The 72089-nt window shown below is 42.0% G+C and overlaps 2 protein-coding genes across 2 annotated transcripts in view; both read left to right on the top strand.

Annotated features, from left to right (window-relative positions):
* Positions 1-16966, top strand: part of LOC128738071 (G1/S-specific cyclin-D3-like) — a 17783-nt gene extending 817 nt beyond the window's left edge. Inside the window, exons 3-4 of the mRNA XM_053832914.1 lie at positions 2551-2707; positions 16605-16966. Coding sequence (XP_053688889.1) covers positions 2551-2707; positions 16605-16966 — 519 coding nt within the window. The remainder of the gene's footprint in view (positions 1-2550; positions 2708-16604) is intronic.
* A 22446-nt stretch (positions 16967-39412) lies between these two features.
* LOC128735054 (helicase POLQ-like) lies at positions 39413-65182 on the top strand. Its single transcript, XM_053829523.1, has 8 exons — positions 39413-39790; positions 39851-40915; positions 40976-41820; positions 54389-55339; positions 55400-55495; positions 55564-55851; positions 55922-56056; positions 65012-65182. The coding sequence occupies exons 1-8, from the start codon at positions 39514-39516 to the stop codon at positions 65081-65083; spliced, it is 3729 nt and encodes a 1242-aa protein (XP_053685498.1). The 5' UTR covers positions 39413-39513; the 3' UTR covers positions 65084-65182.
* The last annotated feature ends 6907 nt before the right edge of the window (positions 65183-72089 follow it).

The following is a 72089-nucleotide window of genomic DNA, read 5'->3' as shown; positions in this document are numbered from 1 at the left end:
TTCCTTTCACTTGTGAACGCGATACGATTAATTTACGGCTGAGACACCGACAAGGGGGAGGAAGGAATGCGCGTCTCGCAGCGTAGTTTGTTCTGTGCCTTTTCTCTGCTCAAGAGCCGCCAACTTCCGGCTACCTGTCCAACTGCGAAAACCGCAAACCATCTTTTAGGTTTTGTTTACCCCTCTCGACCGAAACGACATCAAACACGGAAGGAAATCATTATCACTGCCTTCCCTATGCTTAAATCTAAGGATGGTTGGTTAGCAAGTGGTTGATTTTCAAAGTTTCAACTCCTTCTTTTGGACATTTAACTATCAGACAGTAGTTTGCGACAAAAAATCTCATGAGCGATGCCCACCCGCATTCAAGGCAACTCGGGCTGTCGGTCCTTTCGACTGACAGCCCCGCACTCGCCAAGAAATAACCGCAATTTTCCCACCAACTACAATGCGAGAATGACTTAATTGATTCGCTCCCGTACTGGACCATATATTCAAAACCTAATCCATCATCCTGCTGCTTTCGGGTTTCCTTCGACGGTAATCCGATATCAATCAAGTCCAATTAACTGCACAATTTCGCTACGGTGTGGACACACGCATCTAATGGGACAATCAACCCCCATGCAGACCGAAAATCTGTCAGTCAGATACGAGTTGTTTCTACCGCAATTTTCAGTAATCAGCGGCTACTCCTTTCGGATGCGGTCGTCGTCGTCATCGTCATCGCCGTCGTCGCGTCGCGCCTAATCCGCACACGATTGAACGAACACTGCCACCTTAAAACGGTGAAACTCGATCCTCGATCACGCTGACGGTCATCTCTTGCAAAAGACCACCACCGGGCTTCGGAATGCTATTCATCACCGGTGGAAGGAAACAAAAAAAACAGTGCAACCTTTTAAAAACCAAAATTTTAAGAATGAAAACAAGAAAACACTCAAACAAAAATTCCATCATTCTCTCGGTCGATTTCCCAAGAATTCTGATCCTGAAAAATGAGTTTACAACTTTTTCACACGTTTCATTGTACAATCGGTTTTCTCCCGTCCGACTTCACGGTTGTCGGTTTTTGCGTATTTTCATTCTCTCGTCGGCAATAAACCGACAAAAACACCCCCATGAGAAAAAGGACCTTTAATGGACTGCGAGCTTTCAAAACATTTAAGCAGGACCTCCGGCCGGTCGGTCGACCGGTTGGCCAAGGCAGGGGTGAAGACAAGGACTGCTGCCGTGCTTGGAAGTAAAAGCAACCGTTTATGAGTTCCGAGAACGATTGATCTTTTTTATTGAGTGATCTACGCCGAGGAATGCCATTCAATTTCTTTTTCTTTTCCGAAAATTATAAATCCTAATCCCGAACTGCGTTCGGCTGCCGGCGAAGTGAGAAACGGCGCTTCATCAATCAAAGTTGGCGGCGTTAAATGCTCCTAGCGCCACCGCGTAACCATCCTCTGGATGGAAACTATCCACCTAAAGCGAACATTGTGCAAAATCACTCTTCAGCCGAAACTCCCGAGGGCAAATCATTAAAAATATCTGTTTCACTTTCGGCCTACTTTGGGTTGCATTATCTTGACAGGTATAAATTTTTATCTGCTCTTCCTTAAATGGGCTGAAAGTGTGAAGAGAAAAAGTTTTGGGAAAAAAATGAGAAATGATGTTCGTTCCCACAGACTGACAGAGGAAAAGATGCTTCCAAAAATGGCGTTCTCGGTCTCGAAACTGTACCTAACTTCCTGCCACTCACTGCTGAGGGTGCTGGGCCCGGCCGATCCCAACTTTGATTGCAATTTTATACAAATTAACATCCGGATCCGACAGGAATTAAGGGATGAAATTGTTCCTCATCAGTTCCTATGAATATAAATGAAGTGTCCCGCTCCAACCCCTGCCGAACCGTACCGCGCCGGAGGAGAAATAGGAACAAACACAGCAGCGTGTAGGGTCAAGATCTAAAGCAAACATCTTCCAACCGAAATCGTCAACTTTACGACGGCAGATGCAAACCTCGTCATGGGACAGCGCAGCAGCGGCAGAAAGATATTAATCATGCGAAGCAACCTAACCTCAAATGGCAGCAAACGGAAGATACATTTGCGCATCGTCGTCGTCGTAATAATGACGCAATTTTGCGGTTGGTCACAAATTAATCGTATCCGGACAGACAGAGTCCGTCAGCCGGAGGGACCTCTCGTATTGTTACGAGGTCACCTAACCGTCGTCATCGTCGCTTGCGCTACCTGTAGTGGAGCACACGCAGTGTGCAGTGGGAACTGCAAACTCCCCAAAGCTGGCACACTTTAAGACATAAAATTATTTAACGGTTCCCGGGAGCCGTTGGTCGTGTGGCTTTCGCATTAAGGATACGATCAGCGCCGCCGTAGCAGGCGTCAAGCATTTCACGATCGACCACGCGAGAAATTTATGCGCATTCGATTTGGATCCCCTTCCCTTCGGGAAGACGCACACGTGCCTCTGCTATGAATTAATCATAATATTCTTACCCCACGCCGCGTGTTGATTAACACTTTATCTTTACTTTTACAGAGTTGGGAACTGCTGCTGATCAGCAAGCTCGAATGGAACATCACCGCTGTAACCGCCTTCGACTACGTCGATCAGCTCCTGGAACGCGCCAAATGGGGCTCGGACGATTCCCGGCTACGAGAACACGCGCACACCCTCATTCACGTCTGCAGTACCGGTAAGTTAGTTTTTCGACTTATCTCGCAACAGAAATCATTTTTTGTTTTTTCACAACTGTCACCAAACGCAAACTGTCAACGGCGCTAGTACCTAATTGCAGCACACAATAATTACGGACGGTCGTGACCCGACGACATCTGCGTCCTTCGGACGCGCCAAACTAACTTTTATGTGGCGGAATTTTTACGATCGCCTAAGACGATTAGCGAACCCTACGGCAATCGACCCCTCGATTCGAATCTAGTAGGTCGTAAATTCGATCGATCGCACTCGTCGTCGTTGACAACGCGCATATTTGACAGCTTCCTTTGCGGACGCACCTTCGCCCGTCCGTTGGTCAATCGGCAAATCCGCACAGCGCGCAGGAGGCCATGTGACTTCGGTTTTATCATTTAATCATTTCACCAACAAACTGAACAGCAACAAAACGACGCAACGAGCGGGCGCTTTCCGTCTGTCGTCTTTAGGTGAGCCTGAGCGCTGTGGCAACGTGCCTCGACTGCGCAAGTGAGCCGTTGGCCTCGCTGTTGTCCGATCGATGCTCCTCCGAAAGTCGATCGACTTTATGTTGTTGTTTTTGTTGTTTCGCAAGCAAGGACAACCGTTTTTTTTTTGTTGATTTCGTTTCATACCTTTATCTACTGCAAAGCAGAAGGCACACAAAGCGAGAAATAGGAAAGTTTTCGAACTTCCTTATCGTTATTGGTGACAGTTTTTCAGTCATCTGCAGCGGTGCAGGGGGTGTGCTTTCCAACAACTTCCTCTGTCGGTATTTTTGACTCAATTCCACAGCACTTCAACCGTTTCGTAGGGTTTCGTCAAGGCACAAGGTGCGAAAGCACGCGGGACATTTAAATCAACCCCTCGAGCTAAGGACGACGGAAAAATTTGTTCCAAGTGGCACCGGCAAAAAAAACGCGAACAATCGCGTCGTCGTCTCGCGAAGCGAGCAGGAAGGGTTCGTTTTTTTATTGTTGTCCAATACAACATGCCAACAACCCCTTCGTCGAAGGGTCGAAGTTTAAAGGGAAATCTCGCAGAAACGGCAGTTGAAAACGGTGAACGGTGACCCTGAAGATTCTATTAAGCGGAGTTTTGCACTTGGGGCTTGCCTCATCAGTTAGTGACAACCAAATAACTGCACCAAAAGCGCAGATAAATCTGTGCACATCTTCCCGGGGCCGGAAAGCTGACCGCTGGCGCACTCAGTGCCTTTGGTGGCTGGTGGCGTGAGAAGAAAATTTCGTTCCCACATCCCAATCGGTGGGCGCTTTGGTGGTGTGGAAGGTGATGGTTTCGCATTACTTCCCAAACAAAATGCGCTGGCAAAATACTTGAAAATTTGAACCCAACGCAGCAGCGTCTCGAGTGGCCGAGTGGCTGGAAAGGGCCCGAAGAGGAGGACCTCAGGAAACAACAAATATTACAACAGGTCCTTGCCTTGGGACCGAGCGCAGGCAAAACATCTGCTATCGTTTTGTTTTCCTACGTGTTGTGGAGGAAAAACGAAAACGGGAGAAACGCATTTTATGTTTTCTTCTCGGACTCCACACTGTTTGATATCAAACATCTGCCCTCTGATTCGAATTCCGTTTTCCTTTCCTCGCTCGGAATGAGTGATGAGGTGAAGGTGCACTGGAATCCTGTTGGAATAGAGCCGGTCCTTTCCAGCAGGTTGTCCTAGGAATAATGGGGTAATTACCTGCGGGATCGTCGTCGTTCTCGGTCGTTCTAGGTTCGCCTAGGAAAGGTTTTAATGGGAGATAAAATTAAACCAGCAGCAGGTGCCCGAAACCGCGAGCAACTGTTGCCCGTTTCCGGGTTAACCAAAGTGGAAGAAGAAAAAAACATTTCGACTGCATCGACTTCCTAACGTCATCCTAATTGACATTTGTGAAGCGGCGACGAGGGTAATTGCAGCGCTATCGCAACACCTCGATCAGCCAACAACGGCTCCGAACAAGAAAATTTATGTTAATTTCCGGTTTCACCCTCACGCGTGAGTTCAAGTCACTCTGGACACACACTTGTTGCCCGGTTCATCGAGGGGTCCAGCAGTAGGGGTTGCATTGCTGCGCAAACGCGGAAAGCACGCGACATGTGCGGCCCTTCCGATTGGACGACTATTATTGTCCATTGTTCTGTCGGGGTGCCAGCACCCGCAACCCAGTTGAAACACGGAATCGAGCCACTCAAGCCAGAGCAGGCAGTCGGTTGTAAATCAATAAAATTATGGACAAGAGTGAGCATGTGCCAGTCAGTAAAGTCCAGGTGTTTTTCGGTCGCTGCTGTTGACACCTTTCGACCCCCATCATCGAGTTCGAGAAGGTGTCAGGCTTCTTATGCCTGCTTGCCTGCACACACCGGTTGCGTCTTTAAGTAAATAAGCATGCTCTTGGAAGGGAAGCATGCGCATTGCTTAACACCGTATCGGTACTGCACGATAAGAAGTCAAATCCCCCGTATCCGCTAACCGCTAGGAGGGTGCCAGTGCAATGCAAAATCTACGCTTGCAGACGGCAACCGGCATGAAAACATCTGCCTGGCATTGTTTCTTTTCGGTCGTATATACTTCGTCTCCAGACGAATCCTTGCCAGCCATCTCCTCCTACCCGGAGGAGGTGCGACGACGAATAATATGTTTACCTTGAGGCGAAAAGGTTTCTTGCACTCGCACCACTACAGATTTACCGAAAAGAAAAAAAACTTCACGCTAAATCGTACTCGAATCACGTCGAACGCTCGGAAATAAGGAGCCAAAGAAAAGGGAAATTCTAACCGCCACAGGAGCGCTATTTCTCAGCAGCTGTCATTGGCCCCTCGTCGCGTTCCTGCGCTCAGCCTTGGCTCCCTCTTGGCAAAAACGAGTCCTTGAATGGTTTTGCATGCTCATTTCCTCTATTGTACTGCTCCGAAAGCCGGTCCAGGTCCGCCGAGACTCGTTTGCCGGTGACTTGCGAATTCAAAATTCCGTGTTTGTTTACTCGAACCGAGCACAAAACTGCCATTCCTTAGACGACTTTCTTGTTCCTAAATTATGACTAGTTCTATGGTGACTGCGATCACAAAGCAGGCTGACAGTTACGATTCACCGGGATAATTTATCGTCTTCTTCAGGGTAAAAGGATTCGCTCGGAGTACAGCAGCGGGACACCGCATGATCAATAAATTAATTACTCCGATACACCTTGTTTTGAGCCATAAATGCCATACGTTTGTCAACCCTGCTGCAGCAAACCCGGAACCCGAATCCATCCAACGGTGGGACAACCGGCAACGAACGGGTTTCTTCTTCAATTAATAAATCTTACAGGATTTCGCAGCCGGAGACCGGTTAATCCTTGGCCGCCGAGCAACCCGTTTCGCTACCCCTGTGCTGTGTGCTTCTCAATTTTTGGTGCTTTCTAGAAACGCACAATTAATTAGAGACTACCACTTCATCATTCGCTCCGTGTGTGATTCACAATCGTGTCTAGTCAATCCCTTCATTCCTTTTTCCACTTTTTCTTACCACACTCGAAAGCTGCTGGTCCCCTCCGATTTTTGCAAGGATGCAATTTCGGATCGCTTTTGTTAACAACCAAACAGACAGATAATCAATTTTGGTTAGGTTTACGATTTTTTAGAAGTGTTTTTTTTTTCAAAACTAAAAATTGGCTTTTACGAGCTTTCCCCTCGTTGCGACGTTTTGTGTTGGATTAGGGCGAAAGCTAGATGATGATAAGCAAAATCGAAACTAATAGTGAGTGAATCTTGTTTTTACGACCGCTCGCTCCTTGCTCGTAAAAGATTATGGCACTTCTTGACGGATCAGGCAGCAGTATCATTATCATTGGGCCCACCAAAGGCAAAAAAAAACTATCCGCTTTTTTTTTAGCCAGAACCAGAATTGGTTTCGGGAAAAAATCCCAAAAACGGATAATTCTCTTCAGATCGTGCAGGGGACAGGAGACGTTTGTCGGTTGGCCGAACTAGAGTTTATATCAGAATCACACCTGGATGGCATTCCCCTACCCTTCTGGTAGGACTTTTCTTGTACCGATTTTTTTACCGATGTCTTGAAATCGGATCATGATTTAAAGAAGGGAACACACAGAGGGTCCTTGCTTGCTGGTAAGGCTCTCTGAATTTGATTTGCCCTGCTGCCGAAAATTGCTGTCGAGACTGTTTGACGGGTTTCCGACCGACCCGTCGCGCGTCGTCAGCTTCGCAGCTTCCTCTCGGGCGGCGGCAGCAGCAGAGATGACGCGTAAAGTCGAAGTCGCGTGCAGCTTGCGCGCCCGCGTGCAATTGCACCTTTCATCGTTTGGGCTGACTCGCTCACATTAATGGTCGGTTTTATGAGCGGCTCTGACCAAGGCCTCCGTCCGTGATCGGTCTGGCCTGCCGGCCAGGCACGTGCCCATTTTAAAGCGAACGAACTAAATTATGATCGTGTTTCCAATTGCACCTGACGCTCGCTCGCTCGCTCGTTCGCGTTCGCGAGGACGAAGAACGCCTCACCAAAATACAGGCACTGAAAAACTGGTTTCATTTTTTCTTTCTTTCTATATGTGCATAATTAATTAGGCTCTCCACTTCTTTTCCTTCGACATCCTGGCTGGCCTCAATCCTGATGCCATAAGCTTCACGTCTAATTAGGACCAAAACGAAGCAGGCCACGACATTAGCCTTCTTTTCAGTCAGACTGGAAGGAATTTGACAGCATTTTTGTTTACAAATTTTCAGTTCAATTTCTTCTGCTCGCAAGCGAGCACCACAATAGTGTTTGCATAATTCCTTCGTTCAAAGAACAAAAAGCGAACCTCTTCGCTAACTAACATATGGCGTCCTTATTTTGCTTGCCTCATTTGGGTCTTTGTTTTTCCTTCACCCTGACATGAAATAAACAGTTTTCTAAGAATGGGACTCCTGCCGGCGGTGGTGGCTCGGCTTCAAGTTTTTATGTTTATGCTAATTGCAACGGACGGTTTTCTGTGTGCCGGCAGGCCGGCCCTGACTCGGTGGCACATGCGTGCGCAACAAAAACCAGCCTGCAGCAGCTAGTTATGGTCCTTTTGAAGAAGCGGAAAATTTTTATAGAGTCGAAAATCCGTCACAGCATCACGAATTCACGTTCAATAGCAATATTTACCAATAGCGTAATGCCACTGCCATTAATCCCTTCAGTCACCGTGCTAATTGAAGAGCTCTCGTCACCTCCCTTGTTGATCAATTCATATTCAAATCGGAAAATCGTTTCCCATTAGCATAGGTTATTGTCAGCCAATAAATAAATAACCCTTGCCTGATCTAGCAAAAATCCTGGCAGTTTTCTCAACCGTATTTTTCCACCAACCAACGGACGAAACTGCCTGTTTGCCTGTTTGCCAACGTTGCAATGCAAACGGAACGACACAAAGTCAAGGGACACAGAAGAAAAAGGATGATTTAAATCTATTCTTCCCCTAATTCTGGAAACTTTCTTCGTTTCTTCGCTTATGTGTACCTACCTAACATCGATTTTCTAATCTCTCCGACCGATGATGTTGCCTGTAGTGCTGCTTTGCTCGTGCGTGCGGGGATTAACCGGCACCAGCACGACGTTCGGTTGTACCGTTGTCCGTCCGTCCGTCCGTTGGTTGGCAGGCGCAAATCCATCGGGGAGTCCCAACCGACAGTTGAGAGAAAGTTTCTTCAAAGAAAAACTCGCAAAATTGATAACTTCGCTTCGCAGGCAAATGTTTTATCACTGTTTGTCAAGTTTCATTCCTCTATTTTGGAAGGAAACAATCGACTCGTGCCCCACCTTCTCTAAATTCTCTGATGATATGACTCAGAAATTGCACTCTAAAAAAGTAACAAAAATAAAATCTATTGAAAATGAAATAAAAAATATAGATTTACTGAGATGAATTTGAGAAAAATTCAACCAAAAATTGAAAAACACGACGGTTTTTGCAGTCTCTGGACGTTTTTTGTCATCGTTTCGGCCGTTGATTTCGGTCTTTTTCAAAGGAAATATAAGTTTGGTTTGGTCCCGCCAAGTTATCCGTTTAAAGCACTAAGCTGCAATGAAGTTATTACTTATCAAAAAAGTACCAGTCGATTAGATTAAAAACTTGAATTGATTGAAATTGGACTTGAAATCGGACTTAACTCATTAAATTAAACTAAAATTTGGACTAATTTGGGCATGAAATTTTACATCAAACCGTACATGGACAAGAGTTTATACACGAAATTTTACTTGAAACTATACCTGACACTTGCCGCCTTATTATTTCACTCTTTTTTGTTCTGTTTTTACTCTTCCAGTCCCGTTTTTCCCCATTTTGTTCCATTTTTCTCCACTTCTGCATCATTTTCCTGGGTTTTGCACTCACTTTTCTTCCATTTTTTCCTCTTTTCCTTTCGTTTTCTTTTTTTCTGTCATATACTTCTTGTCTGTTCCGTTTTTACACTTTTCCAGTCGAGTTTTTCCTCTTTTTGTTCCATTTTTCTCCTTTTCTGTACCGTTTTCTTGGTTTTTGCTCTCATTTTCCTTCCACAGTTCCTCTTTTTCTTTCGCTTTCCTTTATTCTGTTCCATTTTTGCTCTTTTCAATCGAGTTTTTCTCCTTTTCGCTCCGTTTCTACTCCTTTTCTGTACCATTTTCTTGGTTTTTGCTGTCACTTTCCTTTCATTTTTCGTTTTTTTTTCTCTGTCGTACACCCCTTTTCTGTTCCATTTTTAACCAGTCTAGTTTTACCCCTTTGTGTTTCGTTTTTTTTTTCACTTCTGTATCGTTTTCTTGGTTTTTGCTCTCACCTTCCTTCCATTTTTTTCCTCTTTTTCTTTCGCTTTCCTTTATTCTGTTCCATTTTTGCTCTTTTCAATCGAATTTTTCTCCTTTTCGCTCCGTTTCTACTTCTTTTCTGTACCATTTTCTTGATTTTTGCTTTCACTTTCCTTCCATTTTTCCTCTTTTTCCCTCGTTTGTCATGTCATTTTTTGTCATGTGTTTCTCGACTATTGTTTCGTTATTTTTTTGTTTTTTGTTCCATTTTGTCCTCTTTTCAGTTTTATTTTTCATCATTTTTTCACTTGATTTTTTGTTATTATCTTTCCATTTACAATTGTTGTCAAATTGTTTTCCTAACTGTTTTTATCTACTTTTCTTCCCGTTTTTCGTCTTCGTTTGTTTCGTTTTTTCTCTTTTTGGTGCTCCGTTTTACGTCTTTTCTGTCACGTTTATTATGTGTTTATCTCCCTTCTTTCGCTTTCCTCTCTAGGTTTACTTTTTATCTTCCGATTCCGATCTTTCGTCTTTTTATTTCCGTTTTACCCTTTTCTTTAGTCCCCTGTTTTCTTTTCTTTTTTTGTCCTATTTTCCTGTTTTTTTTGTCTCATATTTCTCCCTTTATATCCCGTTTGCTCTCTGTATTTTCATAGTTTCCTTGGTTTCGGTTTTCTTTTATTTCTCTCGCTATTCTTCTTTTCCCTTTCTATTGTTTTCCTTTTTCTCTCTCTTTTTTTTCTCTTTTCGCTGCCTGTGAACTCCTTTTTCTTTGTTCCTTTTCTCTTCCTTTCCTGTCCCATTTTTCGCCCTTAACCTAAATCCGTTCCGTTTCGACTTTTTTTCGTCGGAACGCGTTTTTCTCGAAATCAGAGTTTTGTCACTTGGTTCGGTCCGACTTAACACCAACCAATTGCCTTCCATTTTACTTCTTTTTCTTTCGTTTTCCTTTTTTCTGTTTTAGACCTCTTTTCTGTTTCAATTTTACTCCTTCCAGTCCAGTTTTTCCCCCTTTTGTTTCATTTTTTCTCCTCTTTTGTGCCGTTTCTTGGTTTTGGCTCTCACTTTCCTCCCATTCTTCCTCATTTTCTTTCGTTGTCCTTTTTCTTTGTCCTATGTTTCCCGCTTTATTGATACACTTTTCTTCGCTTTCTGTCCCATTTTGACCTGTTTTCAATTCTGTTTTTCCTTATTTTTTCACTCGTTTTTTGTATTTTTTTTCTCGTTCTCCGTTTTTTATTTTCTCTTCTTCCTTGTTTCCGTTTTCAATTGTTGTCTTTCCCTAACTCTTTTTAACTTTTCTTCTCGTTTTCGTCTTCGTCTGTTCCATTTTCACTCTTGTTGGTGCTTCGTTTGTTGACATTTATGTCACGTTTATTCTGTTTTTGGGCTTTCCTTGCCGCGTGTCCTTTTTTATCGGCCGTTTTTCGTTTTACCCTTTTATTTACTTCGTTTTTCGTGGTTTTCTTTTTATGTCCTATTTTCCCGTTTTTTGTCTCGTATTTCTCCGTTTATATCCCGTTTGAAGTTTAAACTCCTTTTTTCTGCTTTTTCGTTTTTTCATTAATTTTCCTTTCCCTCTCTCGTTATTCTTCTTTTCTATTTCCATTGTTCCTTTTCACCTTCGTTTTTCTCTTTTTGCTTATTTTTTCTTTATTTATTTTTCTTTTTTTCTTTATTTTTTCTCTTTTTTTGCTGTCCTATTTTCGTTCTTACACACGTCTTTTTATTCCGCTTCAACTTTTTTTTCGGGTTTCGTTTTGCCTTCGCTTTTTAACTCGAGTACTATCTTGTTTTTCGTTTTTATCTGTTCCGTCTTTCTCTTGTTATGGCATTCTTTGTTCTTCATCTTGCTATGTCATATTTTTTCTTTTCCTTTTTTTTGTCACGTTCTGTTTTTGTTTTCCGTTATATTCCGTCTTCCGTTTTATCAGTTTTTCTCCATTTTTTTGTGTCTCGTTTTCATTTGTCTTTCGGTTTTTGTTGCTTCACTTTCCTGCTTCTGTATTTTCTCCTTTTCTTTTCCTCCTTCCCTATCCGTTTTTCTCCTTTTCTGTACGATTCCCGTACTTACGTACTTTTATCTCATTTTTCTTCTTTTCTTTCCGTTCTTCATCTGTTTCTGAACTGACATTTGTCGCCTATTGTTTCACACGTTATACCTCTTTCTGTACTGTTTTTACTCTTCTAGTCCTGTTTTTCCCCGTTAATCTTCCGTTTTATCAGTTTTATTTTAATTTTTTCGTGTTTCGTTTTTATTTGTTTTTGTTTTTGTTGCTTCACTTTCCTGCTTCTATATTTTCTCCTTTTACTCCTTCTCTATCCGTTTTTTCTCCTTTTCTGTTCGATTTTTCCTCAATTTCTTCGTGATTTTTTCTTCTTTACTATCAATTCTCTTCTTTTCTTTCCGTTCTTCATCTTTTTCTGAACTAACATTTGTCACCTATTCTTTCATATGTTATACCTCTTTTCTGTAGAGTTTTTACTCTTCCTGTTTTTCTCCGTTTTGCTCAGTTTGTTCTCCACTTCTGCACCGTTTTCGTGGTTTTTGCTCTCAATAATTGTCTTCCATTTTTCTTCTTTTTCTTTCGTTTTCCTGTTTTCTGTCCCATTTTGTCCAGAACAGAAACTGAAACGTGGTATTTTTTCCACGTTTTCCGCCTTTTATTTTCTTTTTTTTCTTTTTCCGTTTCCAATTGTTCTCTTTTACCTTTTACTCCTTTTATCACGTTTTCTTCTCGTTATTTGTCTTCATCTGATCCGTGTTTACTCTTTTTGGTGCTCTGTTTTTGGTCAATTTCTTTCACGTTTTTTTTCTGTTTTTGGCTCCCTGCGTTCTCTTTCCTCTCCGGGATTCCGTTTTTATCTCTGGTTTCTCGTTTTTTTATTTTCCGTTTTACTCTTTCTTTAGTCCGTTTTTCCTGTGTTTCGGTCCTATTTTCTTGTTTTTTGTCTGCTATTTCTCCCGTTTGAACCCGTTTAATCCCGTTTGAACGATTTTTCCTGTTTTCCTCGCTTTCTCTGTCGGTTTGCTTTTATCTCTCTCGCTATTTTTCTTTTCTCCTTCTATTGTTTTCTTTTTCCCTTATTGCTGCCTGCTGATTCCTTTTTTTTTCTTTGCTCCTTTTCTCTTCTTTTCCTGTCCCGTTTTTCGCCCTTTTCCTGAGTCCGTTCCGTCGTCTTTTTGTCCCGATTCGACTTTTTCTGGCCCGGTTTTCGTCTTCATTTCGCTTTTTGGCGCGAGTGCTATCATTTCATTTTTCGTTTTGTGTCTGTTTCGTTCTTCCTCTCAGTATGTCATACTTTTCTTCGTATTCCATCACATTCTGTTTTTCTTTTTCGTTATAACCGGTCTTCCGTTTTCATTTTTCCCCTTTTTCTGTTTCGTTATTCTTTTTTTCTGTTCTCGTGCTCCATTTTCCTGCCCCTGTATTTTCTCCTTTTCTTTTCCTCCTTATCTATGCGTTTTTTCTTCTTTTTGTCGTGATTTCTTCGTAATTTTTCCTTCTTTGCTCTCATTTTTCTTCTATTCTCTTCCGTTTTTCTTCTTTTTCTGTCCGTTCTCCTCGTTTTTCCTCTGTTCCTCGCTCGTTTCTTCTTTTTACGTGTTTCTCCTATCTTGTTCCGTTTTTCCACCCATGCTGTTACGTTTACCTTTTTCTTTTTCGTTTCTTTCATTTTCTTTTTTTCATGCCAGTTTTTATTCGTTTCCTTTCTAGTGTTTTTCCTCTTTTTCTATCCCGAAACTCAGAGAAAAAACTTAGCCATAACTCAGGAACAACAACAAATGTTATTTGTTTGTTAAATTTTGTCATTAAAAGAGTAGAAATTGACAAACAAGAACCAAATATTTGCAAGAATTACCATGTGACAGAACATTTTTTCTTTGGAGCTTTTCACCATCACTTAACTTAAAATTGTGGTTTTGAAAATGGAAATAAATTGCGCTTAAATTAGACTCAAAACTAGACTTGACTTGAAGGCGAACTAGCATTTTTGCCCATTGTGCCTTTTGGCCTTTATTTACAAATTCATAACTTTGGAACCGCTTAACCGACTTTTTAATGATTTTGGTATTAAATCGGTGTTTGTGTTAATTCCGTTAAATTTTCTATTACAATTTTTATAAACAAAAAACCGTGATCCTCTTTTGTTGTCGATATCGACGTCGTCCGGACAGATGCGTGCCCGGGGTTTCTTCGAGCACCACACGACGACAGTAAGAGCAAGGGTCCAATCCCGATCCTGCACTTTTTCGTCCGTGTTTTATTTCGTAGTACGCATTGTTTGTGCGTGATAAGAATTCCTCCTCCCCGTCATCGGGAACGGGGACCGTCGTCAACGTTCTTCGTATGTAGTAGGAAGGACAGAAAGGACTTCTCCTCAGGACAGGATCTTTCCTGTCTGACAGCGAGCGAGCTGCCACCCCGCTGGCTGGCTGCCAGGCGTGTTCGAGGCCAGGTGGTGCAACCGTTGGTTCGGCTCGGCTATTCAATAAAATTAATCGAGCTGGAAAAACTTCAGTCCTAATAAGAAACGCTGCCAGACGCCCGTTTTCGTTGTCGTCCCAGTCCCAGCTTTTGATCGGCACAAAGCGATAACCGCCGATGGCATTTGTTACGAAAATTACAACACACTTTGTCTGCCTTCTGCTCTCGTTCCTCGTTCTCGTTATTTGTGTGCTTAATAATTCGTCCTCCTTCCGAGGTGCAAAGCAACCGAATCAAACAAGGAAGAAAGGAAGTGGAGGTTCCAATTCTAGAGTACGTGCAAATGACACCGTCTTCTAGTTGCATGGGGTGGAAGTGCCGGGTGTGCACTGTTGCGGATCAAAGAAACTATTTCATTTTAAATTCAAACTATAATTATGGCAATGGCAAGAACCCGCGTGTGTCATCCTACTATTTTTTCTAAGTCCCAGACATCGATCCCATATGTCGGAAACATCCCTTTTCTTGCTTGCGATTGAGTTGCATATTTTAATTCTTATGGTAATTCCCGTTGCAAGCAGGCAGAGGCTATGTCCTCGCGTGTACTCATCTCGTTCAGTTTTCAGGGGGTAACTGCAATTACTCTCTTTCGTTTGCGTGAGCCCATCCGATGTGCTGGGTGTTCCACTTTTTCGGGTGTGGCATCTGCAACTGTCATTTCCTCTTCTTACGCTGGGCTAAGTAACAAATTTGAAGCAACCACCAAAACCCTTTTCGAATTTAAATGCCTTCTGCAGAAGCATTTAAATGCTGTTCCTAATGTTCTAATTCAACCGCGTCGTCGTTGAGGGCTTTAATTTTGCACATTTTTGCTCGAGCAGAAAAGGTGCAACCTTTACCTAGGTAGAAGCCAGTTTAGTTTCTTCGTTTCGTTTTCGACATCCAATCCGACCAACAGCGCCGTCTGTCTCGCGAGTGAAACGCATTTTAAGGTATAATAGCATCTCTAACCTCAAAAAACAAAAAGGGAGAACAAAAACCAACTCAGACGCGATCGACAGGTGCTTTGCGCGGGTAAACGATCGCCACCGCATCTGTACGCGGCAAGAGATCCTTCAGATAATGCATCACCGCATCTCGTCGTGTATGGCTGGCTGGCTGACTGGCTGCGAAAGAGTAACACCGTAAAACGCTCTAGGAAGAGAGAAAACGAAAATGACGATCACAAAATTACATACATATGCCGCACCGTGCTGTGGTCCGTCCGTCCATCCGATCCGATGGTGCACCTTCGATCTTCTCCCCGGTCCTGATGCCTGCTGCTGTGTGTTGGTGCAAGGTGCAACGCAGTCGCTAAACATCATTTCGCGGCGGAATTGTTTACAAACAGAGCAGCGAGTTAAAACGTGGCGAGGCCACCATGTGCTCGGCAGCTTTCGCCTTCTTTGTTCTGCTCCTCATCATCCGGGGTTAGGTTAAGTCGCTGTGGCAGGACCTTTAAATTTCGCGATTTTGCTTTCCTCGGATGGACCGGATGAAGTGTTTCCGACCATTGCCGCATTGCACCTGGCGGTGCAGGGTTTCTTTGTTGTGAACGTGAAGTTTACTCTTTTTTCTTCCTGCTCCTACGAATTCCCTTGGGAATCAGCGATCCTTTTTGACCGTCATGAATACTCAGAACAATCGTTGTGTTTAGCATAAAAAACACGTGTTCTTTCCTGAACTGATACACCAGTAAAATCATTCAGTTAACCGCGGGAGTTTCTAAAAGAAATCCTTTTCGAAAATTTGATCCAGTTTTTAGTGGCTCAAACGTTTTTAGTGGCGCTCTCTTCCAATCCAAGACGGGCAGAGCCCTATCATAAAAGTCGTAACCATAAATCTAGCCTTTCAACGCATGGGAATTTGATACATCCCTCCGATATGGTATTGCATTCTGATACAGCTCGCGCTATCTGGTACAAGCACACACAAAAACTAAATAAACAGTGCCGTTTTTTATTTTGTCCTCTCGTCGAATGTCGGCCAAACTTGGCCGTTTCCAACCCGGGGGAAAAAATAAGCAATTTCGAAGGCTTGTCCGTCTCATTTGCACCGTTTATTGTTTGTTATTGTTGGCAATAAATTGTACATTTTTCGTTGCATTATCTGCGCCGAAAGCGGGATCGAGACCGGAAGAAGCGTAAACAAACACAGTCAGTATCTTCTTTTTCGGTTTATTTGAATAAAAAACGAGATCCCGTCCTTTAATTTCGTTTCTTTCGGATTTTTTTCGATCCTCATCCATTATCCTTGCTGCATTTCCTCTCGGTTTACACCGCAAGCACACACGCATAAGGCACAATGGTCACGGATGTTGTCCTTAATTTTTGCGTTTACGCGATGCTCGGTAAACTCCTCTTATAAAACCTACCTTCGGAACGAATAGAAGAAACTCGGAAGTTGCAATTATTGAAAAGATTTTTCTCATTAATCAACATTATTTACCTGAGAACCATTCGAATTCATGGCAGGGCAGGCAGGGGAGGAAAATAATTACAATTTCCTCCACTTCCGTTCGAGCGATAATCGTCACCCCTGTCTGAATAGGTTAGAAAACCTAAGTAGTCGGGGAAAAAATTATGTTTGGTGACAGTTGTGCAACTTTTTTTTCCCCAAAGAAGAAACCCAAATAACGAACTTTTGTTTTTTCTTTATTTTTCTTACAGAAATCATCTTCATGCAACTGGAACCCTCGCTGCTGGCAGCGGCATGCATTGCTTCCGCGACCCGAGGCCTGAATGTGTCCACCAAAATGGCCGTCGGTTACGATCTGTGCCGGCTGACCCTGCACGATCTGGCGAAGATCGACTTCATCGTCAAGATCATCGAGGAGATCGTTGCCAAGGAGATTGCCGACAAGCAGCTGCAGCAGCAGCAACAGCTGGCAGCCACGGCCGGAAGCTGCAAGGATCAGTACCAGCAGGCACCGCAAAAGTGCAGCTCCACCGGAGCCACCAGCGGTGGCCAGCAGCCTCCGGCACAGCAGCAGCCCGAAACGCCGACCGACGTACAGTTCATATACTTCTGAATCAAACCAGCTTTCTCCTACTCTTTTTTTTGGGTCAAAATGGGTTCTTCAAAAGGGGCGCTGCTGTTGAGTATGTTTATTGCCTATATCCGATTCTAAATACTGTTGAAATTGCACTTTTACACTCTAAATCGAATACTAGCTGTAAGTCAACAATCGAAGAAGACGACCCCCATCTTCTTCGTTGTGAATTTGCCAAAAACAATGCACACTAGATCGTAAGCATGTCAGTTGGAAAAAACAAATAGTTTAGGAATGCTGCAGGCAGGCGCCAATCGTCAACCGTCGCCAGCAATACGGGCTTAAAGTTTTGATTTTTACACTGATTCTGTCTCTATACCCATATAGTTTTAAGAACAAACAGTGCCATCCATCATACACTTTATTCCCTTAACCCCACCGCGTCGACGTTTGACGTTTTTCTAACTTTTGACAGATGGCTCAATGTTTAATTGTACATATTTATACCCGTTGAGAGATACATACATGTTCAAACAAAATGCATTTAATTGTTCAATTTTTTTTCTGGAAAAAAACATGGTGCCTAAAATCTAAGATATCTTTTGTTTATAACCTTTCGTTTGCTCTAGTTTATACACTTACATTCTTAAAGTTTCTGAATTCTATTCTGTTTACTTTTTCTATATGTATTTTCCCTATTATCTGCTACAGTATTCGAAGTTATACAAAAGACTCACTTAGTTTAAACTCGATAAAAATTAAGAAAACTATAAAGAAAATTGTTAAATTATTTATTTATATATACCACGCTAGAAGAAGGGATCTCTTTTAAGACATACACAGATTAGGTAAAAGATTAGCCAGTATAGAGATAGTATAGGAGGGATATCAGCGCGTTAGCAAAAAACAAAGAAAAAATGTAGTAAAAAAAACAAAGCGAAAAAACTAGAGAATAATTCTGCCAAAGATTTACTTAGATTTACCGCGCAGCCGAATGCACCGGTAGGTGGGGGTGGGAGGGATCAATTTTAACCAAAACAGACGGACCAGCATTCGATCTCATTAAAATTAATTGAAATTGTACAAATGAAATGGATTTTTTGTGAATTAGCCTTTAGAATTTAGTGAAACATAAAACAGAAAGCGAACCTGTAAATAATCCTACGCTCCTGTTAGTCGGTGCTCTGTACACACATACACACACAAACACACGACAATTGCCTGCATTAAACGAACAAGTGCTACTTAAAAACGATTGCAAAAGTCGACGATTTTGGGGACGAGTTTAGGCTTTGTGTTTATATAGTTTTTATTGGACGAATCGATCCTTTTCTCGCACTTTTTGCGACTATTTTGCGTTTACTCTTTATATCCATTAATCGTTAATCTAGTCTTAAATAAGAGAAGTTTATATTAATTTATACACGAAATTTAAATAAAAAGTAAAATAATTGCCGAACACTGTAACGTTAAAGGAAAAAAGGAAAAATCCTATTTAAGTTTTACTGTTTTGGAACAATATGGGAAAAGTTCGCTGTACTCGTTCGTGTCCTTCTGTATTTCGCCAGGCTTCCGCGGAAGCCAAACGTGTAAATAAGTTCTAGGTAAGCGATAAACTCTTGTGTCAAAAACGGTTTTTCTTTTATTTTGAGGAAAATAAAATTTTAAAACAACACTCTAACACGAATGTATGTTACTGATGGTGAACGGTCCCTCTTTGAGAATCAGTGCCGGATTCCCCTTGGTGTTCACTGCCCTTACGGGCGTCCCCAGAAACGCTCTACAAAATATGTTTGGGCTTAGAAAACGTTTAATATTTGGATGCAAATAGACGTGGTTCTTCTGGAAAAAGCATACAGAATCTAATACATACTACTAAAAATACCCTTTTTCCCAGGCCAGGAATGATTTGAAACGGCAGTGACTGGTCCCTCTGACTGAGCAGCCTATGATAGGCCCTAACGATATGCCCAAAATGAGCTTTATCACCTCTCTAGGGTCTGTATTGTCTGAAGTCTGGATTGATTATAATTCTGAAGTGGCAGCCAATTCAATCCAATCATAATCATTACATGAATACTTTGATAATATTTTATCAACCGTGAACTTTATTTGTAACCGAAAATTTGTTCATGTGCCAAAGCTCTTATTTGCGAGCAAAAAATAAACTTTGAAACAAAAGCTCAATTAAGGTATTATAATTTTTGAAAAGCTTTGGAGTTGATCACATCTGTTAAATTTGGTATCTAATCGAAGGAATCGAAGTTCAATTCTATTGTAATTCCCAGTATACAACCTTTGTTTGTAGTATTGAGAAGGTTTTAGATAGCCTTACATCTGATTTAAAACATCGAAAACATCACATCAATTGCAGCGCGAAAGCCTACCAGCACCATGGATCATGGCAAGGAATTGCATCAACCGGTACAGCGGTTCCAATTTACGCGCCAAAAAGGGAACTCCGACGCATGTTTTCGTTTCATTGATTGGTGCGCCACTTGCGGCAAGTACCGAACTGTACCAATCTGGAATAAAGAGTGATTTGGTCGAAGGTAGCAAAACAAAATGCGAAGCCCTCGGGCAAAGCCTGCGTTTCGAACAGAAAGTGTGTAAGTTTAAGCTATAGTTTAAGGAAGAATGAGTCGTCATTGATTCAGTAAATTTTAAAAGCAGTTTTATTTTTTGAAACAAAAATTCAGTTCATGGAAATATGTTCCCAGTGTTTAGATTGGCAAGAAGAATACATTTCTAAAAACAGAACCCCTGTTTCGGGCACAAAAACTGCTTCGGAAATTGATCTTTTCGAAGAAAAGTTTACGACTGCTCATTTCCTCTTAAGTGGAATTCCGCAGTGATTCGCGATTGGGGCTCAACCAGCAAATTGTAAACAAATCGTTTTATTACATCATCAGCCTTAAAAAGACTGATAATATCCTTACCAAGAATCCTTTCTTCTGTTTTTTTTCTGTTATTTTTTTTTTAAATAATTCTAACAATCATCTAACCGCAAACCAGGCACGGTTTGTTGCAACGGACCAACCGGAAAACCTCAGCAGCTATGCGATAACGAAGTTACTATGGATACAAGTAACTTCGTCAGGGCGAACTCGACGCTCCTGCAATGAATGTCAAAAGATTGTGCCCACTTGTGCTCAATATCCGCCATTATCGCACGTGGAAAGTTGGATACAGCTCTAAGGGTTGTACGAAAGGGTGACGTAGGTCTATGTTTACCTTATATTGTATTGTATTGATAACATGTTTTACTCGATGAAGTATTCCTTTATGTCAGATCATTAGAGCAAGGACTAATGCAGATTACATTTCTGGCATGTGTATGCTCATGAGAATCTATCACCTCCAGCTTGGCTCACTGAAACAGTGAGCAGATGAGCTACGGAAACCGCTCGTAAGGTTCCGATCTTCGTTCGTTTCTGGATAAATGTGAATATTTTTCAAGATAAATGTGAATATCCTCCTTCAACCAGCCTTGGTGGCATTCAACATCAAGTAATAATTGAAGATAAAATTGAATTTTATTTCAGCTGAAAATATCACTTCGATGTAGCAGCAGCAGCAAAAATTGTTTTAGAGAATTTTACAGAGTTGTGACTTCCCGGAAAAAAATCAGAGGGGTTGTGCACAAGACACGACCGCATAGGTGACGTAGGACCATGTAAGTCTCTTTGTAGCGATAGTAGGATGTATCCATGTATGTAATAATACGATTCTTTATGTATACAAGCTACATACGTAACGTATATCAAAATAGTAATATTGTATACATTCAATCCTCAACCGATTTTGGAGTTATATCCATGAATTGATTGAATCTATTTTATTAAAACGAAACCAAGTCAGTAACTAAACCAACTCTCCGCCAGTGACGGACCTTCGCTGATGAACCGCCACGGGTGGCTCCCTAAAAAGAGTGAACAAGTGATGGGGAAATTGGATCGGGACCCGAGCTGTCTGTCACAAGCCAGGATAAAGGAGGAGTGTTGAGATTTGTCGCTCGGTGTGCAGCTCCGGATGGCTCCATGGTAAGTTTATGGTGGATCCATCCGGAACTGCACATCGAGTCTCTTCCGCGGCAAATCTTGTAAAAATCTTTTGCTCTCAATGTAGCAAGTAGTCAAGGAGCATGCTACATTCTGAGCAAAGTGCGGAGGAGGACCCCAATCCTCGGTATAACGCGACCCGTGCCTAGGGATGAATGCTTGGGGGGGTCTAATAAAGTTTCCCAAGGTCGAACGGAGCCTGCATGGTACCAGAGCACCCTGTGCAGTATATTGCTCCCTCTGTTTCAAGCTGGTAAAGAACCGTTGATTTTCTCCCCAGCAGAGTACAACCATCGCCATGGATAACCTTGAAACAATAATTGATGGGGCAACCAACGACCCCCAAGAGTTGGTGATAAACACCGGAGTAGGTGTAGAGGTGGCGCACGACGGTAGACCGGAAGTGCGCAGTCCGATCGGCACGGACAATACTGGCGAAGTAATGGATACAGGGATGGAAGAGGACTTTAACCTCGACAGCATGTCGCTGGAAGGAGGACTCTCGGCTTCATCTCTGATCCTGAATTCACCATCAGGGAATGCGGAGAGCGACGCGGATAACCTTCCCGATCCGGTGACGCTACCTGAAGTCAAGGGGCAACCTGGGACTTCCGGAGTTGTAGCCAAGCGTCTCTCCAAAGCGCAACGGCGACGGCAGAAGTGGTATCGGAGCAAGGGCTACTCAAAGGACGAAGCGGAGGAACTTGCCCTTCTGCCGGCCGGCCAGCCTAGCCAGCGGGACCTTGTCGTTACCAAAAGGCAACGATCCGCTGATACGGCGTCGCCGAACATCAGCAGCAAAGGTCCCACTAAAAAGAGACCACGCAGTCGAGCCTGCGCGGGTCCTTCGGCACCAAAACCATCCTCGGGGTGCACCTACAGGGAAATGGTGGATGCTTTCAGTGTAGCCATAACTACGGCTGATTATCCCGTTTCCCTGCTCACTACGGATCAGCTCCAGACTGTCCGCGCCGTTCTTCTGGATCAAATAGCTGACCAGGAGACTCCAGCCATTAGACCCAAGTTCAGGAGCTGCCAGTTCAAGAACGGCTACTTGATACTGGCTTGCTCTGACCAGAACACGGTCAAATGGCTGGAGCAAACGGCATCTACTCTCGTCCCGTGGGAAGGAGCACAACTACGGGCCTACGACACGAAGGACCTGCCGAAGGCTCACACCTTCATAGGGTACTTCCAGGACAGTGTCGGTACCACGGACGAGAAAATCCTGAGATTCCTCCAGAATCAGAACGACGGCTTTTCAACGCAAGCGTGGCAGATACGCCGTCGCATTGTGCGTGGAAATACCGTGGAACTGTTAATGGAGGTTGACCAAAAGTCGGCAAGTCAGATCACTGAGCAGCGCTTTACGCTAAATTTTATGTTTGGCAAAGCACGCATGCGACAGGTTGGTAGAGGTCTGATCAACACAGGCGCAACAGTCTCTGCTGCAAAGTCGAGGAAGGTACGAGCGGAACTCCCTTCTGGGAGCGCCCCGCCACCACCAAGACAATGCAATCCTGCAACGTTGAGGGTGGAAAGTGCGGAACTTCCCACTGGAAGTGCCCCGCCGCCACCTAAACAATGCAATCCTGCGAAGACTAGGCGAGCGCCGCGAAAACCTCGCAAGAGGCGTACGCAGCAATCACCAGTCGATAGCAGACCTCAGAGGCTCAATCCGCCGTTAAGTGCGGGTCGGACATCTGTGGCCTGTCGCCTGCGGCAACCGAAGCCTGCCGGTGTGAGCGACCCAGCCGCTCAACTCAGCGAAAACGCTGCTGGTACCCGTTCGCCAAGGCTCGATCCAGTACTGGATCAAGCTGAAAACGGCAATCCTGCCTCCAAATGAGCAGCTTTCGCTGCATTCAGGTGAACCTCCACCATGCCAAGGGCGCGTCTAGTGTCCTATGCCGGAGGTTTACCAAAGAGCAGCTGAGTGCTGCTCTGATCCAGGAGCCATGGATCAACGATACCACGATCCTCGGTCTATCCGGCGCTAATGGTAAGTTGATCTATTGTAATACACAGTCCAAGCCTAGGACTGCCATTCTGTTAAATAAGAGAATAACATTTTCTCCAATTACAGAATTCATCCAACGCGACGTCGTTGCCATTACGGTGGTAGTCCCGACGACTAGAGGGAAGCAGGAGATAGTCGTTGCGTCCGCCTACTTTCCAGGGGACAAGGACGAAATACCACCGCCCGAGGTTGCTGAACTTGTGCGGTACTGCAAAGCAGTCAACAAGCCGTACGTGATAGGCTGCGACGCAAATGCGCACCACACGATATGGGGCAGCTCGGACACAAACAACAGGGGTGAGTACCTACTTGAATATCTTACTTCTAACGATGTCAATGTAATCAATGTAGGGAATGACCCCACCTTTATAAACGCTATCAGACAAGAGGTCCTAGACCTTACTCTATGTAGCGCCTCTATAGCTGAGAAAGTCAAAAACTGGCATGTCTCTGATGAACCAAGTTTATCAGACCACAGACATCATTTTCGACATCGAGGCTAATCCTCTAAAGAGAGAACAATTCAGGAATCCGAGAAAAACCAATTGGAGTTCCTTTAGGGATCATCTGATTGCCTCACGTAATTCCTGTCACAATAATATACGAACTCCAGTTGAGCTGGATATCGCCGCTAGTGACCTGCAATGTAGGATCACAGACGCGTATAACACAAACTGTCCCGTAAACACGCGAACAGTTTGCCGTGATGTGCCCTGGTGGAATGAGACGCTTAGCAATCTCCGTCGGAAGGCAAGGCGTCTGTTCAACAGGGCCAAAATCACGTCTAACTGGGAAGACTACAGAGCTTCCCTCACCAAATACAACGCTGAGCTACGCAAAGCCAAAAGGAAATCTCGAGTTAAATTTTGCGAAAGCATTCAAACTCTGCCAGAGGCTACGCGTCTGCAGAAAGCGATGTCCAAGGACCATTGCAATGGTCTAGGGCAATTGAAAAAAGAGGATGGGAGTCTCACTGTTACCACCAGGGAAACTCTGGAAGTTCTGATGAACACGCACTTCCCTGGTTCGACAGTGACCACTGGGCAAAACATAGGCGGGCAACAGTGGAATGGGTCATTACACAATGTGCCAAATGATTCGGTTCTACTTGCACGCCGATTGTTTACGGAGGCCTCGATCAATTGGGCACTCAGCTCTTTTGAACCAATGAAATCTCCAGGTCCGGATGGTATTCTACCCATTTTCTTACAAAAAACGGACGGTGTTATAATGTCCGAGCTCATCAACCTCTTTCGAGCCAGTTTCACTTTGGGGTATATCCCAGAGAATTGGCGGAAAGTAAGGGTTGTGTTCATACCTAAGGCTGGCAAAAAAGACAAAACCATGCCTAAGGCTTTCAGACCGATAAGTCTGACTTCAACGCTTCTTAAGCTGATGGAGAAAATCACGGATAACTATATCCGCAATGAGTTTTTAAAAAACTCTCCGTTACATGTAAATCAACATGCATACCAACACGGTAAATCTACGGAAACCGCACTGCACTGCTTAGTGACGTTAATTGAGAAATCGCTCAAATATCAAGAGACGGCACTTTGTGCTTTTCTTGATATTGAAGGCGCTTTCGATAACACGTCCTTTGCGTCAATTAATACGGCTCTCTGTCAAAAGAGAATCGACCACACTACAATGAGCTGGATTCAAGCAATGCTCTCGAGCAGACAAATTACAGCATCATTGGGAGATACGTCGGTCACGATTTCGGTGATCAAAGGATGTCCACAGGGAGGAGTTCTCTCCCCCCTGCTCTGGTCACTGGTGGCCGACGCACTCCTTCACAAGCTGTCACAGCTTGGTTATGAGACCATTGCTTACGCCGACGACGTTGTACTTATCGTCAGAGGAAAGTTTGACGCAGTACTGTCAAGTCGCTTGCAAGGAGCTCTAAACACCACCATGTTATGGTGCTCACAAGAGGGACTTAATGTAAATCCCACCAAAACAGTCGTTATACCATTCACTAGGCGAAGGAAACATACCATTACTCCGCCTATACTGAATGGTGTCAGACTGGGCTTCAGTAATGAAGTCAAACACCTCGGAATAATTCTCGATAAAAAACTGAACTGGGCTGCCCACCTAGATTATGCTGTTAAGAAAGCAACTTCGGCTATCTGGGCATGCAGGTCACTGTTTGGCAAAACCTGGGGATTGAAACCTCAACTAGCCTTCTGGTCATATACTACTATTGCACGGCCTAGGATAACCTATGCTGCAGTCGTATGGTGGCCAAAGGTGAATGAGGTGACAGCCCAAGCCAAACTAAACAAAGTTCAGCGCCTGGCCTGTCTTACAGTTACCAGTGCCATGCGTACAACACCTACTGCAGCCATGGAGGCAATGCTATGCTTACTGCCTTTGCATCTTCATGTGAAGAAGGAAGCAGAGCTAGGCGCACTACGGTTGCAAAGGAGTAAAACCATACTCGAAGGTGACCAAATCGGTCATCTTCGCATACTTCGGGAATTCAATCTGACACCCTTAGTAACTTCAGTCTCTGACTGCATGGAAGCCAGGCCCAATATGGACGTTCCATATGAGGTGATTGAAACAGATCGCTCAATGTGGAATAATGGAGGGCCACATCTTCCATCTGGAACTATCTGTTTTTTTACAGATGGTTCAAAAATGGGGGCCTGCACAGGCTCCGGAGTCTACGGACCCGGCATCAGGGAAACTATCTCATTAGGAAAGTGGCCCACCGTTTTTCAAGCAGAAGTATATGCCATATACATCTGTGCGACAATATGCTTGAAACGAAAGTACAGGCATGCGAAAATCGGTATCTTCACGGACAGCCAAGCAGCACTACTGGCTCTCAAGTCCGCCAAATGCGTGTCCAAATTAGTTTGGGAGTGCAGCACAGCATTGAGGGAACTCTCCCGCCAAAACAAAGTTTTATTACTTTGGGTGCCCGGTCACTGCGGAATCGAGGGCAATGAATTTGCTGACAACCTAGCAAGACAAGGATCAGCTCAGCAATTTATTGGTCCTGAACCGTTTCTGGGCACCTCCACATCCGCCGTGAAAGGCGAACTGATGACATGGGAAAAGCTAGAAATAGCATCCCGTTGGAATCAAACACAGGGTTGTAGACAAGCTAAACAGTTTATCTACCCAAACCCTGCAGTAGCTAAAAAACTACTCCATTTAACTCGTAGTGAACTACGCACGATCACGGGACTCCTAACAGGACACAGCCCCGCTCTTTATCATTTAAAGAATATCGGCAAGGTATCATCTGACACCTGCCGCTTTTGTAACTCTGAACCTGAAAGTTCAGCGCATCTGCTCTGCTATTGCGGAGCTCTTGCATTATCAAGGCACAACTTCTTAGGAAGTTTCCTTCTTACTCCATATCAGGTATGGAGCCTAAATCCCAAAACGGTCATTGGCTTTATAAACCATGTAGTACCGAATTGGGGCACAGGATTACAACTATTCCGCTCAACTCCATCAATGGGTATGAGCGATCCGTAAACTGTGTACAGCAATCGGGGCCTGCCACAAAAGACGATCATTAAGACTGTCGCAGTGGCCTTTTAACCCAATGCCCTTCTGGCATACAAAAAAAAAAAAAAAAAAAAAAAAAAAAACTAAACCAAACAGTAGGTAAATTTTTATGATCTGTTTCTACGTTGAATGGTGCTTTTCCTCTGATAATCGGTAGACGTTACGCGCGAGTTTTCAAAAAGTTGAAAATTTTGCGCAACTTTTTTGCGGCTTACAAAAGAACTCTGATAATAAAACATTTACAACCTGCAGATGTTTTGGAAGTCGCAGAAAATGTCGCCCGTGACCAGAAAACTTATTTCTGTCATTTGTTGGTCGTTCGCAACGGCGAAAAATTCAACTTTTCCCTCGTTGACTGTGTTAATTATGGTATTAACTGGGCAAGAAAATATAATAAACTCTTTAATCGTTGTGTGGCCCTTGAAAGGACCGATTATTTGATTATCATAAGTCCAGCTTGCAATAAACTTGCACTAACGCATTAAACGTAATTCTCTGTTCGGTAAATTGGAGTACCGATAACCGCTAACCAGGCACAGCTTGTTGCAATGGACCAACCGGAAAGCCTCAGCAGCTGTGCGATCAACGAAGCCGTTCCTGTATGGTCCTGAATCACGTTGAAATATCACTCCAAGTGGCCAGCTAATAGTGACGTGGGATGATTCTTGTCGTTTTGTTGTCGCGAGCAGCATATTTCCTGCCTATTCCAGAACTTCAGCAGTCAGATATTTCATCACGGCAGCGAAACGAGTGCTCCAGCTCCAACACACGCTCAGCATACTTTCCTTTCCTTAGCAGCCGATGAACATGACCGACCGGGAACTGCAGACGTGCACGAGTTGAGCGTGACTATGTTGGCAGTAGCTCAGCTAGCGTTTGAATAATACTGTTCGCCGGTTTACCTCGTGTTATGTACCAGAGCAAGCTATAAGAATCGGTTACACCTATTTTTCATGGTCCTTCATTCTATCATCTACGTTAAATAAAATGGAGCATTTCAATTTCAGTTTGAACAAAAGAGCAAAGTTACCAGTAGCCGTTCGCCTTTTGCTGCCAATTATTACTACGTATTATTACTATAGCATTGGTGATGGATAAATTTGTGTTGCTAAAGAAAATCGAGCGAAAAGCCCTAAGTTCCAAGTTTCCTAGGTTTCATCAATTACCGAAAACCGTTCTTTGAAGAACGAACAAATTCTTATATGAAGATGCAAAAGATGTCACTAAAACTATTTCATTTTATTAAACCCATGGTTTTATGCATTTTAACGCTTGACCGAACACATTTACTTGGAGCTGGTATATTTGTTGGCTGCTGTGGTACCTTCCGACTCCGAGACAGCCAACTCAACCAGCAGCAACAAGCGAACAGAAGCGCGAGAGGTGATCGGTTAAAATTATTTCTTAAAAAGCGAACAATTAGAATCAATCTAATTAAATAGAATTAAAATCAGTGAGTGAAAATTCCACAAATCTTCATGAACATTATGTTTCGTCCTTAAAAGATCATTTTGTCGATGTGATATGTTGGAAATTTAAGCCTTCTTTTCCGTATTTTTGGGCAGCAACAAAACAGCTCGGATGTTCGGAAAAACACTTCTCTGAGCAGTGGTGACACCGGACAGCAATTTGTTCAACTCTTCGTTGTTGCGGATGGCCAGCTGCAAGTGACAATAATTCTGATCGTTTCGTTGTCGCGAGCAGCATATTTCCTACCAATTCCAGAACTTCAGCAGCCAGATATTCCTTCACGGCAGCGAAAGAAGTACTCCAGCTCCAACACACGCTCAGCATACTTTCCTTTCCTCAGCAACGGATGAATACGAGCTGCTGGTTAGAGATGGTTGGGTAGCGGAAAATTTACCCGAAACCCGCACCCGTACCCGTACCCGCCGGGTACGGGACGGGTTCGGGTATTGAAAAAAAAAATAATTTGCGGGTTCGGGTCGGGTACGGGCTCTTAATTTTTGGTTTTGAAACCGGGTACGGGTCGGGTCGGGTATCTATTGACCTCATTTAACACTAAAGATTGGCGGGTATCCGGACCCGTACCCGTGCCCGACGGGTTGCGGTCAGGTTCGGGTATCAAAAAAAAAATAAACTTGCGGGTTCGGGTCGGGCACAGGTTTTTATTTTTTTTTTTCTTAATCGGGTACGGGTCGGGTTCGGGTATTCAAATTTTCATACCCGATCATCTCTACGGCTGACCGATGTGTCGCCAACGAAAGCCGCTGACCGAATGATGATGTAGAGATGGGCGAACGGCTCACGAGTCGTTCAAATGAACCGGTTCACAAAAAAAAAAGAACCACGGTTCCTCAAACGCACCCGAAGGCGACATGAAGTTTGGTTCGGGAATCGTAATTTACCGAACTGTCAACCTGCCGAACAGCGAACTGTGAGCCATGAGCCGCTCATTTGAATCGGTTCGTAGCAGCAAATGAACGGTTCGGAGCCGCTCACACAAAAGAGCCGTTTTGCCCACCTCTATGATGATGCCGTGCGTAGTAACAGGCATAGCAGCCAAAACCATATCGTTTACTGGCGGATGAGTCGATGGATTCTTCGGTTTGTTAGCGTCTCGCTTGGCGAATTTGGATGTCTTTGATGCCTTATCCGGGGAAGCAGCAACAGCTGAAGCTCAACAATTTTCGATCGGATTCTATAGGGCGTAAATTGAATACAATCATAAGGAAGCATAACCCATAGCTCATATTGTATATATTTCTGTCATCTGTGCTAGGGATGCACTGACGAGGGAAGGCAAAAATATGAAAATAATTCAATTCAATGGCGCGCTTTGAAAATCAATGGTTTTCTATATTTTCCAAATTGATTTACCGATCAATTGGTGTAAATATCTTGGAAATCAATTGAAAAGTGACTGAATTATAAGCCGAAGCGTGAAAATGCGTTTCTACTTTGATGACATCTCGCGTAACTTTTCAAAAGGAGCTAAGTAACAATCTCTTTCACCTCCCACGGCAATACAAATGCATTTTAAAACACCAGCTTTGCATAAATTGGTTGCTAGCGTCACTATCTAGCTAAACGTGAGGATATTTTTTGTTGGAATGCATTTATGTCACCGTAACTCTCAGAAGAGAGGGACGCCAAAGAGAGTCTCTCCATGTTACTTAGGTCCTTTTGAAAAGTTACACGAGACATCATTTCCAACAACCAATCACGAAGCGAGAATTCTGGTAAAACATAGGTTCATTATTTTCAATTTTTCAATAGTTCAACATCAAGAATCCACACTTTTCTTCATTTGGGCCAATTCTTATGAGATTTTTCAACCGATTGGTGTAAGAATATTGAAAATCGATCGGGAAACCACTAAGCTATTAGCGTTCAAAACTTGACACTTTTCGAGAAAGATTTTTTGGAATTACCCCCTATACTAGCTACCTTCCTGAAATACGTAGTCCTACGTCAAAATATTGCTAATTGCCAAGAAAATTGTCCAATCAATAAATGCGCAATTGCCCATAAAAGTACTATATTAGCTTAAATCATTTCGGTTTCTTCGGCGCACTTACTGCTTGAAATATAACGAAAAAGTGTGCCAAAGATACCGAAACGATTTACTATAAAATAACACTTTTATGAGCGATTGCGCACTTTGGATGGTGCAAATTTCCTTGCAGTCAGTAATAAGCAAGCCAACCCGTCCAGACTATTTTTCTCCAAACAATCAAGACGAAGTTGATGTCCTGAGAGTAAATCATATCTAACAGGCACACAACTACTCTTTCTTTTCGATCAATATAGTTGGTCGGTCACTAAAATCGATTCAAAACTGAAGTCTCATACGAAAAAGTAGATAACACAATAACCGCGCGAATTTGTTAATTGAGTATGAGTCACGACTGCGCTCTAACTATCGAATCGTGATTCGCTAATTGGGCCGTTTGACAGTTGATAGAAATTTCTAAACTCGAAAATTCAATAGAATTTGGACATTTAAATACTTTTTAATTCAGTTGGAGCAAGGCCCGACTGGAAGAGACTGTTGAAATCAATAGGATTGTAGCAACTGGCCCTGCAATTGTCCTGTACTCTAACAGCTGGCTGCAAAGTCTGTCATATAAAAACAGAAGGTCAAGTTTCGATAACGGAATGTAGCACCTAGGCTTTGCTTTGCTTTGCTTTGGAGCAAGGCCCAACTAGCAAACACCCAACTAGCGAAATTTTGTTGAGACGAAAAGAATTTATCATTTTTTCTGGCTAACTTCCCTGACACAGACGTCGAATTAGTCTAGGTTAATCGTGATACGTAAAAAAAACCTTGTTTATTGTATTTGGTCGCTACAGCGGATCTGATCGCTTTGTTTAGATTGGCTATCTTTCCAGCAATAGCACGATTGATAATGCTTTTGTGTATAATTTGCTCCAGTTTGTTGGTTCCAATTTTCAGAGCTACTCTTTCTTGCGCTTTATCTGAAATATCGGAAATATAATATTGTGCTTTATAGCTGTACCTGGATTAATTCAGATTAATTTAGCCAATATATATGACAAAACAAAGCAGCAACATTGTCGTTGTTGCTCTTTCTCTTTCTTACTACAGCAATGTCACTATGTTGCACTTTTGTGCCATCCGCATTCTTAAGGCCCAGACACAATGCATACGGATTTTACTACGTTGCGGCAATTTGACAGTTTTTCCATGGGTTTGCTGTCAAATATCCGCAACGTAGTAAAATCCGTATGCATGATGTTTGAGCCTTTAGACTGCGGTGTCCAGTAATGTGCAAAATGTGGGATAAAAAGTTAAAACTTTACTTTCCCACACCATGTGACATCGTTCCTGACTGCCCTTCAAGATCTCGAAGGAGTGATAATAGTATCATGTTTGTGCACAAACTCACCACCATTATCTACTTAGTGAACGTCTTTAAGCTGAGAAACAAAATTTGTTATTTTCCAGCATCCAGTCGTTTCCTGTTGACAGGTGATTTATTAAATTAATTATTCACATTACAGAACAAACATTAGATTTTGGCGCGCTGTTTAGACTCGGGAATATTTTCTAGACATTTCTATGCCGTTCAAGGATGAAATTAACTTCTGTTACTCTTCTTCTTGGAACATATTCAAATAATCTGCATAAGAACATAAATAATAATAAAAATTATTGTTGTGTTATATTTTCCTGTAAAACGGAACGTCAACATCGGACCAGCACAAAACTTTTTGTTTAGTAGGGGAACTGCATTTTTCTGCAAGTAATATTCAAATCCTCGTTTTTCGAATGCTCCTGCAATCAATTTCATCATGGCTCTATCTCCTGATAAAAAATGGAATTCTGAAGGAGACTCGAACTTTTTCATGTTCTCTTGTATAGCAAGGCTTATTTTGTTGGCAAATGCAGTTTTCGCATCTTGCTTAATAGCCGTTATTTTCGCATCGGAAATATTCGACATACTCTAAAATATCTCGTAAACTTTTCGGAACATATTCGATGTCTTTTAATATAGCATCCTGTCGCGTTCGTGGTAGCACTTGAAGGCTATTTTCTTTTTTTACTTGTCAACGAAGGTGAATGAACCAAGAAAGCTTATCACTACTGCACAAGACGTGGGTGTCTGAAACTTTTTATTGCGCTTAGTTTTTCCTGCTCAATCTTCAATCTAATCTAGCATTGAGTTCGAACCCTAAGAACTTTACTGTTCGACTGCAGTAAATGTACCTAGATTTGTTAATTTTCACATTGTGATCCTTTAGTCTAATTGATGCTTTCTGAGATTCTTGTCGTATTTCTTCTTCGTTTTCCCAAAAATCAGGATACTGTCTAGGTAATTGCAGACTCCTCCATATGGAAGATATCTGGAGAATTGCACAGAGCAAAGGGAAGTCGTGTACATCGAAACATACCAAATTCCGTCATAAAATTTGTCAAAAGTTGTGAGTGCGTGCAGCTTAGTATGGAAGAATGCGCTTGATAAATCCATAATGGAGAACCATTTAGTTCCGTCTAGTTTAACAAGGATACTAACCAAGCTGGGAATCGCATATGGGCTACGAAGAATATATTGGTTTGACCCCCTAAGGTCGAAAACTAAACAACAATCATTAACCCCCTTGAGTACGAAGAACATCGACGAACAAAGCTATGTATCCATCGCATCGATGAGCAGAATTGATAATGGTAACCGTAAGTAGGTTAGTAGGACGCTTGTAGTACCTGTCTCGTTGTAGTAGCAACAGCAGTACACGTCAATCTCTCGCCTACCACTACCACTCGACGTCTCTGTCCTGCTCGTTGTGTTGGTTGTCGTGCTTGGAGACTATTTTTGACGTAAAACTACGTCTTACCGTAGGGTGTCAGTCCAAAATTTGGGTTCAAGCCAGCGTCGCGAAAGAATGAAAGATTTTGAACGCTGATAGCTCTTCCAATTTAGAACGGATTTTGATGGTTCGCGTACCATTAGATTCATAAAAGATGCAGCAATTTTATGGCTTTCTTGAAAAGATTGTTTTACAATCGCTAAATAGTAAATTTAACCAAAACATGTAAGCTAAAAAATTTCCTTGCATTTTCCGTGTGCCATTATCGTCATTCATTCGCTACTCAGCTTCAGAGCTGATCACTGAAATTTTCCACTTTTATTTATACTTAGAAAGCTTCACTTTCGATCTTGTTTTGACGTAGGACTACGTCTTACGGCAAGTTTTGAGATAGGGTGTCATTCCAAAAAATCTAAAAATGCGAGCGTCACGAAAAATGAAAGGTTTTGAGCGCTAATAGCTCAGCGGTTTTCCGATCGATTTTCAATATTCTTACACCAATCGTTCGGAACATCTTCTAAGAATTGACCCAAACGAAGAACAGTATGGATTCTTGATGTTGAACTATTGAAAAATTGAAAATAATGAACCTATGTTTTACCAGAATTCTCGCATTGTGATTGGTTGGAAGATTCTTTACGATGATCTAAACCTATACCAATTTGATATCTGTGCTTGGGAAGTAAACCAAAACAAGTGACAAAGTTTCCTAATTTCAACAAGATTTCTCAACACCGCGGTTAAACCTAGACCATTTTGATGTCCTTGCTTGGGAAGTATGCCAGAAAGACTGACAAAGCCCCCTCGTACCAACAGATTTCTTATGAACGCGATTAAACCTAGTCCAATTTGATGTCTGTGTTAGGGAAGTGTGCCAGAAAGAATGACACAAGTTCGTTGTCCCAACAGATCGCAAATTCTTTACTGCGAGACGATTAAACGTCGGCGAATTTGATATCTGTGTTGGAAAAATGTACTACAGCTGTAGTGTTCAGTTATAATACGACTCTGTATGAATACGCATGCTTGCTGTTTCATTAGAATTGTAGTGAAAAGATGTGTTGTTGATAAAATAGGATTGAATTGGTAAAATCCCTTCAACGTGGGAAACCATGGATAATAAAAACAATCTTTAATTTCAGTAAGGTAGCAGGAAAGTAATAGTTTGTGTTCTTGATTTTGTTAAATTGTTTTCAAATGCGCAATCTTTTGAGAATTGAACGTATGCAATGTTACTACTTTGATAAATGTTACATACAACGCATGTAGCATGTATATATGTTGCATATAGCATGTATACATGAACAATCGAATGATTACAAACATGAATACATGCTACTATCACTACAAAGAGACTTACGTAGTCCTGCGTCACCTATATATGCGGTCGTGTCTTGTACACAACCCCTCTGATTTTTTGCTTGCTACAAAGCACAGTAAAGCCCAGGTGCTACAGTCCAATTTAAAAACTTGACCTTCTGTTCTTATACGACAGACTTCGCAGCCGGGTGTAAGAGTACAGGACAATTGCAGGACTACCCAAATGACAACGGTAACTGAATTGCAAGAGCAATGGCTGTTTACGGGTTGGTTTAAGGTGATCAAAGCTTCTGGCACAATATGTGTCGATAACCCAACCAAACGCGTCGCTTTCTTGATAAGTGGATTTTGCAGTCTCCTTTTGTCCAGCGCCTCTATGGTTCAAAGGTACAAGTACCAGCGAACCACATGCCCTAGCGGGTTGTGTGGGTTCGAATCCGGTTATAATCTCAGATTATAGCTTGGTTCGACTCATACACCTTCCAGCATTGGACAAAAGGTAGGAGTCAAAATGACTACTTGTCAAGCATAGCTACCAATACCCCCCCTTCCTTTCCGCTCTTCCCCTCCTTCACCAAAAATTTTCATTTCTTTCCCCTACCGTCCCTTCATCAATTGTAGAGCCATCGTTTCGAAAAATATTAATATATATGTATGACCGCATTTCAAGGTCTAGACTAAAAACTTGAGATTAGTCTACTTTAAGGGTGTTTAAGGGGTTAGAGGGTTTACCTCCAGCATTCATAAGAAAACTAGCAACAGAGCTAGCTACTCCACTATTCTGGCTTTTTAATATGTCCCTTCAATCTGGAATTTTCCCAAGCATCTGGAAAAGACCTTTCTTAGTGCCTGTGTTCAAAGCTGGTAAGAAATCTGATATCCGTAATTATAGGGGTATTGCAATTATCTCTTGTATTCCAAAACTTTTTGAAGCAATTGTCAGTAAGAAGGTATTCTCGCAAATAAAAAATAGAATTACTCATACACAACATGGTTTCTACAAAGGACGCTCAACCACAACAAATTTACTCGAGTTTGTTAACTTTTCGCTTAACGCAATGGATAATGGAAACTACGTTGAAGCCTTATATACCGACTTTAGTAAAGCCTTTGATCGTATTGATATACCAATGCTTCTCTTCAAATTGCAAAAAATAGGTATACATCAAGAACTTTTAATACTTACTTACTTAGATGGCTTGCCGTCTTAAGACAAAGCCTGTTGAACAAAATTTCTCCATGTAACTCGGTTGAGGGCTACCGCTCTCCAATTCCTCGGACACCGAGTACTCTCCGCCAGATCTCGCTCCACCTGGTCTAACCATCTTGCTCGTTGCGCTCCTGGTCGTCTTGTTCCTACCGGATTTGAGGCGAACACCATCTTTGCAGGGTAGTTGTTCGGCATTCTTGCAACATGCCCTGCCCATCGCATCCAGCTTTAGCTACCTTCTGGATACTGGGTTCGCCATAGAGCTGTGCGAGTTCATGGTTCATCCTCCGCCTCCATACTCCGTTCTCCTGTACGCCGCCGAAGATCGTTCTTAGCACTCGTCGTTCGAAAACTCCGATCACCCGCAGGTCCTCCTCGAGCATTGTCCATGTTTCATGCCCGTAGAGAACAACCGGTCTAATAAGCGTCTTGTACAAGGTGCACTTTGTACGGGGACTTAGTCTGCTCGACCGCAATTGCTTGTGGAGCCCATAGTAAGCACGACTTCCGCTGATAATACGCCTCCGAATCTCACGGCTGGTATCATTGTCCGCCGTTACCAGTGAGCCAAGGTAGACAAATTCATCGACTACCTCAAACTCATCGCCGTCGATCAATATACTACTGCCCAAGCGGTGTCGTTCGGCCTCGGTTTTGCTGGCCAGCATGTACTTTGTTTTAGACGTATTTACCTTTAACCCAATCTTTTCTGCTTCGCGCTTTAGTCTGGTGTACTGTTCAGCCACCGCCACAGATGTTCTGCCGATAATATCCATGTCTTCGGCAAAGCAGACGAATTGACTTGTTGAATATCGTGCCCCGCGTGTTGATATCCGCTTGGTTCATAACACCTTGTAGCGCTATGTTGAACAGCAGGCATGAAAGACCATCACCTTGACGAAGCCCTCTGTGTGATTCGAATGAACTTGACAATCCACCCGAAATCCGAACACAGCACTGCGTACCATCCATCGTAGATTTAATCAGTTTGATGAGCTTCCTGGGGAAGCTGTTCTCGTCCATGATTTTCCATAGTTCTTTCCGGTCGACGGTATCATATGCGGCTTTGAAGTCAACGAATAAATGATGCGTGGGAACTCTGTATTCACTGCCCTTTTGGAGGATTTGCCGCAGTGTAAATATTTGATCCGTTGTAGACCGACCTTCGACGAAGCCAGCTTGATAAGTTCCCACAAATCTATTCGCAATTGGTGATAGACGGCGGAAAACGATTTGGGACAGCACTTTATAAGCGGCATTGAGAACGGTGATCGCTCGATAGTTCTCACAGTCCAACTTGTCGCCCTTTTTGTAGATCGGGCAGATAACCCCATCTTTCCACTCCTCCGGTAGCTGTTCCGTATCCCAAATTCTAACAATTAGTCGGTGCAGACAAACGGCCAGCTTTTCTGGTCCCATTTTAATAAGCTCCGCTCCGATGCCATCTTTTCCAGCTGACTTGTTGTTCTTTAGCTGCATGATGGCCTCCTTAACTTCGCCTATCGTTGGGGATGGCACCTCTTCCCCGTTTGCTGCACCGTCGAAATCGCTTTCCCCGCCGCCATGGTTTTCCGCCTGGGCGCCATTCAAGTGTTCGTCGAAGTGCTGCTTCCACCTATCCGTCACCTCACGATCGTCCGTTAGAATACTGCCAGTCTTATCCCGACACATTTCGGCTCGCGGCACAAAGCCTTTGCGGGAACCGTTCAGTTTCTGGTAGAACTTTCACGTTTCCTGGGAACGAGGCAGCCGCTCCAACTCTGCATATTCCTGCTCTTCCAGGGTGCGCTTTTTCTCCCGAAAGATTTGGTTTCGCTGCATCTTCTTCTGTTTGTGTCTTTCCACGTTCTGACGTGTGGCACTGCGCATCTTGGCCGCCCGCGCAGCGTTCTCCTCATCCATCACCCTCCTACATTCATCGTCACACCAATCGTTCCGCTGATTCCGGGCCACATGCCCGATGGAGCTCTCCGCTACACTGCTGATGGCTGTTTTGATAGTGTTCCAACAGTCCTCGAGAGGGGCTTCGTCCAGCTCGTCCACTTCCGGCAACGCAGCTTCGAGTGAATGCGCGTAGTTTGCGGCGACGTCTGGCTGCTTCAGCCGCGCGAGATCTAACCGAGGCTGGCGTCGGTACCGAATGTTGTTCACAACGGAGAGTCTTGGGCGCATCTTAACCATAACTAGGTAGTGGTCCGAGTCAACGTTAGCGCTTCGATAGGATCTGACGTCGATAATGTCTGAGAAGTGCCGACTGTCGATCAAAACGTGGTCGATCTGTGATTCTGTCTGATTTGGTGACCTCCAGGTGTACCTATGGTGGATTCTGTGCTGGAAAAAGGTACTACGTACGGCCATATTCTTGAAGGCGGCAAAGTCGATAAGTCTTAGGCCCATTTCATTGGTCCGTTGGTGTGCACTGAACCTTCCAATCACCGGTTTGTATTCCTCCTCCTGGCCGACCTGAGCATTGAAATCCCCGATGACGATCTTGATATCATGTTTTGGGCAGCGGTCGTATTCTCTCTCCAACTGCGCGTAGAATTCATCCTTGTTGTCATCGGTACTTCTGAGGTGAGGGCTGTGCACGTTGATGATGCTTATGTTGAAGAATCGGCCCTTGATTCTCAACCTGCACATTCGAGGATTGATTGGCCACCACCCAATCACCCGTTTCCGCATCTCGCCCATCACTATGAAAGCTGTACCCAGCTCGTGTGTGTTGCCGCAGCTCTGGTAGATGGTATGTCCATCTCTGAACGTACGTACCGTTGAGCTCTTCCAGCACACCTCCTGCAGCGCTACGACGTCGAACTTGCGGCTCTTCAATACGTCGGAGAGCACTCGAGTGCTCCCTTGGAAGTTGAGAGATCGGCAGTTCCACGTCCCGAGTTTCCAATCCATAGTCCTTTTTCGTCGCGTGGGTCTATTCCGATTGTTCCAGTAAGAATATATTTGTTCTTCGTTCCGTGCTTTAGTGTTTTTGGTGGTGACGGCTCGCAAAGCCTGCTACACCAACCCCCTGTTTCGCCGGAGGGCCAACGAAGCTCGAAAGAGCCCTCCTTTCCTGTCAGCATACGACCTTGGCTTCCACCGGGGTTGGTTACCCGATCTCCACCAAAGTTGCTCGTATCCCGGCTGGTACCACGAGGCGGTAGGAATAGGAGTTGCTGAATAAGAGGCTATGAACCACTGTAGGGTCTATTTTATGCCAACACGTACACAAGGCACCGACGGTACGCATTATTCAGCCGTTTACCAGCCTCAAGAACTTTTAATATGGATCGAATCATATCTCACATACCGCCAGCAAATTGTTAAATTTAAAGGAAAAACATCTAATCCCTTTCAAGTCACTTCTGGAGTCCCTCAAGGGTCTCATTTAGGACCGCTATTGTTTATTTTATTCGTTAATGATATCTCATTCATTCTCAAGAATATAAAAATTCTTATTTACGCCGACGATATGAAATTATACTTAGAAATAAAAAATGAGACAGATGTCAACACATTTTGTAACGAAATTCAAATTTTTTATAATTGGTGTAAGAAGAGCTTACTTCAACTAAACGTGAACAAATGTAAATTAATTAAATTCAGTAGGAAACGAAATACACCTATAACCAACATCTCCCTTGGAGATCAAATGATAGAAAATTGTGAACGAATTAGAGATTTGGGAGTTATTCTAGACTCAAAATTAACGTTTATAGATCACTATACCCAGGTAACCAATAAGCATTTCCAATGCAATTTAAAAGCAAGCCAATAAGCATTTAAGTTGCCTTAAATGCTACTTAAATGCTAAAAAATTATAAACTTTACTTTCCCGCTTCATGTAGCATCATTTCTGGCTGCCCCTCAAGGCCTCGAACAATAGCTTTACGCACTCGCCACGGGTCGCGCATGGTTGGTAAAAGGATTTCATGCTCTCTTTTTTATCCCGTTAGACGTAAACACAGTTTAAAATCAAAACAATCTTTCAAGCTTTCTCAGTGAATAGATAGTCGTTTTTCGCGTTTTCACGTGTATATCCAACTTTTCCCGTAATAAAATCTATTTCGCAGCAGTTCAATTAGAATGTAAAAACGAGAGAAGTGAAAAGTTCACTTAATTGTATAAATATTTAGTTGTAAGGTGCAGAAAAATGAGTAACCAGTTCAAGGTACCTAGTTTACCGAAAAACGAAAGGCGATTTCCGTGGCATAATGCCGCAGCTTATCGTGGCGGTGCAGGACATATTGCCCGCTTGGAAACCCCAAGAAATACTAATGCTCCTCAGCTCAGTGCAAAAGAAACCAATAGCGCTGAAAAGAAGCTGATGGACATGGACGAAACGCTGCTAAATGCCGTTGATTTAGCAGCGATTGAACAGACGGACAGATCCCTTGCAACAAAGGGTGTTAATAAGAAACATTTGAATGGTCTCTCCTAGAGTGAATTTGTCGGTAAATGTTATTCTAAAATTTGCTTATTAATTTTAGGACTTCGTCCTCGCTCGCCTGCTGTGTCATCACCAAGAAGAAAAAAGCCCAAAAATATTGACAACATGCTCGTGTTAGATATGAGCCAGAAGAAAACTAATAAGAAGTCGCACTCTCTCGAGTCGGACATTTCTCGGTTGAAACAACAAACTAATGATCGATGTTCAACACAAGTTCGGCAATCGGAAACTTTCCCTCCACAGAACGGAAAAGTTCCGCTTTTAGCGCCTTCACGGCTGTCCGCCGTTGCCGGTCCGTCTCGACTTGAGCCCAACTTTTTTAATGCTCAAACCGCCCGAAAGGAGCCCACCGTTGATATGTTTGCTTTTGACTCGCAGTTGTTCGATTCGGAAATCGACCGAATTAACAATGAGGCCCCGAAGATGCCGGTAGAAGCCAATGAAGTAGACGATGATGAACCGTTTCCCTGCTATCAGCAACCTGATGCTAACTGCAGTCAGCTGTTTATGGAGGAAGTGGACCGAATGGGCAAGATGGCACTTACCAACGTGGGAACACAGCTGAAATCGAATGAAACCTTTTCGATAGTGAAAAATAACTTGCTCTGTTCGCAGTACATTCGCTTGGAGCGATCGATGCAGGAGGAAAACCAAGCAAATGTGGTGGACGATGAGGTGAACACCCAGCTGGCTAGGGAGTTCGATTCCAGTCAGCAGCGAAGGGATATCGAAAGTGTGTATCGGGAGTGTGAACGTACGCTGATTGACATAAGTAACGTTCAGTTGGAGGAGGAAGCGCAACCAACGACGTTGGATGAGGCTAGAGAAGTGGTTGCCAACATCAACTGGGAGGAAGATGTGACCCTGGTTGGGATGAAAAGTCCTGCGCCTTCAAAAGTTGCTGATGGTAAAGCGCTTTTGAGCAGTATTTTTAAGAAACGCAACTCACCGGGGTGTTTCGAGCGAGTGGATTCGCCGAAGAGGACGGCTCGAAAGTCCGCTCCGCTAGTTTCATCCCACTTCCAGGAAAAAGGACCGTTTTTCGGGCTACCCAACAAGGTTAAGTCGCTTCTACGAACGTACAAAGGAATTGAGGAGATGTACGGTAAGTAACTGTGGTTCTAACCGTTAAATTATTTGATATTTATTGCTTTTTACTTACCAGATTGGCAAAAGGAATGTCTCGGGCTGCCGGCAATTGTGGAGCGAACAAATTTGATTTATGCGCTCCCCACCAGCGGCGGTAAAACTTTGGTAGCAGAGATTCTGATGTTTCGAGAGGTGATGCTGCGGCAGAAGAATGCCATGTTCATTGTTCCGTTCGTTTCGTTGGCCCAGGAAAAGATTGCCTCGTTGTCCCCATTTGCCGTATCTTTGGACTTTCTGGTGGAGGAGTATAGCGGTGGCAAGGGAGCGATTCCGCCGCGAAAACGAAAGAAGAAACAGTCCATTTTCGTGTGCACCATCGAAAAAGCTCTCGTGCTGCTGGACAGCCTTATTGAAGCGAAGCGAGCGTCGGAGATTGGTTTGGTGGTTATCGATGAGCTGCACATGATCGGAGAAGAACGTCGAGGGGCACATTTGGAGGTTTTGCTAACGAAGATTCAAGCGATTGAAGCGGCTATTCAAGTGGTAGGCATGAGTGCTACCATTGGAAATTTGAGCGAAATCGCAAAGTTCATATCGGCCGATATCTACTGTCGGGATTTCCGTCCGATCGAGCTGAAAGAGTACGTTAAGTGCGGTAGTGATCTGCTGGAAATTAACGCAAAGGCAGATCGACTGGAGAATGCCTTCGGTTGCAAGCAGACGCAAACATTTAGCTACACGGAAGAACAGCGGCGTATTGACCCGGATCACATTATAGGACTGGTGGTGGAAGTAATTCCGAGTAGTTCCTGTCTAATATTTTGCTCCACCAAGCGTCAGTGCGAGCAGCTTTGTACGCTACTGACCGAGCATCTGCCACAGGAGCTGCTGAATTACAAGACAAAGGAAAAGGAAGAGTTGGTAATTAGAATTTTTTTAATAGAGATTTTAAAATTAAACTTCATTTATCTCTTCTTAACTATATACATCTTCTTGATGCATTAAGATATTTTGCAAATTGGTGGTGGGTTCTTTTCAATTATATGGTAAATGAGTGGTTTGAGTGTAACCTATTCTTAACCTGGTTAGGATTCGTTGCTCTGGCGCACAGCTGGACGGCACCTGGATTGAGTTTAGTTAGGCGTAGTTGTGAACTGGACCGGTGCCATATCGTTTCGATAAATCATTTTTTTGGGGTCAGCCTTTAAAGACTATTAATTTTTGTAAGAGATATTCCAATTGTTTGATATATTACTGCGTTCACTTGGTTTACAACGGGTAGCTAGTTGAACCAGATCCGACAGTAATTCTTTCTCATAAAATGTTGTTTACGGTGAACTTTATTATCAGCGAATTTTATAATTATAATATCGACGCACTACGACCCTTATTTTAATAGCGAAAATAATTGGTCAATTTCATGCTCAAATGTTTACGTTGGCGTCACTCCATATATACGTCCGTTTCCTTGGTAACGTACAACAACGACGGTCGTGGATTCGGAATTGCAATCGAAACGAAGTGAAGTTTTTCCTATCAATTCAGGTGAACAGATTGGACAAAATCATTATAATATCTTACAAAATAACTGTTCTGGTAGTAAATTCAAGTTTTTTTGTGCCTCAAGCTAAGTTTCGTGAGTGATGTGACGGAAAAAATTGATGAAAAATCGACGGCGAAAAAGTGAAAATATAGTGACGAATTTTATTTGGGCAAAAATCTCAGTATTTCATGTAATTTATGTCCCAAAAAGTAATAAATTCTATAGAATGCAATGTTTAGTGTTTCGAGTTGCAAGATCTTATTACGGCTAGCAGGTTAGTTGAACTAATTTTATTTTTGACGTAGGACTACGTCTTTGTTTACTATACTGGGACTGGTCAGCACTTTGTGAAAACGAAAAGAGAAGAGTAACGTTTGAATGAAAGATTTCAAATGCTAATAACAACTAAACTACTGAACAAAACTGAACAATTTATATATCGTTGGACAGATAAAATGATCAGCAATTTTATGGAGTGGATAAGAGAGCAATTTTACCGAGGGCGTAAGAGGGGGGGCTCCTATACAAATGAAACACAAATATCCTCAAAACTCGAGAACTAATCAAGCAAATGGAACCAAATTTGGCATGTGGGGGCTTTAGAAGGTACGATTTTTTTCATGGTGTACTGAGACCCCTTCCTCTTCTAAGAGGGGGGTCTCCCATACAAATGAAATACAAATTTTCTCATAAATGTCGAACTAATCAAGCAAATTGGAACCAAATTTGGCATGTGGGGGTCTTTGGAGGAAATTTTTTTTTCTATGATGAATTGAAACCCGTCCCCTCTCTGGGATGGGGAAGGCTCCCATACAAGTTATACACGAATTTCCTCATAACTCGAGAATTAATCAAGCTAAGAACCAAATTTGGCATGTGGGGGTTTTAGAAGGCAGGAATTTTTTCTATGGTGTACTGAGCTCCATTCGTTTTTTAGCAGGGGGGGGGGATGCTCCTATACAAATAAAATACAAAGTTCCTCATAACTCGAAAACTAATTAAGCAAATGGAACCAAATTTGGCATGTGGGGTTTTTTGGAGGCATGAATTTATTTTATGATGGTTTGAGACCTCTCACCCCTATGGTAGAAAGATAAGGACTTTAATACAAGTAAAACAGAAATTTTTGCGTATGTGCCATATTTTCTGCTATGTAACAGACGGTTAGCTGTGAAAGTAAATTAATAAAACCTTCTCGGAGCAAAAGAAGTGAATCGAGGGCGCTAACCTACATGCCTGTTGCCATTCATGTCAAAAGAGAAGGACATACGAATGGCACGTCATATTTGCGATGAACGTGCATTGGCTTTAATGTTATTTGTTAGCTTTTAAAGGCCACAAGCGAGTTAAAGCAAGATTATTGAAACGTGTCAAGCTACGCATAATCATACAACGCTACGCATTTAATACAATAATCTGTGGGCTGGTCATTCATTACTCTTTCAACCTTTATGATACACACAAGTGATTTTTGGAAGAAATCTTTATGTCCCAATGGTTGCAGGTAGTGATGTCCGATTACTTCTCGATTAATCGAACTAATCGATTATCAGCTTAAAAAATCGATTAATTTTTAATCGATTGCTTTATGTTCCGATTATTAGTCAAATCTTAGAAAGGATGTTTAACGCCAAGGCTTTACTTTTAATCATCCAGTTTGCACGCAGTAGGCCGGTTTAAATACCACGCTGAAGCCTAAAAACCAAACTAAACTTAATCTAGATATTAACCGTGCCACCGTCAAAAGATAATTCGAAATTTGTCAGTCTGTCAGACACTGAATTTTGTAAGGAATTTTTAGAAAACTGGGTAATACCCTTCGTCTTTTTCTATACAAAAACCAAAAAATGCAGTCTCCTCGATTTCTATGTAACTAGCCTAAGTCTGACTGCACATTCCAAAACACTCGTGGACAGTACTACGAGACGCAAAGCTATTTTTTGGTGTCGGGGACTGTAACGAGGTTACAAAATAAATAAGGTAACAAACCCTATTGTGCAATCCCACACACAACCTTCACTAAAAGCCTGTTCGCGTTACCTGCCGTTATCACCGAAAAAAGGTTAGGGTACCGCGACAGTAAACAAACCCTGCTAATGCCCATCGGATGGAACCTGGCGAAACTAGCCGAAGCTGAATCGTCGGTCCCGTCGTAAAGTCCTGTGCTTGACAGGCAAATCAGTCTGGGGAATGAGCGATTTTGAAGACAACCACCTAAGAGACGACACGCAAGATTGGAAAGAGCTAGAAGTTAGAAGTCGCAAAGTGATACATGAGAAGACGAAAAGTGAAGTAAACTAGTATTCGGAAAAGATACAATAAGTAGAAGTAAAGTGGAAAAAACACGGGTAGAAAATATAGGCGCTAAAGCGAGGTTAGATTAGCTAGTCGAACGAAGCAAAAGACCACCAGCACCCTCCTTCAAACGGAGGTCTTCCCTTAGATCTTGAGAGCGCGACCGTCGTCAGTCGGCCTCAACACGTGTCGACCATGAGTACGTGATCCGATTCTCCGAGCAACACACCGAGCGAGCAGGCAGTTGCTACCATCCGTAGCCCTATACACCATCGATCGTAGGAACCGATCGCCGAAGATCCAACCCACCACATTAGCAATCGTTACTAAAACATTCGATTCACCATTTGTCACCCACCCCGTATCTGGTACGGGCTATCTGTTAGCGGTCTACGAAACCGCTAGTCTATCACAGTCTATCACTAACCACTAGATTAAGCCAAACGTGTAAATGAAGATCTGTTAACCCTCGAAATGGTGTTTGCTACGATATGTGTCCTCGGGAAGAATGAGTCCCCGAATGTGTTCCCCCCCCCCAGATCGGTTCGCGAGTTAGCCCCCGGTAGATTAGCGTAGGACACCTAGGGGACACTGCAGTAGCCGATGGTTGCTCTTGCCCCCTGTTGAGACGGCCGAACGGATTCAACCGATGTTAGGTTCGTCGGCATTTCGTTCGTTAGTTGAGCGTTTGCTGGACCTGCCCTGAGGTATTCTAACCGGACCGAGATTGTATCGCTGAACACGCTCATTCACGGCAAGTTAATCCTTGCCTGGCGCTTAAGTGAAGGTTGTCACTGCTGCCTGTCCCAAAACCCATCCCGCCCCGTTACAGGACGTAAAGGTTATAACCAATCGATTATTTCGATTAATCGATTATGCAGCGCCGATTAATCGATGTCGATTATTGGTCGCTTAAAAAGTAATCGATTAACTGAAAAAATCGGACATCACTAGTTGCAGGCGTTGTACTTATGGGGGTCCACGTATTTTCAAAGCCACCATTGCATTCAATGAAGAATTGCAAGGAGGCTCCGGAAATTAATGTGATCGATGTTGGAACCATCCAGTTTCCTTTCATTTTGGTATTTACAGATGACCTATTAGTAATCACAAAGGAGAAACGCATACTTTAGCGCATAATGGGTGCATTAGAAAAGTATTTGTTAGAGGTGGGTTTGGAAATGAACCACGATAAAACACAAATTTTAATCTGGGACCCAACCAAATCCCATATACCTATATACCTTGGAATCAGCTTAACTAAGACACTTAATATGCCTGCAACAACAAGATTGCGACTTGTAAAAGCTTTTAAAATATCTCAGTTGGTTGTGGAGTTTTGAAAAAAATACAAACCAAAGTGGAGCATTGGAGGATTACTACATAACACAGTAATTGTACCAGCAATTCTACATGGGACGAAAGTTGCAACCCTCGCCAAAAGAAATACACTTCAATTAGATAAGTACGAAAAACAAATTGTAAGAGAGATATGGTCTAATTGTAAAAAGGAGAACGAGAGTAAACTGAACACAGCTACAGCTGCAGCGCACTTCCTTAACTCTCTTTTAAACATTCACTTAAACAATGGAACCAACAGATTGTTATAAACATACATAATATTATGCCATATATTATGCCAGAAATGCAGTTTACATTAGTCTTTGAGCTAATGATCTGATATAGTCCTACGTCACCCTTTCGTACAACCCTTAGGGCTGTATACCTTGTTGTTTTTTGTGATGGTTTCCCGAGTCTATGGGAGCGTGTTGGTACACTGAAGAAGCGAAGGGAAGGATGATACTCGGTGCCATACTGACTACCATGAATGTACTCTGACGACCTTGTCGTTAAGGTGTGTCCCTTGTTCATGAGAGTTGATCGACTACTTCGTTTAATGCGGCAACCCACATGCGCATAATATGAATACAGCTTTGATTGATTATTGAGAAATATTGTAGAATATTGAGTTTTGAGTCGACTAAAGGGCTGCGCACAATTAATACTTTATGGTAGCGTTGGAGTTTACGGCTGGTTATCCGTTTGATCCGTTTTGTACTAAATTTAAAAACGGACGCAAAACGGAAAGTGAACACACAATCAATCCGTTCGATGACACCAGAAAAGCAGCATTGCCATATCAGCAGATTTCGCTTAGATTTATCAAAGTTTATTAATGAATTATTCCTACAGGTCAAACATGAAACCCTTTAAATGTATATACTATATTATACTAACCTCGTAATTGCCCTGTACGCTAATAACTTGCTGTGAAGTCTGTCGGTAAACAAGGGTCCAGTCTCAAAGGAATTTATATCCAAGGCTTTGCTTTGTTTATCGATTGATACCATCTAAATTCTAGATGTTTTCCTCAAAAACGAAGTGAGTTTTTGTTATTTAACTTGATAACTTTATCTCTATACCTCTACCTTTAGTCAAACAGCGTGAATCGAATTATTTATTTCTGACTGCCTGATTGCTCGATCTTACTCGGGGCCCCTTTGTCTCTCAGTTACTTGTACATCTGTAATTGTAACCACTGACGAACTGACAGGACACATAGAAGAAAATTCTTTAAAAACCATCGTCCTACACATTTTGCTTGCACATTAGCACCCTCTGTTATGCATGTTGCGAAGTAGCTTGAATATGCAGGGTTTTATGCTGTAGGGTTTTTACATTTGTATGGTTTTATACTGAAAACTCGAAGCAACACTCGCGCGCCGCGGTGTGGCCATGTTTCTAAACATGCTTTTTTGAAAAATGAGTGATTTTTGATTGGTCGAAGGAATTAACGCGAGTGTCTCGTCTGTTTGTCTGTGATGTAACGAAAATTGTCATAATGCAAGAAACAAAACGCTTTTCTTGTCTACTTCCTTTGTCAGTTTCCTTCATGTTGTCCCCCAGCCACTTGTAAATCTGTCTTCTTCTCGGAAATCCGTATAAATCGACAGTCTTTTTTATGTTTTTGAACCTTCCCCTTGTTAATGGCCACCGTATTCCATCTTTCAGAAATCCAGCCACTTGCCATAACTGCTTTCTCCCCCTGTTAGGGATCCCCCTTATTGCCAACCCCCAGTGCTGGTTCCCTTCTGTCAAGAAACATATGTGCCAAGTTTGATGAAGAACCGTCCAGGCGTTTCGGAGTTAGGGCTTCCCCCCTTGTTAAGACCCCCTCTCTTGTCAACCCCTTCAGTTTTGATTCACTTATGTCAAGGAACATGTGTGCCAAGTTTGATGAAGAACCGTCCAAGCATTTCGGAGCTAGGGGCTCCTCCTGTTATGAACCCCCCCCCCTTTTGTCAACTCCTTCAATTCTGACTCCCTTTTGTCAAGGAACATGTGTGCCAAGTTTGAGGAAGAGCCGTCCTGGCGCTTCGGATTTTGGGCCTTCCCCCTGTTATGAACCCCTCTCCCTTTCGTCAATCCCTTCGGTTATGATTTTCTTAGGTCAACGAATATGTGTGCCAAGTTTGACGAAGAACCATCCAGGCGTTTTGGAGTTAGGGCCTCCCCCTGTTAAGAACTCCTCCCCCTCTCTTGTCGACCCCTTCAGTTTTGATTTCCTTATGTCAAGGTATATGTGTGCCAAGTTTGATGAAGTACCGTCCAGGCGTTTAGAAGTTATGGGCTCCCCTTTGTTATGACCCCCCCCCTCTTTTGTCAATCCCTTCAGTTCTGCTTCTCTCATGTCAACGAACAATGGTTGCCAAGTATGATGATGAACCATCCAGGTGTTTCGGAGTTAGGGCCTCCCCCTGTTAAGAACCCCCCTCTCTTGTCAACCCCTTCAGTTCTGATTCCCTTATGTCAAGGTATATGTGTGCCGAATTTGGTGGGGAACGGTCAAGGCATTCTGGAGTTATGGTGGAACATACAAACATACAAACAAATATACAGTATTCTCATGCTCAATTTTATATATGTAGATAAAAACAGTTTTATCCAACAACCACCGTGATATATTTAGATAAATCTATCATTTTGTATTATTTTGATAAAAAACATGATTTTCATCATTTCGTTTTTTTCGTTTCGTTAATCACCACGAACAGCAAAAGAAACGGCAGCACTTTTGCCGCAATGTTACACGCAATATTTGAGACGTTTCAAATCTTGCGGGTGACTTTGCGGTAAATGTTGCGTTAGTACAGTTTAGTACTCAGCCGCAAAGTCAATCCGGATACATTGTGGGTTGTTCCATATGATTCCATGCATTTAAAGTAGCTGTCAAAATGCCGCTAACGCAAACGTACGTATTCTGCGCCGGCCTTAAGACCCTTACAAACGTGGAGGCAAAAACAGATCTCAGATAGATCAAAGAACTGAAACAAAGAGCTGAAACGAAAATACCGAGAGGCCCGGAAAAGAAAGAATCAAGCATACGAAAGCCAGCAGGGGAAAAGTTCAAGATGTTCTTTGACAATCTGGACAAGTACCCAGTTTCAGATAGAATACGTTTGACTTTCAGGTACCTAAAGCGCCACACCCTCGAGAATCCCCAGGTCAAAGAGCGTGGACGAATATAGAAGAATCACTGTTCAATGTTCGGTAAAGTACAAAATATATGCCAGCTATTTACTCGGACAACTCGAGTGATACTTAGGTTGAAGTCGAGAATTATCAGTTCGCATTCCATAATAACGGAAGTGCAGAAGACCTAATCCTTACTGATAGGCAAATACTCAATTAGAGATGACGAAAAGGCAAGACATTATACGTTGTATCACTAGATCTACGACAGGTATTTGACACTTGCGAACAGTACCAGAAATGCTAGAAAGGCTGTTAGTGCCAGTGTACCTGATAAATCGGATAATGTCAGCATGTCTCACAGAGAGAACATCTCTGCAATGGTTCGGACAGACGACAGAGTAACAATACAAGGTGAGGAATAAAACAAGGGTGCCCGTTGTCCCCCAAACTGTTCACTTATATACTAGATCAAGCGCTTCAACTAATAAGACAACAGCTGCCAGAAATATTTCTAGTACAACTACAGAGAATCAAGCTACCTCGGACCCATAATTTTTTTTTGCGTGGTCACCTCGTTTCACAGGCAGGGACGACAGTTAAATATACCAACTGTTAACTAGGATTCAGATTATTTTCTTTTTAGAAAAAAAGTGACAAAGTCACCTCGTCCGAACAGGTCAAAGATTCTTTACGATTAAACCTAGACCAGTTTGATGTCTTTGTCTGGGAAGCGCGCCGAACAAGTGACAAAATCCCCGTGTTTCACCAAGATTTCTTTCGATCGCGATTAAATCTAGATCATTTTGATGTCTGTGTTAGGGAAGTGCAGCAGAAATAGTGACAAACTCCCTCACCACAAGGCTTCTCACGATCGCGATTAAACCTAGACCAATTTGATGTCTGTGTTGAAGAAGTGCGCTGCAGCGGTAGCTGTGTTCAATTTATTCTCGTTATATATATTAATAATAATGTGTTATATATTAATCTTCCAATGCTGCACTTTGGTTTGTATTTTTTTTTTTTTTTCAAAACTCCACAACCAACTTAGCCGTTTTACCAGCTTTAACACATCGCAATCTTGTTGTTGAAGGCATATTAAGTGTCTTAATTGAACTGATTCCAAAGTATTTGATGGAATCGCATACTTGGTAATTTTTCCTAATACCTAATACCTAATACGATTTATTTCTCGCTCGTGGCTTCGGTTGGGTCCCAGATTAAAATTTGTGTTTTTTCGTGGTTTATTTCCAAACCCACCACTAACAAATACTTTTCTAATGCATCAATTATGCGATCAAGTAGGGTAAAGGACCAGTTTTAAGCAGTCTAAGCGGGTCACTGATTGTTTTACCTTATTACAAGCGATGGGTTGACTAAGTGGGGGATATCAGCATACCAATCTTCTTGCTATCTTTAGTTCTTCAAGCTGTTACCATTGGAAGACACTATTGTTGAGCTAAACTTTTGAGTTTTCGCTTTAAAAGTTGGAGCGGTGGAACTAATTTTGATCAGACCGAACATATTTTCACCCTCAAGGTGCTTTTTTAAGCAATCCTGAAATCTGAATTTTTTTACGTCCCCATAAAAAATCCCTCGAACTTTTCCCCCTATTCAGTAAGTTCGCGTTCCTATCCGCGACCTACTAATCGGCATCTGATGCGTAATTGGCATAGCGTATCGGCATAGATGCGTAAAATGCCATCTGTCTAAATTGTTTATCGGGGCATACACTCACTGCACCGTTCGGCAAACGGTATTCGTCGTCTCTTTTATTCTCTAGTGTTCTTATAGGAAACTGCGAGTTTGACGTCTCACTCGCTGTTCATAAGGATGGTGGGAGAACAAAAGAGACACGGTCCGACTCAGTACAGTGTTGTCAAAGCAAATAACATTGAAACACATCGTTGCTTCATTAAATCACTGACAAAATCTTCGAAAATTATTGAAAAAGCTGTCTTTTCTGTTGTTTTTAATAAAGAAAAATTAATTATGAACATACATTTCTCTTGAAAGTATTGAACCACGTTTTCACCATAGGAGGTTTCAGTTAATTTCAAACTTAAAATTCTTATTTCCAGAACCGAAACAGTGTCTTGGCAACACGATAGTTCATCAGTTGTGCTGCAGCTGCTAATACTGGTGAACAGGTTCCGTCAATTCAGAATTTGTTTTCAGTTTTGTTAGAAAATAATAAAACTTTCGGCTAGTGACAAAGCCTTAGATAATAGAAAAAATGAGAGTGAATAATATGGTATGTAACAAGCAACAGACTTTTAGAGTGGTTGTAATCAGTGCTGAAAAATGTGATGTATTCGTTAGTAGCGAGGTGGCGATTGCCTTCAGCAGCTGAAAAATGTACGTTTTTGGACAACAATTTTTAATTCATCATATTTCTTGTCGGAAACCCAATAAATTGTGTTTGTGTGAATCAAATGTATGGTTAAGTGATTTGTGAAGATGATCCTATCAAAAGATTTTGAAAATATGAATAAAAAAGTGCATTTTCGGCTCATTTGTGTTCAACTGATTAAAATAGGTGACACTGCTTAACTCGTTCCTTACCCTATGCGCTTCTCCTTTGTGATTACCAATAGGTCATATCTGCAAATGCCAGAATGAAAGGAAGCTTGATGGTTCCAACAACCGTTACATTAATTTCCGGAACTTCCTTGTTAACTTTTTCCAGAACGCACTGGATAATTATATTGAACAAGTAAGGTGATAGTTGGCATGGAATTAAATTCAACTTGAGATTGGCTTTAAAATTGAGCTTGAAATTGCACTTCATATTGATCTTGGAATAGACTTTAAATCGAAGTAGAAATTATGTTTAAATTAGACAAGAAATTATAGGATTTATAATCAGACATTACAATTATTCTTGCAATACAACATCAAATTGGACCCCCATTGGGACTTGAAAATGCACTTGAAATTGGTGAAATAGAAATTTACATAAACTAGAAACTGGCTTTAAAATGGGTCACTGAAATTAAGGGTCAAACAGAATGGTGCGTCAACGCATCCGTCAGCATCAATTTGACATAAAACCAATGGGGAAACTGTCACCATAACGCTGACGGACGCTTTGACGCAGCATTCCATTTAGCCCTTTAGATCTCAATCTCAAATTGCATCTAAAATTATTTTCAATATGTATTGCACTGGTAATTGGATCTGAAATTACAACAATTTGAAACTAAATTAGACTTGAAGTTGGACTTAGAAGGGGCATTAAATTTAACATGCAATCAAACCTAAATTGGACTTAGATATTGAACTTGAAATTAGACTTGAAATTGGACTGGGAATGGGATACAAAATTGGGCTTGAAATTGGACTTGAATTAGACTAGAAATTGGTTTTAAAATGGAACATTGAAATTGGACTTGAAATTAAACTTGTGATGGACATGAAAATTGACTTAAATTTAAACTCCAAATCATACTTCAAAATTGACTTAAATTGGATTCGAAATTATAGTAAAATTGGACTTGAAGCAGAATCTATTTTGATGCCATTAATTTCCTTATCACTTATTATTCAACACCGGGCTGTTGAATTGACAATTCCGGACTTTTTGGTTGCATATTGAAAATTATTTTATTAGGTATATATTAAATTTACTTTAGAAAGTAGGGCACGTGCCCCAGTCTGGGCTCGCCAGTGAATATTTTTATGCATCAAGGCTCAAAATGGCGCGATGTAATTCCTCAAATCTAATGCATGCTGTGATATTTTTGAGTAATAATTCGAAAAATATATACTGAAAGCTGTTTCCCTGCTACTGACAGGGCTTTAAACTGAGTTTGGACGACGTAAATAGTCAGTGATTGATATCTTTCCTCCTTCGTTGGGTTTACGATAAAACGTTTATTTTTTGCTTTGCTGAACCACAGAGGAAAAGTTAGTTCGTTTATGTGCTCTAAATATTCTCAATTTTCTTCAATTTTTTGTTCTCTGCGCACTAGCTCTTTGGTTTCGAGTGGTGGGAGGCGAGTGTGACACTATGTTTTAAAGCTTCTGTCGACTACCGCGAACGCTCACGTCGTCTTGCGCTCAATTTACTTTGTAGACCTATCTTGGGACACTGCATAAATGCCGGGGGGATGTAAGAAGATATTTGTTCCGCGGGTCGAGCCCTGATGAGTTGATTACTATTATCATCATTATCATCATCAGCCTTTGGCAGAGAAATCTTAGAGTCAGTCCGTGGAGTCCGCGCAGGACCGGAACGCCTTCACCTACGGGTATAGACACTTTGTTGACGACATCATTAAAAAGTCCGACGCAGAGATTTATATTAAGTGACCAGCTGGAAAACACTTAAAAAGGAAAAAAATGGATTCATAACTTATTGTAGATGTACCGAATTGTAGCATGCACTTCGACCTAATAATTTTCAAATTTAATATCTTTATACCAAATCTATAGAAAAGTCAGTAGTATCAAATAAGGGAAGGGACTGTACTTTAAGGTGTATACATTCGTAGTCCTACACTAAACCTACGTTTGTATCCTGGGACACAGACCTTTCTACTTTTTTTCCTTGCAACTGGTTGATGCGGTCTCAAATTTGTACCGATTCCTCCCAGGTCTTTTGCTTAGCATCTTGCGACAAAAGGAAGCGAACCTGTTAAAAGTCTTGTAAAGCTTTGCTCTTTTTGGGATCATCATGCTCAAAGAGCGCGCAATAACTTGCGTCTCATTTCGATCGCTCTTTGGACTTCTTCATTCCACCAAGGGACCGATTTTCGTCCAGGCTCGCCGCAGGTCCTGGGAATACTGGTTTTTGTTGCAGGTATGATTGTTCCTATAAATTCTTCGACCGTTAAAAACTTCTCCGATGTCTAGTTTCACTCTGTGCTTGCTAGGTGTCTATTAGTATTGGCAAATGGTTACTGTCGCCAAAGTGAAGTATTGTTTTCCAGAAGAACTTATTGGGAATCGAAGAAATAAATTGAAATATCGAGGGCTCATAAATGGACGTTGTATTCACACTATAAAGTTGCAAAACTTTTGATTATTCGATAACACGATAAGAACATCTTTTGGGTACATAACAAAGGAGTAGAGATAGCAATGAAATCTTCTTGATGCGGAGTTATTTGCTCATATATCTAATACACTTCCAAACTATCGCGTATTATAACTTAGATTCCGCTTCCGTTTCAGATCAACAGCCTTAAAAGGGACGGTTCGACGGCCGCCCTATTACCGGTTGCCTTTCAATTCGGAATTGCATACCACCACTCAGGACTTACGTTCGACGAACGCAAACACATCGAGGACGCCTATCGGATGGGAATAATTTCGCTCATCATCTGCACTTCGACGCTGGCCGCCGGAGTAAATCTACCTGCCAAACGAGTCATAATCCGATCACCCTTTATTGCCACTAGCTTTCTGACGTTGAGTCGCTATAAGCAGATGGTCGGTCGTGCTGGACGAGCCGGGCTTGGAGAGCCCGGGGATAGTATTTTGATCTGCTCGCCAAAGGACATTTCTGCTGTGTGCAATTTGCTGTGTTCGCCGATGGACGAAGCGACTTCGTCGCTGCACATCGATGAGGGGATTTATTTGAAAAATTTCATCCTAAGCGCAGTGGGGCTTGGTATATGTTCGACCCGGAATGACATTCAACGACTTGTAGCGAAGTCTCTACTAGCTATTCAAGCGGAAAGACTCGAAGTGAATACACGAAAGTTAACGGATCGTGCAATACTTTCATTGTACAAAGAAAATGCAATAAAAGCCAAAAGCGACGGCTGTTCACGCAATCCAGCTAATATGACCATCAGGATAGATGGAACGGAGGATGATAGCCTGACTGAGTTGGGTTTGTGTGAAACCAACGGGCCGAACGTTGTGCAGGGCGCTGAGGGATCCTCTCAGGAGGGTAAGCTAGTCAAAATGGTGAACAAAAACTCCAGGTTGGAAGTGAATCGATTAGGCAAGGCTGCCATACGAGCGGGCTTCCATATGGAAAAGGCGGTGAAGTTTTACGACGAACTGAAGCGAGTCGGTGAGCGGCTGAACGTGCTGGACGAGCTGCACTTACTGTATGTGATAGTAATGGAAGACGGCTCGGAAATTCGTCCCAGTGACTCGGACTATGTAGCTTTCGTGAGTATCTGCTAGATCGAAATTAAAAGCAAATGTTTTAACGTAGTTTACACGAAACAGTTCAATCAACTTTCACCCGAAGAGACTAAAATTGCAAAAAGATTCCACATAGGAGACTACACAATTTCAAAAATTCTCTGCAGGAGATTGGTACCGGTAAGAGAATAATTCCCACAATTCCCAAAAATCAATTATTAACACTTAGTCTGGGGTGTTTCTTTCAGCCCGAAATCCTACCAACCGTCCGTCGCTACTACCGAGTGTTGATCGTCTATGAACTGTGGAACCTAGCATCGCCGCAACAGGTGGCGCTCAAATACAAAGTAGATGCCGGTTCCATACAGACGCTGATGGTTAACGTTGCCTCTACGGCGTCCAGTTTGCAGCGAATGTGCGAAGAGCTACCGGAGCTGTGGGCATTTCGGCTACTGCTGACGACACTGGTGCAGCGGCTTTCGCACTGTTGCACCGCCGAACTGATCCCGTTGATGGAGCTACCTGGTGTAAAAATTGTAATTGATCCATCACTTTCTAATTCCTATTGCGAGCTGTTGAATTGAAATATTTTTTCCTCTTGTTTAGGGACGCGCTCGACAGCTGTTTCGAGCAGGATTCACTTCCTTGACTTCGATTGCCAATGCGAAGTCCCGGGATTTAGTGGAACTGATCGAATATATGACTTATCGGGCAGCTAACCAGTTAATTTTAAGTGCAAAGGTAAGTAAAATAATGATCCAATGCCTTTCATGGTGCTTTATAGTTGTTGGAAGAACGTAAATTAGTGTTGTGTGAAACTGGAAAATGATTTGCAAGAGAATGTGTTCATAGATGTGATCATCAGCAACTTCTCGTTCAGGGAAATGTTTATTGTTTATTATTTAAAAATTACATACCTAACATAATTATATATCTAACATAATTTTATGGAGGATGTTCATCTTAATGGACAAAAAATAGTAATAACACTAGACGCTGTGTTGCGGTATGTTCAAGAAAAGTCGTGGTCTGAGTGATCTAACAGGAGCGTATATATTCAAACACTGCAGTATTTCGGGGGAGTCGATTTCGATAATTAATATTTTTCCAATGAACACAGCTTGAGCATCGAATCTTCTTTGTTCCACTTTTTGCATCGCCAGGAGTTAACGGCGATCATTGTAAGTTGGTAGCTGCAGCCTACAGGGATCACGCCAAGGTAATAACGATTTTGAATATTGTTACATCATCTGCATAGAGTTTTCGGTAACCGCCCGGAAGTACCAGCGATATACCATTGATGAACAACGCGAAGAACAGTGGTCCTAAGTTACTACCTTGCGGTACTCCTGAGATATTTGTAAACGGTGTTGAAAGTTGCAATTCGATTTTCACACAAAGAGTGTAGTTCTTCAGCTAAGATCGGAGCCATTCCACAAACAAGAGAAGACAAGATTCCTTTCCTAATTTTTTTAGTTTTGCTAAAAGAATTCTGAGATTAACTCGGTCAAAAGCCGCTTTCAGATCGGTGTATACCGCATCAATTTGAGCACCACCACTCGTTCAGCAAGCATGATGAGCAGAAGTGCTGAAGAAAGTCTTTCTTCTACCGTTCCCTCCGTAAATTTTAAAAACTACCGTTATAAAAACTTAAACCAGATCAACTTCAGCACTCGAGGCAGTAGTGTTTGTGGAATGTACGTTAAAAGTTGTCAGCCTAGAGAGTGCATTTCCAGCTAGCGAACTATCATGACTATCACCAAGGAACATGTCAACCAGCAGCCCAGCTTGTTTACGTGTGGTATATACGAACGACGAAAGTGAAGTCACTTGGGATTGCGTCTAAGATTGTTCTGCATTTGGAAGCTGTACTGCTTATAGAGGAATCGGTTATTCTTTCGGTAGATGCTGCTAACACGATTGAAGTGCTGTTTAGAAATTGGGCATCGATTTAGAGTATTTTCGCAGAGCAGAGCAGCCCTGTCTTTTTAGCTGCCGGAGATGCTGATTTGTCCAAGGAGGTTTCCGAGCTGGTCTTCGGTAAGGCACAAAACGAGCGGTTACTGACGTAGTAGTCGAGCTGAAGTATTCCAGGGCATCATCAACAGGCGGGGAGGACTCCAGTCAATTTGAAAAACGGCAATGCTTAGTGATTCAAAATCAGCTCTGCGGAAATCTAAACTCGAACGTCTGGAAAATCAACGAATTGTACCTGCTCTGTTAGACTGACAGAAATGTAAAGCGCCGTGTAGTTAGAGCCGAGTAGTGACTCTCACTTCAAACACTTCACATAGAGCTGCGTCATTAATGAGAGCTATTGCGATGATCCCGATACAGTAGACGGTAAATAGATTACCAAAGATTACCACAACTGTCCAGCCAGGTTTCAGTCAATACAATAACGCCGGAGTCACATTCGGTGGCCATCAGAAACAAGCCGTTAATTCTAGTCCGAAGTCCATGAACGTTCTGGTAGTATATCCGAAGTCGAGCAGTCGGTGTGCCGTCAGCAAGGTTTCGCTCGATAGAGACTGACAATGGATCATCAAGTTGCGCAGCATTACAAGCACGGTACGGGTCAGTGAATGAATGAGAGTTAGCAAATATGTACTTGCCATGGAAAGTGTTTTGGAAGCTCCGTTGCCCACACCCAAACGTAGGACCGGGAAGACTGAAGAACGCTGGCAGCGGTGGCACGGCTGAGGAGGGGGTTGGGGCATCCACGATACCATGGTGGTAGCATTGGAGTAGCAGGAGTCGGCAGGCAGGATAAATGAGCATCCCAGTACCGTCGATGTTTCGCAAATTGTAGTTCGCCTACCGCAGGTGTCTGCTTTGGGCCCGAAGTTGATGGGAATTCTAACGGGACTGGAGAAGTAAGCACCATTGGAGTGGCCGATGATAAGCTAGAGCCAGAGCAGGAGCAGGGTCAATAGGAGGCAGCCATACCGCTGAGTTCGCCCGAGGACGATCCTTCGAATTCTTCGAATACAATTCGTTGTGGTTAAGCATCAGGGTTCATGGCAGCAGCTTTGTAAGTCAGAGGAAATAAGCCAACTTTAAACGAAACAAAGTTGAACGATAGAATGTCGGTCCCCCTTTTCACCAGTGGGAACCACGAATGGCGTCCGTAATTTGTAGATCGTTTCGTACAAACATCTCTACGACATCGAAAGTCATAGTGGGGCTAAACCGTGAGATGTAACACCCAGAATAACTTAAGTGGAGAGCTTTTCATGGTTTTTCACGACAGGTATAGCGCCGGTGGTCGGTTTATTGGGAGTCTCTAAGTCACTACACCGGTGTTTTGAAAGACGATCGCGATCAGGTACCCCCATCGAGGTTGCAGCATTCACCTTGTTGGCGACTTTTGGTTCTTAAAGAGACAACGCTTTTGAAGCGGGCAAACTTTACCAGTTTTACGCACTCAACGCACATCCAGAATAGGTCGGGTTTATCGTAGATAATCTTCTGAAACGGGCCTTTCAGACCAGCGCACCGAATACGGCATACTAGGTGACAAAAGCTCATATATTAAAAATGATCCATATTTGTTTTCATTGTTTTGGCACAGTGGTCACAATGGGAGCAGTGCAGTCAGTCATATTGACTCGAAAAATGTTAAGTATGCTAATAATATGCTAAAATAATAATAATAATGCTATGTCTTTCTCACTCGTATAGCAGTGAGGTTAGCATCTTTCAGATAGTTCTCAATAAGGCTCTGTGTCTCTTCAGAAATACGGAAGGTACTCCATCAATTCCAGGATTGAAGGGCAACTTGAATATGGACACGGCCTTCGAAATTATTGAGACCAAACTGCGTCCCGTGGGCCGCACGCTTTTATTACTGATTTCAACCTGAAACGGGTTGTAAGTTGTAAGTAGCAACTAAATGTGGCAGAAATGTGCTGCTAGGGTAGGGCAGCACAGTCAACCCTCAATACATCAGGAGTGAAAACAAGTGCAAACTTCTTGAAGAGAACGGCATGCATATATTCTGAGAAGTGGGCAACTTTCCCGTAGTATCGGATTACCTACGAATGGTCGAAACACAAATGGCATTATATATCTAATGGCCGAATCACAAAGGCCTGAAACACGTATGGCTGAACGTCATATTCGGCCGAAAATAATCACGGCCTTCAGCCTGCACAAATGTTGGGTATACGTTGTCCTTACTCGCTGCCGCTCGTTCGGACTTAACTAAGGGATAATCCCTACTAGTCAGTAAACCTAGGAAAATGCATGCACCTAAATAGTGGTGGTTTCTGTGGGGCGCGCTTCCGCCGGCGGGTCATCGGCGCACACTCGCGGCCTGCAGCCGTCTCGCCCTGAATCATATAGGAAACATTTGCTACTGACACGATCAATAGGCCTCGCACGCTATAATAAACGTAACTCATTCGCGCTTAGGAGAAGAAACAACTATCAATCATCTATACTCTATCTACCAAAATAAAAAATAGGTCCTGTTTTTCTGAAACTAAGGTACAAAATTTTACGAATAGCTTTTTGACGTAGGACTACGTCTTACGGCAAGTTTTGAGATAGGGTGTCATTCCAAAAAATCGAAAAATGCGAGCGTCACGAAAAATGAAAGGTTTTGAGCGCTAATAGCTCAGCGGTTTTCCGATCGATTTTCAATATTCTTACACAAATCGATCGGAAAATCTTCCAAGAATTGACTCAAATGAAGAAAAGTATGGATTCTTGATGTTGAACTATTGAAAAATTAAAAATAATGAACTTATGTTTTACCAGAATTCTCGCTTCGTGATTGGTTGGAAGGTTCTTTACGATGATCTAAACCTATACCAATTTGATATCTGTGCTTGGGAAGTAAGCCAAAACAAGTGACCAAGTTACCACATTTCAACAAGATTTCTTAACACCGCGATTAAACCTAGACCATTCTGATGTCCTTGCTTGGGAAGTACGCCAGAAAGAGTGACAAAACCCCCTCGTGCCAACAGATTTCTTACGAACGCGATCAAACGTAGTCCAATTTGATGTCTATGTTAGAGAAGTGTGCCAGAAAAAATAACACAAGTTCGTTGTCCCAACAGATCGCAAATTCTTTACTGCGAGACGATTAAACCTAGGCGAATTTGATATCTGTGTTGGAAAAATGTGCTACTATCATTGCGTTCGGTTATAATATATGACTCTGTATGAATACGCATGCTTGCCGTTTCATTAGAAGTGTAATGAAAAGATGTGCTGTTCATAAAATACGATTGCATTGGTAAAATCCCTTCAACGTGGGGAACCACGGGTAATAAAAACAATCTTTAACCCTCTAACGGGCAACACCGTAAAAACGATGCGATCAAGCTAATGATTATTTTATCATGAAAGTACACACAAAAAAACCTTAAGTTCTGATTTTCATGCAAAAATAATGATCTGGAGGAGCGCTAGGTAAGAAAAAGTCCAATTTCTCTTTTTCTTTTTTCATGTCTAACGCTCTGCCCAGATATTTTTTCAATTCAGATATATTACAAAATTAAAATAATGCATGAAATTTACTCATAGAAATTATTTTTAGGTCAATTATTTTGTTCTAGATGTCCTTTTCCTTCAAAAGTAAAAAACGGAATATTCGCGCATTAATTATTTTCGGAATTTTTCGGAATTTTTGTTTTCGAAAGATGATAACTTTTGAATGCATGGTCAGAATATTATGATATTAGTATCAAAATGTCAAGAAATCTGTTCTGAACACATTTTCCATATTGCCAATTAAAAACAAATTTCGTATGCGGCTCTGGAGCTCCAAAAGCGAAGGCCGTCTACAGACGGTCTTGCCCGTTAGAGGGTTAATTTCTGTAAGGTAGCAGGAAAGCAATAGTTTGTGTTCTTGATTTTGTTAAATTGTTTCCAAATGTACATAGAAATAACTCTGAAATCTTTTGAGGCTTGAACGTATGCAATATTACTACTTTGATAAATGTTACATACAACGCATGTAGCATGTATATATGTTGCATATAGCATGTATACATGAAGAATCGAATGATTACAAGCATGGATACATGCTACTATCACTACAAAAAGACTTACGTAGTCCTGCGTCACTTATATATGCGGTCGTGTCCTGTACACAACCCCTCAGATTTTTTCTTTCACCTTATCACAGAGCTATGAGTGGAACAAATGGCAATAGAGGGGAAAATTTCAAGGGTTTTTCAGGGGAATGTTTCAAATTCGCGGAGAGTAATAGATGAAAAAATTTATTCAAAATGTGTAAGGTCTCACAAAATGAGCAATAAAAATTTTGTTGATTTAGACATTTCGGGAAAATTCGGCCTTTCGTAATTCGACCATTCGTGATTCGGTCTTTCGTGATTCGGCCATTCGTATTCGGCCTTTCGTGATTTGGCCTTCTGTAATTGTTGTTAGAATTCGGCCATTTGGATTTCGGCCATTCGTGATTCGGCTATTTGTGTTTCGGCCATTCGGTACCAGCCCGTTGTATCCTATTGATGACGGGAGTCGGGGTTCTTTGTGTTGCTCGTGCACGTAGTCCTAGAAAGACTAGATGATGCTTCAGTCTTCCTTGAATGCTGCGTTCATACCGCAAAAAGCATCGTCAGGATCAGATATACAGGGGTTAGACAAAATGATCGGGACAGGCAAAATTTTGATGAAATTCAAACGGCCATAACTTTTACAGAATTGAACATTTTTAGATGAAACCAATTGCATTCGACGGGAAAATTTTCCTAGTTTTCCTAAAATGTTCCAAAATTCGCAATAGTCAGCGGGCACCGGAGATAATCCGGGTTATCTGGTGGTATGTCAAAAACTGATTTTTTGAATCGCCTATATCTTTTTCTGTCATGAAAAATTATTAATTTTCATATTTTATCCCAAAACTAGATTTCATTTCCAGTCGATTGGTGAAAAAAGAACGGAAATTCGGCGAGAAACAACCGAGATATGGCCATTTGAGTGAAATCAGTTCTGGAAATGTTGCCAGTAATGTCTCACCTTTATGACCATTTTAAAACATGACCAAAACCATTCCAATATGGATGTCAAACTTCAAAAATTTACGAGGGTTGAAAATCCTGAAGTTTGACAGCCATATTGACATGATTTCGAATATTCCCTGAAACGACCACTTCCGCCGGGGTACCTACAATCTGCTAGAGGGTTGCCATGGCATGCTGCGGACCTGGGAATGCTTCCAGTGTCAATAGCTCATAAAACCTTAACGTTTGATGCTCATATTGACATGGTTTGCGTCATGTCCTAAACTGGCCAGAGCAATAGATGTTACTATTACTGATTTTACGAAAATGGCCGTAACTTGGTTGTTTCTCGTCGGATTTCGTCGGATTTGGAAATGAAATCTAGTTTTGGGATAAAATATGAATATGAATAAATTTCCATGACAGAAAAAGACACAAGCGATGGAAAAAATCAGTTTTTGACATACCCCCAGATAACCCGGAATATCTCCGGTATCAGCTGACTATTGCGAATCTTGAAATATTTTAGAAAAACTAGAAAGATTTCGCCGTCGAATGCAATTGGTTTCTTCTAAAAATGTTCAATTTTGTGGAAGTTATGATCGTTTGAATTTCATCAAAATTTTGCCTGTTCCGATCATTTTGTCTAACCCCTGTATCTCCCCAGTAAATACTAATCATTGATGTCTTGTTGATCAACTTTACGGAAGTTATAGAAAATTCAAATGCGAGATTTTCTCATCACAACGACGTCTAGGAACGGGAATCTACCGTTCTGCTCTACTTCGAACTTAAATCTAATGTACTTGCACTATACCACTATACCCTGTTGTGCTCTTGCTGCCTCTATCGATATGGTGGAAAATCGGCCCCGGTAAAACCGTACTAACTTTATCGAGTTTCAGCGAATCGTCGACAACAACATCGTTCCCGGGCAGCCTTTGGATACGCCGCAGCATATCGACCAAGCGCTGGAAAGCCAAACATCTAGTGCGGTTGCACAATATATAGCGGCGTCCCAGCGAACTGGCAATCAGCAGAAAAAGACCATAACAAACCGACTCTCTAGGGTAAAGCTGGCTTCATTTAGAATTGGAACAAACTTTTGCTCATTATTGTAGCGCTTGGTGGACGGATTTGGAAGTTCTTGGCCCCCGCGTATCGGAAATTTTGTTAGCTTCACCTACGTAGTTTTGACATTCCGCAAAACGACTGTATTTTGTAAACAAACAACATAGAAACCGAAAGAAGGGAAAAAATTGTGCATAGTTATTTGGAAAATCCATTGGGATCCAGAAATACCTTATGGCACGTTACCAAACGGTATAGGGAAACATTGACGACGATTCGGAAGCCTCAAACTAATCATCGGAGTGGAACTGTCGACCTGAAACTGCGTGGTAAGATTTTGAAGACCATCTAGAGAAATCCCAATCTGTCGGACCGTGATTTGGCCAGTAAATTCGGTGCTGCCCATAGTACCGTAAGGAGAATTCGACTCCGGGAAGGAATCAAGTCGTATCGAGCTAGCAAACAGCCAAACCGAACCATAAAACAGAATAGATGAAACCTATGTCAAGGCTGACTTCGGGCAAATGCCTGGTCAAAAATTTTACTTGGCATCGGCTCGGGGGAATATTCCAAGCAAATTTAAATTAGTTTTTGCCAACAAATTTGCACGAAAATTTATGATTTGGCAGGGTATTTGCAGCTGCGGTAGAGAAACGAAACTTTTCGTTACAAATAAGACAATGACGTCGGAACTGTACCAAAAGGAGTGTCTCCAAAAACGAATTTTGCCGTTCATTCGATCCCACCACCATCCCGTGATGTTTTGGCCAGATTTGGTAAGCTGTCATTGCAGCAAAGTCCCACCCAATTGCCCCCAGTGCTACCCTATTGAGAAATACAGGGCAATTATGAAGAGGAGATGAAGTCAAAGACATCAATTTTACGACTGTTTTACGAGCTGGAGCATTGTGATCAATGCGGCTGAAATCAAGGCTTTTTTCTATCCTTAGGTCCTAGCTGAGGTCGATTACCGCGGATTCATGTGCTTGTCAGGCAGCTGATCTGCAGGTCACTGTTAACAAAATTATCATCAAATGTAATTATGCAGAACATACAAATTGGGCCTGACGAATCAGCTGGTTGTCTATAAACTAACCCAGCGATAGAGTACGCGGTTCCGACACACAAGCTGAGGCTTCAACCCGTACAGAACAAAGGCCTACAGATAATCCTGAGCCTGTCCTCTCTGGACGAGAACCAGCGAGGTGCATGTCCGAGCTGCCCTGGATACCCTGGAGACTAAGTTTGATACATACAAGCTAACATTAGTTTAATATTAGATAAATAAGAAGGATATATTTGTATTAATTCCTAACTAACAGCTTTGATTTTCTTTCTTATATTTTAGTATGTTTATCAAAATAATAAATTTAGTGTTATAAGTTTCCTCCGTGCAGCGAGCTAAACGAGAGTAATCTTATCAAGAGAGTTTATGCTGCACGGGCTGCACTCGCAAGGAGTGTGTGTTTAAGTATTTTTTTTGTATTTGAGTACTTTTGTTTGGTTGAATTGATCATGTGTTTGAAGTGACATCAAGCAGTTTGGTTTCGCGAAACTGGTTATGTATTACGGATCGTTATTTCTCATATTCAAACTACTTTCGTCAGATTTCTTCAAATGTAGTATTCCTCCCATTCTTTTGCAGGCCAAACTGATGGAGGAGCTTGAAGTACTAAAGGACAGAATGGAAGAGTTGGCAGCGATTCGGGATACGTAAAATCATATGCAAATCCTGTGCGGGTTTTTGATAGCCGCCAGCAGAAGTCAAGTTTTACAGATTTTCAATTGCATTTTAAGAGTTATGATTTTTTTTCCTTAATAGATATTGTTAGAACAAGGCATTAACTCTCGTTCTTGATAGCTTAATTTTACATAGCGTTGCAATACACATTCTTTTGAAGGTGAATCATTAGTTAGATCGACTGATTTTTTTTGTTGTTATCATTATTTTGTTTTTTTTTTTTCGAATCTAAATATATAATTAACACTATAAAAATTGTTTTTCAACCACTTCAGACCACTTTTTTGCTCATACCAACTATGCCTCATAACTGTCAGAGTAAACAAACCCGTTGTTCCCTTGATTGGAAAGGTCAACCCATTGTGCGAGAAGATAGTGGTAAACGCATAGTTTGTTCCATAGTTCCCACTTGTTTGTTTACTCTCACGCAGCTACTCTTCTAGAGATCAGCCAAGATTGATGCCACAGCACACCGTCCGTATCATCAGCACTTGTGATAAGAACGGAACGGGGTGGCGTGCAGTTAATTACGCCCCGCTCAGCCCACATCCCAAAGAAGAAAAAATAAAACTGAACCCGGGTGAGCTAATGATTTGCATTTTTTATTAGCTTTTTGCATCGTCGCTCATGTATGTGCTGCTTGCTTGCTTGCTGTTCAACGGATGCTGTCCGTGCCTTGCTAGTTGATAGTTGCTCTTCTTGGTGCAACTTTACTGCTTGATGATGCGTAAACGGTATAGAACGGTACCACCACGTTGTTTATTGTTGTTGATGATCATCGGTGCTACCTACCACTTGAGCCAGTAAGTATCGTATCACCATTACGGATAACTACGTTCGTTAACTAGTCAACTAGTGATGTGAAAAGTCAATGAACTTGGCTGTAAAATTGGGTATGAAAAGCAAATGTTGTTTAGACTTGCGAGGAGCTTTTCAAGTGTGGTACTTAACCTAATGAACTGCTATTAGGAGCGAATGTTTATGCAGGGCTTTTTTGTTCCAGACAATAACGGTTGTCAAAACCGAATTTGGATAAATTCTGTTTGGACATCTGTTTTTTAATCGACACATTCTCTTGCGCTACGTCACGGATTTTTTTCAGATATGCAATAGCTTCTTCTCAAAAATTTCCATCAAAAATCATTACATTTTCTATAGAAGTTCATGCTTTTTGTTCCAACTTAAATACAAAGACGGTTCTTTGAGGAATAGCACTGCCTGACGTTACAACAAACGTAGTAATTTTCACTTTTTGAGCTTTCTCACGTTTATTGGAATAAAGTGTCAAATTGATTAGATAGGACTCGAAAATTGATTCAAAAGTCGAGTATACCACTGCGAAGAATGTATCAATCGGATCTCTTTCATGCACGTGTTTATTGTGTAAATTATATTTGCTTTGCTTAAAGTGGACTTCGGGCAAATATATCGAAAGCCCAATAAACGATGAATATACGAAAGATATGACTCTCTTTTTATGAACCTATAATATATTTTAAATTGTTGACCTCCAAGCATGTGTTTGCTATGATAAAAATATTTTAAACTTTACCTAATAAATATTTTCATCTTTTTCTTCTTGGACTGCCGAGTCAAATGTACAATCAACAAAAAAAATCGTTGAGGCTTGGATTTGGATAGCCTACTGCTCGGCAATCATCGCGACTTCATTCATTTATGCTGAGTCAGTGATCCACTATTGGACATTTGACGTTTTATGGCGAGATTCTCGGTAAAAGTCCGAGTCCCCACGTTAACCAGTTCATCGATATCAAAGCCGCATATGATAGTATAAATCGACAGAAGCTATGGAAAACTTGAAGAAAACGGCTTTCCGGGTAAGCTTATTAGACTTATCATAGATACGATGGATAGGATCTAGTGCTGTGTGAGAATCTAGGGTGGATTGTCGAATCCATTCGAATCTCACAGGGGACTTCGGCAAGCAGATGGTCTTTCCTGCCTCAACCTTGTGCTTGAAGGTATGTTATAAGACAAGCGGCGAACGAAATGCGGGGCACGATTTGTATTAAATCTAGTCTATTTATCTGCTCTGTCGACCAAGTGGATGCAGTCGCCGAACATTTGAGGCGGAGGAAGATCAGTACATCGGACTGAAACTGTGCTTGGAAAATTGAAAATCCGTGAAGAAAATTACTTCAAAAATTTCAAGCAGTCACACTGACAATGATTGAAAGAAGCCTTCCCCCGAACATCCGCGTTGAGAATCGCGGCTAACCCGCTAACGGGCCAACAACATAACGTGCAATGCCCTGTAAATAGCAAGTGCCACAGGCACTGTGCCTGCATAGTTTCGTCGATTCAGTTAGTAAGTCAGATAAAATGTTGGCGGAGTTTGAAGTATGTCGCACGCTTAGCAAGACGATTGTGAACGCTCCCTTTGGTCCAGTCCGTTGTGGTTCAAAGGTTCATCAAGCGATCCACAAGACCTAGCAGGACGAGTGGGTATGAATCCGGTTATAATCGGCTCCAATTATTGCTTGGTTCGATCCGCGGATCCCCCAGGTTAGATAAAAAGGCGCGGTACACAACTTCTTTAGCGTTGTTTCAATGACACTCCCTTATCTAATTATCCGCTCTTTCCCCTTCACGCTTGGTCCCATTCTGTTGGATCCTAGCGACATGTTTGTTTCATTACTTTCTTCTACCGTCCTTTACGTTAATTGTAGAAAAACTACCGTTATAAAAATTCAATGATTGAATTCAGCTATTGATTATTTTTTTCTCCATTTCGTCCGGACATATCAGAACATACAAGACATATTGTCCTGTTTCCTAAGATGGAACCCCAAGGCACGAAAATTGACACATGTAATTACACCGCGTACAGTTACGTCTACTAGCGTGCCCACACATGAACAAAAAGTGGGGCACCCGACTTTTTGGATGAATGTTTTGGCATGGAAAATTGAGTAGCCGTAGAATGTCGAATCTATTATTACTTATAACAAAAATATCTCGACCGATTAGGTTGAAAACTTCGAACTTTCGGGTGCAATTGGATTTAAAATCAAGGTTGAAATTGGACTAGAAATTACGACTTGAAATCCCAAGCCCCTACGTAGCGTCTCCACGTGGCCATACCTGGAAATACTTCAATTTGTATAATTGAGTAGCCAAGCTAGGAGGTGCGGGGTCGTGCGGTTTTCAGTTCCTAACCTTACAAATGTAGTTTTAGGCAACCATTAAACCACACGACTTTATTTTCAAGTATTATATGATTTAAACTAATATTTTTGGCAAACTAATCTATTTTCAGAGAGCGAAATAAGGCGCTATATCCTTGGCCAATTGCAGCCTGGCTTCTGGTCTAAATACCATTAGTTCATCCCTGAGGGTCCGGAGTATCACTTAACCTTTATTAGCAAAGATACTCCCAACGATTGTAAATAAATCATTATCTATGTGTACGGGAAGCGTTTGGTACGGGAGGTCCACGCTTTCTTCCTTCCCCTTGATTTCAAGGAGTTAAATGGAATTAGATATTTTTTCTGGTTCCACTTGGTTCCTTGGAATTCTCTCTGCGGTACATGCTGCGCAGTTGGCCTGGCCGTTGACAAGAAAAATGATTGATTCAAGTAATCGTCATTTTCCAGGATGCCTTCAAGAATTGGCTGCGTTAGTGTGAGATTAGATAGATTAGATTTTACAAAGTTGTACAAATAATAAAAATACCCAATATTGCTGAAAATAGTATACCTCTATCTTCGCTTGTTTAGAAATTGTAGAGCTTTTAGTTTAAATGTACTTGAATTTTGACCCTGAATTACATGCAAAAAGGCATCATTTGATTCAAAAACTCTCCCCCTCCTCAGAAGATAGACAAAATAGGGAGCTGACATAATCGGAACAATACTGTATTCTTTTCTGTTCCGTTTGTCGTCTTCTTCTCTCATTTTCATGTCCGTTTCTCCTCTTTTTTTGGTCTCGTTTTTTGTGTTCCGTAAACTTCCGTAAATATGATCAAGAAACTCATTTTCTATTTTATTTGTTTTCGTCTGTTTTAATCTTCCTCTTGTTATGTCCTGGTACTACTAATTTTCTGTCACGTTCTGTTCTTCGTGTTGTCCCGTTCGTCTCCCGTTTTATTTTTTTCTCTCCATTTACCGCTCTCGCTGTTCTCGATTCTCAATTTTTCTACTACCGTATTTTATCCTTTTCTTTTCCTCTTTTTCTGCCCAGTTTTTTCTCTCTTTGTTCTGTTTTTGTCCTTTTCAGTCTCATTTATTTTTTTCTCTTTCGTTCGCGTTCCTTTCCTGCACAATATCATCTTTTTTGTTTCGTTTTTCCTCCATGTCTCCCGTTTATTCCGTTTTCCTTCCCATTGATGCATGATTTTTATTTCGTTTTTTCAAGCCAGTTTTTCTTTTTTTTCTCAATCGCGTTTTTCCTCTTTTTGTATCTCGTTTGTCTAGTTTTTGTCGCGTTTTTTCCCGTACTCTTATCTGTTTTTTTCTCCAGGAGCAACTAGAAACCTCTAGATCCATCGGTAAATCATCATAAGATATATTTTCTCATGTAACCAAACAGTACGCTGGTTTATGAAATTTCATGACCATTTTTGAATTAAGAAAATACAGCATCGGTTCGTTTTTGGCTCATGTGCTTAGCGAGCTCTGCTCGAAATTTCGTAATAAAATCTAAAGGAAACTATATAACTATATCAATGATGAAATTTACATTTTGATGCGATATTACGAGTGGAAACGAGTCTCGTTCCATTCTGGTTCTGCTCGTTGTTTACCTGACAGTTCAACAAAAGTTTGAAATCGGACTTATGGTTGTACTGCAAGTTGGACTTACAATCAAAGTTGAAATTAAACTTGGCAATGGGCATTAAATTAGACTTAAAATTGAACGTAATAAATTTGAAAAAAAAAAACAAAGAGAATTTTTTAATCATACAATAAAATTGAGATTTTTAGGAATTTTAACTTGAAGTTTAATCGTGAAACCCGAGCCTATTCTTGCTTTTCATGTATACGTTATTATTTTTCATGCAAAAACCTTCCAAAATAGAGTCAAAATCAAAAGAATTGTTTTTTGTCGATTTCCGGAAATTACATTTTATTTGTACTTCCACTTATGTTTAGTGCTAGAAGCGTTAACACTCCGTACACTCTTTTTTCAAGTTCTTTAGGTTGTAAACCCCACATGTAATTGATTTTATACCAAAAAAATTACTCAAGTTTAACAAAGTTTAACAAAAATGTCTTATTGAATATTCTAAGTCATGTTCATAAAAATCTTACACTATTTAATTTTTGTACAAACTTATACGACGGTTCGTTGAACTCAAAAAGGTTTTCAACGGCGCAGAAAGTTCGAATGCAGGCCGTTATTGGTTCGTAAGATCCGGTTGTCCGGTGGAATCGCGGCTGCAGTAATCCGGTCGATCGGAGTGAGCGTTGCGACGCACGAAAGTTTAAGATAGACAGGATTGTCGGTGAATCGATCTCGCCATTTAACATCTTCGCCACACACACTGCTTGATGAACTTTCCTACCATGCTCGAGTATCTGGAAACCCAGGAGACGACATCTATCGGGGTACGGCGGTAGATTTGCTGGATCACACCAAGGTAAATCTCTCGTTCGATGCGTAGGTAGGTAAGGGCACCATACCAAGCAAGTATTTTCAATGAGTGGACGTACTAATGAACAATATAGTGTTTTCAGACAGTGACGATCATTGAAATCACGAGCGACTTTAGCGATGCAAACTAATTGTCGAGAAGCTTTTGCTATTGCAGTGGTGCGATGCAAGTTGAAGGTGAGTTTGGCGTCAAGCAGTACCCCCAGGTCGGTAACTTCATCAACTCTAGTGAGCACATGCTCATTTGTTTGATAGTTGTAGACGATTCGATTGACAATGCGGTGGAAAATTATTACTTGACATTACGGGATGCTGATCACAAGCCAGTTTTTCCTGCACCAATCTACAAACAAATCTAAAAGCCTCTGCAACCGGACACAGTCTTCTATAGAACGAATCACCGAATATAATTTCAGATCATCTGCATACAACAGTTTACATCCCACTCCAAGCAGCGTCGCAATATCATTGAAAAACAACACGAACAGGAGAGGTCCCATGTTGCTGCCTTGAGGGACACCCGAACAGTTGGTGAACTGGGAAGAGAAACAGGAGTCGAGCTGCACACGTAAAATTCTGCCGCGCAAATAGGAACTGAGCTATTTCGTAAAATTCCGAGATACACTCAGCCGTGAAATTTTCTGCAGCAGTATTTTATGGTCAATACGATCGAACGCGGCTTTCAGATCAGTATAAATCACGTCAATCTGTGATTTTTGTTCCATGTAAATTATACAGGTGGACGTGAAATCCATTAGGTTCCTGCTTACGGATCGACCAGGCATAAATCCGTGTTGGTCGGTAGAGATATAGCATTTTGTTCTAGCGGGGATGAAATTACTCACTACTATTTCAAACAGCTTGGATGCAGCAGACAGGCTAGTAATACCACGATAGTTCCGTACATTCCGACGATCGCCATATTTGAACACAGCAAACATGCATGACTCCTTCCAGATATCCGGAAATTTTCCATGCTCGAAGGATTTATTGAAGATAATGCACAAAGACTCCATTTTTATAGTAAAAACTCTATAGTTCCTAAACAAGCAAAGATAGAGGTAGACTATGTTCAGCAATGTTGTGTATTTTTACTATTTGTACAACTTTGTAAAACAGGAAAAAGCCATACAACAATAGCTAAAATAGAAAAACTTATTTTAACGATTTTTAATAGGATTTTTCTTTCTTTACTGAAGAGATAGAAGGTTACTGTCTTCAGCAAAATTTCTTGTAATAATATGCTGTAAAACTTTGCAGAACACATCAATGTGTTATATTGAAACTGAAGGAAAATAAATTTTTTATTACACTTTTAGGGAGATTAATCAAAATTTGCATTCCGCTGGACGATAGAACTTTTAAT

The sequence above is a fragment of the Sabethes cyaneus genome, chromosome 2 (assembly GCF_943734655.1).
Source record: "Sabethes cyaneus chromosome 2, idSabCyanKW18_F2, whole genome shotgun sequence".
Taxonomy (NCBI): Eukaryota; Metazoa; Arthropoda; class Insecta; order Diptera; family Culicidae; genus Sabethes; species Sabethes cyaneus.
This window is presented reverse-complemented; position numbering and strand designations above follow the sequence as displayed.

Coding starts and splice junctions, on each gene's coding strand:
- LOC128735054 (XM_053829523.1), top strand. CDS start 39,514: ATGAGTAACCAGTTCAAGGTACCTAGTTTACCGAAAAACGAAAGGCGA. Junction 41,821..54,388: donor CAAAGGAAAAGGAAGAGTTG/GTAATTAGAATT, acceptor CTTCCGTTTCAG/ATCAACAGCCTTAAAAGGGA. Junction 55,852..55,921: donor AGCTACCTGGTGTAAAAATT/GTAATTGATCCA, acceptor CCTCTTGTTTAG/GGACGCGCTCGACAGCTGTT.